Source organism: Pinus tabuliformis, chromosome 6, assembly GCF_031772625.1.
Source record: "Pinus tabuliformis cultivar Carrire ecotype Pingquan chromosome 6, CPIR1, whole genome shotgun sequence".
Classification (NCBI taxonomy): Eukaryota; Viridiplantae; Streptophyta; class Pinopsida; order Pinales; family Pinaceae; genus Pinus; species Pinus tabuliformis.
Window position 1 is genome coordinate 1,756,948,723 of NC_142292.1, and position 72,089 is coordinate 1,757,020,811.

The window sequence follows — 72,089 nt, forward strand, 5'->3', positions numbered from 1 at the left end:
CATCTGAAGATGGACCTTCCGAAGACAAGACCGGGTAGACTGCCGCCTCAACCTTTTGACTTTCGTCTAGTATGGATTCAACGAGTTTATCTTCAATGATAGATGCTTGGACTAGCCACAATGGCATGTCGGTAGGATTTTCAACTAGTGACGGACTCCGCAAGAGTTTCTTATATCCAGGAGGAAGCTGTAGCAGTGAAGCCGGACGGTTATCCAAAACTCTTTTAGCTTTTTCTAGGAAGGGACAACGGTGGACAACGTGATCGCCTTCACACAGTTTACAAGGAAATTTACATTTCCTTTTCTATCCAAATGCTTCACTTTCACTGATTGATGGTGTATTTTCAACATGATCTTCAGAGGTTGATGACACCAGATTGTGCAAATGAGGAGACCATTCCCTTAAGATTCGAAGGATGCAAGGACAATCTCGATGATAGTGGTCTCCTTTACAAATGACACATGGAGATTTAGGCTTGGATGGTGCAGTGTGCGGATTTTCACTAGATGATGCCCGTTACCCATTTTTGCCTTTGGCTCCTTCTTCTTCTCCTCCTTATTAGTTACTTGACTTTTGGCTTTACCAGCTTTATCAAGCGAAGAGGAAGGAGGAGAGAGAGAATCGAATGAAGTAGAAGGTTTGGGGGTAACTTTAGTATCATCCAGTTGCTGACTCGATTATTCAGGAATCATGGTGTTTTGAACGACAGAGGTTGAGAAGAGCCATATTGGCAAGCCAATTTTCAATCCTGGAAGTGAGAATCTGGCCATATGAGGTGCACCAACATCTCCCCAAGAGGAGAAAGGACTAGGATTTCCTCCAAGCGGAAATCGTTAGTTGGTGGACTCCATTTTTCTCAACCTAAGACCAACACGGGAATGGTGATATTATTACGATTAAAATAAATTTTAGATGCTTTGATACAACTTGTTTTTTCAATTTTTAAGAGTCTAGAAAAAACAAAAGATGACTCTAGTTGCCTTCGATTTTTAATGAGCCTGAAGTGACAAGTGCTCAGATGGACCTTTTCCTTTAAGGACTCTGAAAAGGAAAAAAAGATTCTACTCTGGAAAACTAGATAGAGGGATTACCAAACCAATCGCAAAACTGCAGAATAATTTTCATGGTACGACAATCAATCTTCCCGAATGTTGTGTTCAGTGCATTGCGATCGATAGGGCGGCAGACACGGCTTCCTATGGATAAAGGATATAGCCTATTGTGGTCTCCCAATATATACTCGACGGTACTTGGGAGCACAAGCCCGTAATGCCACTTGTCGTCTCAAAGAGGAGGAATCACCCAACCAACAATGAAAGCGACAGTTACCAGGCTTTACGATGCCAGAATACATCTCTAGCCTAGACTTCTAGATGTTGTGCGTTAGGTTCCAAAGCGTTTTTATGTTCATTAAATTTATTTTACAGTTGATATTTCTTAAGAAATTTTCCTTTCAGGTTCACCGCGTGATGTAGATATAAAATTCCTAAAATGAAATCTAAGATGATAAACAATCATTTAATCTTCTTTTTGCAATGAAAATCCTAGCTACTAAAGAAAGAGAGATGACATTCTTTCAACATAGAGCATAGAGCACACACTAGATGCACTATCCTAAATCAAACCAAAAAGCAGTTTAAATGCAAATGCACATGCATGTATTTGTTTTCAGCTTTCTTAATGTGTGAATGACAAGAAGAATGCTAAGTACAAATCTGAATTATATTTTTAAAGCGATAGTACTAACAAATTTCTCTTCAAAAACGAAAGGAAGATAATGACGACACTTTGCTATTTTGAATTGAAAACTGCTTTCGACACTTGAAAAACTACTAATTCAAATCAAATACAAGAGTAACCATATAATCAACCATCCAGAACAGTAGGATTCTTTTCTTTGACTGAAAACGACACTTGCGAAACTTCCAAATCAAAAGACGACAATTTGATTATGTTACTTTTTGTAAAAGAGAACTATAAATAGCACATAATACATAAAAACATTCACAATTCTTTGTATTATGGAGGCAGAATCATGCAAACGAAGGGATTTTCTACAGTGGTATACTAATCACAGACAGCAAAACTCTTGAATAAAGCTGAAGAGAGTGAACACAGAAACCAAAATCTGAGAGCAGAAGAGGTCTTGTCTGATCAGTGCACCTGCAACACAGGGAAAGTGTGATGCAGTGCACCTACTGCACATGGGAGGTGCGATGCATCCAGGTTCCCAAGAGGAGAAAGTGCGAAGTTCCAGGGACGAGACTTCAACTTGGTTCTAGGTCACAGTTTGCAGCTTAGTTCGGGGATTTAGTCCGAGCGAGTGATGTTCAGTAAATATAAATCACAGGGGTTGATCTAATGAGGTTACTAGAGCCACCACTAGGGAAATTAGAAGGTTTTCAAATCAATTTTTCAGTTTATAAACAAAACCCGAAGATAGACTGAAGCGGCATTGATCTACTTTGCATTTGCATAGAAAATGCAGTTCGAAGGCTAGCTAGCTTGACTTCAGGCTCCGTCTGTAAGTTTATAAATCAAACAAATATAGACAAGCAAACAATCTATTCGCTCCCCAGTAGAGTCACCATTTTGTTATCGAGAAATCTAGTGTCCACTCGGAGCTGCTAGTCCCACTAAGACTGGTAGCTATCTTAGAAACAAACAAACTAAAACTACTTTCGCTTTCCTTTATGAGAAGTAGATAAGAGGGGAACAAAGGACATCAACCTTAGTCTTGTGCTTGGTTCCTCTCCCTTCTGACAGATTCTTGCCGCTTTTCCTTCATCTACACAGCTTCAAAGAGCACCTGTGGAATCAAAGCAGCATAATACTATCGAAGAACAGAGATCTAAAATCATAAACAATATAGGACCAGATATATATTGACCACACAAATGCATATATCATCAAACATACAAGAATGTGGAGGAAAACTTGAATAACTTTATTAATATCAAGAATATCAAAGAGGATTACAACCAATTGTTCTGACCCAGCGTCATCCTCCCAGCATGAAAGCCCTTCTTCACCTCATGAAAAGCTTAGATCACCCAACACTATGATATTCCACCAAGAAACCAACAACACCTCCTTACAAGGTACAAAATTCCAGCCCCCTGGATCTCTCGGATGAGGGATCCATATATAGATGATTGCAGGGGGGTGAGTCAGCTTTTGGGATTCTGATTAGTGTCCTCTCTCTGATAGTTCTTGATTCCACTTGGAGATTTATGATCTCTTACTCATCCCTGGGTGAATTCAGAGAGGCAAGTGTCACAGGAGAAGTTTTTTGAAGATTCCATGACGATCCACCTTGAAAACTGCCTCTGCCATTTGTCTACTATCGCCCATCGCACCCTACAGAAAGGATTTTTAGTATGCATCGCACCCTTTTTCACTGAGCAGGTGGGATGCATCGCACACTCTGCACTGGGCAGTCTGTATGGTCTAGCTTTGACTAGTTCTGAGCAGTTTTCTATGGAGAACTTCTGGGAGATGATGTAATCAGCTGACCTTGTTCCTTTAGGGTGTGAAACAACACTTTTAGGGACTTAGGAGCCCTTGGTTTATGGACATGTATGATTGGGGTTGCAGTGCCCAAAAATGTCTATAACAGTGGTATGCTTGGAATCCTCTGCATTATCAAATTGATCGCACTTCTTGGTGATACCTTCACGAGCTCTTCCTCGTTTCCTCGTGGAGGTGAAATCAAGGGGCTAGTTTCTAGTTTTGCACTACCTTCGTTTCTGTAAATTCTCCCACTTCGTGTAGCCCCAAACATCAATGTATTCGCATAACCCACTTTTCACACAGTGGCATTTTAATCCAAGTGTTCAAAGACTTAATTTACTTACCTCGTGGTTCTTTGAGGAAGTGTCGCTCAGCCTCACTATAGCTGACTGAAGTATCTACCATGAATTTAGTAATGAATCCTCCTATAATTCAATCGAGTTAGTGATCAACGACGTGCGTGATCTTATCCTCTGATGCTTCCAATCTGCAGAAAAATTCTGGATACCACATAATAGGTCTATCAAGTTTGCACCTTCCTTGGCTATCTGCTAGCTTTGTGATCCACTCATACAACTTAGTAGGGAAAGATGCGAAGAAAATTTCGTAGATCTCTGTGTATAGGTAGCAGTCTAACCACTCTTCTTTTGATAGTCGTGGACTCCTATTCTCCTACTCCACGAACTCGTGAATCTTCCTATCCAACCAATCTTCAATTCCTTTCTTAGTTGGATTCTAGTGATACGACACTAGACATCTCTATGCAGATCCCGGTCTTGGCAATGGAACCATTTATTGACTTGTTGGGGCCTGACCCAAGTTCAAAGTTGATTAACCAAAAAAATCCCTGTACCATTGGCACTTTCAGCAACAGTCCATGAGCACGGACTGAGGTCTCACCCGAAGTAGTACGGGGGGGTGCTGGAACCAGGTTTTTGCACCCTTGAGATGTCTGAGGGGTTGATTCAGTCCAACGGTTAGTCCCTTCACACAAGGTACTTCACGCACTTCCCTGGCCTTCGTGCCCTGATATATTTTCCCTCATGCAACCCTAGCCAGGGGTTGTGTGGCTCTTGCATTGCTAGAGTAGCGATCTGTACTAATTCCCTAAGTCACACCCAAGATCTTACTTGTCTTCTTATACCAGTTAGTTATATTCGTGTAAATGGATGCCTTATGTTATATTTACTTATTCAACACATTCATATGAGTTTGTGTAGTAAATAAACAGTAAACTTGTAATTCATACCCAATAATACATAAAACATGGAAAATATACACAAGAATATGGTAAAAATTCTCTTGTATTTATTCTTCCCACGGTTACAGACTCGACCTGCCCTGCACACTCAGCTGTAGGGGTCAGGGCACTTAGCTACGAACTACTAGGCCTCTACACACTCAGCTGTAGAGCCTTCTCCTACTCCACGACCCAAAGACACGAATTACACCTCAACTCAATGCTTATATTCCTTCTATTAGATTGTTGTCTCCCTTACACTTAGAGCCTCGCTCTATTTATACAATCCCATGGTCCGTGGACCATGGGTAGATCTTTCAAACCGACCTTACATTACAAAAACAAGGGCAGAAAACCCTATGACTCTATTATGACTTCGCGCTCCACGACCACAAATCGCGGAGTCTTTACAATGGGCTTAGTCAAAACTTGTGCTTTAAGCCTCGAAACATGCATTGGGGGGATTCCATGCCCAACATGCAGCAAAAGAATCTCATGCTCAGGAACAGAGCCATAGAGCAAGTTAAAGTGCAATGGAAGCACTTTGGGCCCAACGAAGCTACATGGGAGATGGTGGATCAGATGCGGGCCATGTATCCTTCATTGTTTGTCAATTGAGGCACAAAAATTTTATCTTGATGTTTGGCATATGTTTCACTAATGTTTTGGTATATTTATATTTACAAATGTAAATACCACCATGAGCTAAGTTATAAAGCTCCAATAAGTGGTATTGTTGTTATTTTGTCATGTTGTTATGATGTTTTGATGTTGAGCACATCTTTCATTGCAAATATTGCAACGATCTAAGTTATAAAGCTACATGGGAAGTATGTTTGCCTTTCAGCAATTTTGTTGAGGTCTTGGTGTGGTTTAACACCGAGGACGTGATTCCTAAGGAAGAGGGTTCTGTAAAAACGCTGGTGAAAATTTTCATATAATAAAAGTTAATAAAGGAAAAATAATACCACGGTTAAGGGACATGTATTCCAAGTTGAATGTTGGGAAAACATATCCTAGTGGGCATCACTAGATGTGTTTATGGATGAGGAAAGTGGCAAAGGCTAAGACAAAGGAATTAAAAGGAAAAAAGGCATTTTTGGCACATTTAATTATGAAAATAAAGGAAATTAGGAGAAAAGTAAGGTGGAGGATCACAGGTTGCATGTGAGGAGGAAATTGAAGGAAAATAATGGAAAATAAAGAAAACAGAGGCCTCATTAATAAAAAGGCTTATAAGGATTAGTTGGTAACCTTTTTCCAATTCAAGTTTTGGAGCTCTCTCGGTATTCTCTCTCTCTCTCACTCTTGGTCACTTAGAGTCTTATTGGAGCACTGTATATTTGGATCAAGGAAGGAAAATCCAGCAAAGGGAAATGAAGGAAAGTAAGGATCAAACAAGGAGGAGAAGGATCAAGAAGCTTCAACAGGAATACTTGCAGGTAACATATTGCATGTGTGAGTTCCTGGTTGGTTTTGACATGCATATCTTTGCATGTTAGTGTATGGTTCTCTTGTTGTCGGTGGCATGGTTTTCTTGAGTTATGACAGTGATTTTCATCCTAGCCTTGCCTTTTCTAGATTCCATGGTGTGTTGGGATGTTTATCTTAGTTTTAAGCTTTTGATTTGCCTAAGGGATTTCAAAATCTAGGGAAAAGGTGGTCTCAAGGTTCATTCCCAAAGGCCTAGGAATCCCTTGACCGATTTTTGTAGGATACATAGTAAATCCTGGGGGAGGAGTCTTGGTTTAGGGTCTAGTGATCTAGATTTGGATTGTTATAAAGCCTGAGAGACTGGTCTCGGTTTAGGGCCTAGTGATCTGGGATTGGATTGCGGTAAAGCCCGAGAGACAAGGAGACAGAAAAATCCTCAAGGATAGTGATGGATTTTGGATGGCATTCCAAGATTGGTTGAGTTTTGTGATCAGAGCATTGGTTTTGACGTGATCACGATTTGGTGAGGGTGGAGGTGGTTTAAAAATAATGGAAAAAAGAATAAATTAGAGGCATTAATAATAAAAAGACATCAAAGCATCATTTGGTATCTTTTTGCAGTTAAGTTTTAGAGTTATTCTTAAAGAGGATAAGAGCACCAAGAAGATAAGGAAAGCAAGAAAATAAATGAAGGACGAGGATCAAGCAAGGAAAGGTTGGATCAGGCAGCTTCAACAGGAATACTTGTTGGTAACAGATTGCATGTATGGTTTCATAGCTAGTCTTGGCATGCATAACATATGCATGTGTGTATTTTGGTTTAATTGTTGTCAGTGGCATGGATTTTTCTTGGTTTTGACAGTGGTTTCAACCTTCCCTTTCCATTTCCAAATAACAATGGTGTGATGAGATTCTTTCTCACTTGAGCTTTGGATTGTCGCAGGGTTCTGGATCCGGGAGAGGTGGTCTAGAGAAAATCCCATGGGTTGGGAGTGGAGATGGTTTTCTCCCAGAAGCCCTCAATAGGTTGGTGAAGACAAGAAATTTCTCAAGGGAGTTTTAAGAAAATTTCAGGCATCCAAGCTTGATTTCATTTTATGATCTCAAGACCAGTTTAGGTGAGATCATGGTATGGTGAGGGTGGAGGTGGTTTAACCTATGGATTTCCTTGGTTTTTTATGGATGGTTTTATTCTATGAGATCCCACATTCATTCTTGAAATATGGCATGGGGGTGTTTTTCTAAAAGAAATATTTGGTTCAACTCAATCTATGGTCGAGTGGTATGTGGAAGTCCCTGACTTGGTTGGCTTTTGCATATGATTAATAAGAGCTAAGTTCCTCTTATTTTGATGAGTAAATGTACTTGTTATTATGTGGCTTAAATGGTTGTTCTCTCATTGTTATTTATCTGGTTATAAGCATGGTTAATTGACATATCTAAGTATGGATCTTATCACGTTTCATTAAATGAATGTTTGGTTAATGAATGTATGACCTAATTAGTGTTATGAAAACTATTGTGAGAAGGAATTGGCCCTTCTTGTTTAAATTTAGATAAGTTTTCATGTCCTTATGTTTAAATATGCATTCATGACCTATAGGTTTCATGTTTACCATGTTTTTGATGGAATGCGAGACCTAGTTGGGAGGATTTAGGTCAAGTCCTAGTTAAAAAAAAAAATTATAAGCTTTGTTTCTATGTCATTTATCTTTTTCTGGAAGTTTCACTGAGTTATAGGCAAAGGGCTGAGTCTTGGCCCGTGAAAAAAGTGGCTGAAGATTTAAGGTCACTAGCATAGAACTAACTGGAAAAGTCTAGAGTCACATGGAGGTAGTCTTATCAGTGCAACTGGAGGGCTACAACTATTTGCATACCTGAGGAAGGGAGTGACTAAGGCTCTAGATCATTGAAAAATATATTTATCTCAGGGGTTAGACACCTTTATGGGTTGGGTTTCTCCTGGAGGTCTTGTAGCATCCCAGGGAAGTAAGTAAGGTCTTAAGTTGTCACCTCCATTTACTTGAGATCTTATAGGAGGTTGAGTCTTATCATAGTGACCCTTAGCTCATGTTTATCCCGGGAAAACCAGTGAAAGTGGGTAAATGTGAGAGGAGGTGGTTACATTTCCATCTTAGACTAAATACATTAACACTATATTTTCTACAAAGAATACCCAGGATTAGAAATTTTTTACAAGGCATCATTCAAACACATTCACGCAAAGTTAAATCCAAGGAAACAAGATACAAATTTTACAACGGTTATTCCCATGAGTACCATTTCTTCTGAGATGACAATTCTTTTTCAACCAACGACATCACTAGGGCCTTTATTTATTTTTTCAACTAAGCTTAATGGATTTCAAGTTATCAAATAAGGTCCATTTTTCCCGAAATGGAGGCTTGAATTTAAGTATAGCCCAATAATGAAGAGCCTAATTCACCCTTTTCAATTTTCACTCCCACTCATACACAAGAGATCCAATCACTATTAAAGACCAAGCTTAATCAATTATTTTTGTCACTCCTTCCTTTCATAACCACCCAAGATTGAATCGAAATTGGATTGGACCCAGACCCTCAAGGTGGTCAATGATAATGCCAATAGGGAAATGATCATATTCTCCTCTTGATAAGATCGACATGAAGCACTTGATACCTCTTACCAACCAATTACTATGGATTAAAAATCTATCTAGTTTGGTTGCAATGTAGTTACCATCAGTTCTTCTATTGGACCAAGTAAACTTCCATTTTTTGAGGTTATGTCCATTAAATACCATTCACTAATAAAGTCCTCCATTCTCTCATGGAATGGGTCTCTGACTACTATTCCTCCACGTTCCTCTGATGTGAAGAGAACCATATTGAAATCCCCACTTACTATAGAGTCAATGTGTCAACATTCCTCCTTTAACCTAACTAAAGAATCCTATAACTAATATTTTTAATTGTAGTTTACTGGGGCATAAATTTTAATAAATGCCAATACTTCTTTGTTGCTTTTGTCCTCGATTTTAACAATAATCCAAAATTTTCATTTAAACTAGATTTTAACAAGTGGGGGTCTCACCATATGATGCACAGTCCTTTGGAGACACCACATGAGGTTTGATCCACCCCCAAAACATTATTCCAAAAGGATATATCTAAGACTAATATGTCTTCATCCTTTAACTTAGTTTTTTTAAATATTAAAACTTGTAGTTATTCCATTTTGACGAGTATTTTTACTGCCTGGGATTTCTAGGGGTTATCCATTCCCCTTACGTTCCAAGAGATTGCTTTCATCTTAACTTAGAGGCTTTGGTATTACTTCCCCCTAATCTGGTGTTTTCTTTCTCCTTTTTGCTTACATTTTTCAAAATTATCGTAATTTGAGGTTGACTTCCCATCTTGATATTTTGATCCACTTCGAATTCCCTTATATATTTATTGGAGGGTCATCCTTTAGCTTTATGATTATCCATTTCCAGACTGGTTGAGTCAATTGTCCAGTTTAATATTATCTTTACACTTCTTGTGAGAACCTTCCCGACTTCTACTTCCCCAAGTTATAGGGATTCAAATCCTTTATCACTCCTTGCAGAGGTTTTAGGACTCGAAGCTCTATGTTGGACCTTGGAATGAGCCAAACTTACAACCAATGTTAATTCTGCCTTGCATAACTCCCTATCTTCCTTCTCTTCGTCTTCCTCCACTAGAATTATCCCTTCATTACCTACCACTAGATTGCTTGCTCCTTCCCTTCCTTAGAAAATATGCCAAAAGTGTTCGCAGAAGTTGAGGCCACATTCTGAGTATAGTTTCTATTAGATTTAGCTTCTTCTTTTTTTCCCTTGGAGGCCATTTTTTTGTGTCTATGTCATTGTTCTTCTTGTTGGGGAGTCGACTACATAGTGTTCAAGGCTTTTTTTCTTGTTGTATCAAGCAAACTACTGTACTTTTGGAGTCTCTTGCATTTGAATGGAAGTTGGTCATAATCCAACATTTGGGTGTGACTCCATTCACCTTGATTTAAGACTATCTCTTTGGGTAAACCATTCTCAAGATCCACTTCAATTCAAATTTTTGCACAAACAAACTATTGGTCTTTAGGCTTAGCCTGGTTGAGAAAACATATGACGTCATTCATGATGGCCTTCAAACAATCATCACTATAATAGGAGAGGGGCAAGTGTGGATGCTTAACCCAAATAGGCATTTTTGTAGGAATGTCTTCGTTCGGGTTAAATTCAAGTGACCAGACATTTAGGTACATGCCTCTAGAACCAAAAATATATTATCCATTCCTAAACACAACATTACATGGTCTTCTTTACATTCAAAAAGCAAGGAAAAAAATTCATTTCCCACCGCATATACGTTGATATTCTCCTTCATCATGGGTTTCCAACTCTTTTCTACGCACTTCTCCACTGACTTGGGAGAGGGCCACATCCCCATAAACTTTCTAACTAGCCCCCTGTCAGAGAAGGTCAAAGATGTTCTTCGAAAGCTTAATGGAAGGACAACTGTAGGCGTATTTTCATCCTTCTTCACAAGTTTGGCCTATTGTTCCTTTGAGCACGGGTTTCTTTTAAGAGATGAAATCAAGGCATGGAAAGTTGCCTCCTCATCTATCGGAGGGGAAGAGAACCCCCTCGATCTTGCTGCCATGAATTGAAGAAAAGATTCCATCGACACATGCTGAAATCTAGGGTTTCAGACTAAGTTGCAGAGTGTTATTCCAAGTTTAGCCCACATCAAAAATATTTTAACCATAAGAAAATTTTATTTTCAATTACTTTATATAATATTTACATAGTTTAAATTGAAATGTTTTTGTTTAACATCCATATCTCTCTCTCTATCTCTCTCTCTCTCTCTCGTACTATTGTCCACATCAACTCCATATTAAGAATTTAATGAATTACATGTATCATTTAAGGAAGTAGGAAGTGAGTGAAATATTAATTTCAATAATCGTATCTTTTATATGTGTGTGTGTGTGTGTGTAAAATGTTTATATATATATATATATGTGTGTGTGTGTGTGTGTGTGTGTGTGTGTGTGTGTGTGTGTGTGTGTGATATTAAATTATTTTAATTAAGGTGGGTATTGAAATATTATATTTATGGTTAATATAAAATATTTTGTATATATATGTATATGTGAAGTTGATATTGAAATATATTAATTAACATAGATATCCAAATATTTTATTGAGCTCAGCTTATTTTATCTTATTGAATTTTTTTTTAAAAATGGAGGAATGACACATCTCCCTCAAAGTGCATATATATATATATATATATATATATATATATATATATATATATATATATATAATGGTGTTATTTAATATAGACAATAAAATACTTCATGTATACCCTATATTAAAATAAAAACTAATCAAATATGTGTATTTATTTGTGTTTTTTATTATAGTCATTTTTTATTTGGTGAATATTTTATTTTTATTTTAAAAAAGGCAAAATGCAAAAGTATTTCATTTTAATTTCAATTTTGTTTTTTTTTAATTACACCTTGTTTTATATATATATAATTTCCCAAAACATTATTTTTTAGGTTCCTCTCTCCATTCCACTATCTTTCTTTTTTTTCCTATATTTTTATTATTACTTAAATCTATATTACACTCTTTACATTTTTCTATTTGTTTTTTACATTATTTTCTATTATTTCTCCTTATTTATAAGAAAACTCATTTTATACATTTATTCTTCATTTTCTTTAATCTTTATATTTGTTATTTTCATCCATTCACTATTTTTACTCTCGTACTTATTTCATTTATTTCTCTCTCTCTAACATTCTTTTATCATAGATTTATACTTTATCCTTATTTTCATTTTTTTTTCTATTTTATCTTGTTATTTATTTTAAATGTTGGGTTCATTAACCTATAATAAAACATTATTTTTAGATTTAATGTATTTAATATTAATATGGGTGGATAATAAATTTAAAATGAGATTAATGATGTGTATCTATGCATTAATTTCAACTTAATTAATTTTATTAATCGCTATAATAAGATTATTATTGTCATAAAAATTGTGCACTATAGATTATAGGCTATGTATTAACTTAAGATAAAAACAACAACAATAAAATGTGCTAAGGTTCTATATGACCATCTCTATTTTTTCTAATTTTTTGTTCTTACTTAAGTCTATATTCTACTATTTTCATTTTTCCATTTTCCATATTGCTCTTTACATATTTTACTATTTGTTCCCCATACTTTATTTAAACTTATTCTATCTTTATTCTTTATTTTGTTTTACCCTCATTTTTTTCACTCATTTATTACCTTTACTTTTATCTTTATACTTCAAAAAATTATTTGCAGACACATAAAATTATTTGTATATTTAAACTCAAATATAATACATTTAAAATAGTTGGAGCTAGATCCAACACATAAACTATTTGTATCTTCAAACTCAAATATAATACATTTAAATAGTTGGAGTGAGATCCAACTAATTCCAAATTTGGAGAGAGAGTTTGAGAGAATATCTCAACAACTTCCTACAAACTCAAACCAAATCTACTAATGTATGCATTAATGTGACACCCTCTCTTAATGCTTACATTATAATATTGAAATCACATAAACATATTTCACTTTGATCTTGTCTGGTTTGGTATTCATCAACACTTCTATCCACTCTGAGATCTCATAAACTACGCTCTTTCTTCACCACCAAATTCGAGCTACCACTTGATCCATTTATGATAATATTGCTTCTTACCACATTGGCGTATTTATAGGACCGAAAATTCTTGACATACCTCGAAAAATAGTCAAAACATTGAACCATTCTATTGACATCTTCCATTTTTCAAAACACATTGAACTACTAATTTGACAGTTATATAGGTAAACAATCTAAATACTGAATGTACCCAACAGTCGCTCATACAATTTTACATTTTTCACATACACACTTACAAACACATAAGGATAACCTATAACCAATGTTCTTGAATCATCAAAGAATAAAAAGTACCACCAACTTAGAACATGTAGAAATTCTACTGTAGATCACCTGATAATGTAATGTAACTAAAGAAAAATACTTGAACTACTTCTACTATCAAACTTTGCAGAAGCCTAATCAATTTGAGCAAGATCAATCGGAACACATATAACAGAGAAGAAGAAATCATACACATGAAACACAGAAGAATACTCTGGGGAAAGCCTCAACTAAAAACCCCACTATCTGTATTATCATACAAGTGGAAATATCTCAGGATTACACAAAGCTTTAGCTGACAAGCTATCCAGCTCTCAGTCCAATCCCTCACTGTTGCTCATAGACAGAATAGACAACACATATGCCTTCCTTTAGTCCTCCAAGCCTCCTATTTCCTTGTGCGGTTTATCCTAGGTCCTCTAGCTGCAACCTGTGTGATAATCACCTCACACACAACACTGACCTCTGAAATAACTGCGCAATCGTGAAGGAGATAATTCCTTCTGCATGGGTGAGTTTCCCATATAGGAAAATTCCTCCAACTGATAGTACATTGTCCCTTCCTTTATTCTCAACTGGGTCTTCCTTTGAACTGACATGTATTGGTTATTTATGAGAGAATATTCAGTTATCTAGAGAACACTAGTTTCATGCATGCATGCATTAACTCACTAAACTCACAATTAGTTCCTCAACGGTTTGGAGCTAATTTAACTGGACTTAACTCAGTTAACTAAGCTAACTAATTACAACTCAAATACAACTCATCCTTATCTCCTTAATTAAGGGATAACTTCCTCAATCAAAGGGATAATTGTTGCATGTCTTCACATAGACTTCATGTTTGATTTTCTCCAACTAATTAACTCAAGATAAATTAATTAATTATTTTTCAAACAGCTGCTGAGACCAAATTCGAATTTCAATTCAGGGACTAATTAAAATTGGAATCTATCCCAAAATGCTATTTATAGCAATGCTATTTTTAGCATTTCTATTTTTTTCTATTTCCAACAGAGTTGGAGTATATCCTGAAATTCTATTTATATTAATGCTATTTTTAGCATTTCTATTTTTAGCACTTCTTGTTGCCATTTTCAAAACTCCTTCTCAACAAGAAAGGCATTCAACTCGAACCCGATCCTGAACCTTCGGAATGTTTTTCATGCAACACTTCTCTCAAGTGTTGTTGCTACAACGACTCTAGGAACACAAAAATTATCCAAATTGAATCAGAATGATGCCTCTGTCATCAAAGTCTCTGACTGCTATTGCCTTTGTCAACTAAAAACTCTGCACCTCTATGCTCTTTAGTATCTGACTGCTCTAGCCTTTGACACTTTGATCTCTAACTGCATTAATCACATTGATTCCTCTTGCTGGATCCATGATGTTGTTGGTCCTGACTCCTAGCACTGCATCCGCACTACACCTCCTCTCATCATGTTGCATCGTGCTTCCCACTGTTGCACTGCAACTCAATTACTAAGAAGTAAGTAACTAATATCCCAACTGACCTCCTTGTTGGGCTAGAAACACCCTCTAATGTTGAAGCTCCCCTTGCCGCTGACAAGTGCTCCCTCTCTAACCTTTGCACTGCTACAAAAACTCCTTGCATCTCGCATCATTGCACACCTCTCTGTTCCATCTTGCACTGGTGCAACACTCCTATGCCTCTTGCATTGTTGCAGCCTACTAGCTCTATGTTGTCTTGGGACTCCTGCACTGTAGCTCTCTCTGCCGCTCCATCCGCATCCATCTCTACCCACTTATTCAATCTTGCTAGTACTTTTCGGGGCTCTTGTAGCAAGGGCTAATCAAAGAGGCTAGGTACCTCAAGGATCCTACCCTTATTTCAGCCTTCTTGGGACTATCACTTCACATCGCCCCACCTCGCACCTAGAGGTATGGTTGCATGTGATCCCTCTACCCACTTGGCTTGAAATTTCCCCTGCTGGAGGTCTCTACATGAGTGGATGCCTCCACTCAGTCTCCTCTTGGCTTCTCCAGTTGTGGCCGCTCCAGAACCTCCTGAAGTCGCTTCACCAATTCTGGCTCCTCCACAATTTTTTGAGACTTCTTTTGGCACTGCATGTTGAGAGGTAATGTACTCTCCCTCTCAACCACCAAGTCTCTAACACTAGCCTTGCTCCTCATGGCTTTGCATGCATCTTGAACCTCAAGAGCATACAGGTTTTGTACCTGTGAACCGATCTGTTTAACCTAAGCCGTGGTGATGTGTCTAAGGAAAACCTTTCCCTTATTGAAAACTACATCATAGCCTTTGTCCTCCAACATCGCGGTCAATGCCAAGTTCTTATTTAGTCCAGGCACATACTTCACATCTGTCAAGTTGATGTGAGCTCCATGCTCCCTCTAAAAAGCAACTGTGCCCACTCCTGAAACACTATACTTTTCATCATTACCCATCTCTATGCGCATCTGGAGATCTTTCTCCTCCAAGGTACTAAACAAACCCTTATCGCCTATCATGTGGAATGAGGCTCCAATGTCAAGAAAACAACCATAACCAATCATCGATGAAACCATGCATGCAATGAGGATAAAATCCAATTCGAACAAAGAGGTCAATGCTTCACCTTCAGATCCTTCTGAGGATCCCTTCTTGGATTTCTTCAATGGACAATTAGTTGCATAATGGCCCACCTCTAGACAATTAAAGCATCTCACTTTAGATTTTTCAATATTCTTCCCTCCATGAGAAGAACTCGATTTGGGATGAGAATCCTTCTCCTTCCCGTTCCTTGCCTTATTCACTAAGGAGAAATTTTCTTCATCCTCCTTAGATGAAGAACCATCTTTGGTGCTCCTCTTGATCTCCTCTTGCATCATATCTGACCACAGTCGTTCCCAATCTGGAATTTCTCTCTTCCATTCACTGAGTCCTCGTAGCTATGCCAGCTCTTAGGAATACCGAGGAGAGCAAGACTCACCATTGCTTTGATACCTTGTAGAACATTTTATACAAAACCTCGCTTTGATACCATGTAGAAATTCTACCATAGATCACCTGATAATGCAATGTAACTAAAGCAAAATACTTGATCTAATTCTACTATAAAACTTTGCGGAAGCTTAGTCAATTTGAGTAAGATCAATCAAAACACATATAACAGAGAAGAAGAAATCATACACATGAAACACAGAAGAATACTCTGGGGAAAGCCTCAGCTAAAAACCCCACTATCTGTATTATCATACAAGTGGAAATATCTCGGGTTTACACAAAGCTTTAGCTCACAAGCTATCTAGCTCTTATTGCAATCCCTCACTGTTGTTGATAAACAAAATAGACAACACATATGCCTTCTTCAGTCCTCCAAGCCTCCTATTTCCTTGCGCAGTTTCCCCTGGGTCCTCTAGCTACAACCTGTGTGATAATCACCTCACACACAACATTGACCTCTGAAATAACTATGCAATCCTGAAGGAGATAATTCCTTCTGCATGGATGAGTTTCCTATAAAGGAAAATTCCTCCAACTGATAGTACATTGTCCCTTCCTTTAATCTCAACTGGGTCTTTCTCTGGACTGACATACATTAGTTATTTATGAGAGAATATTCAGTTATCTGGAGAACACTGGTTGCATGCATACATGCATTAACTGACTGAACTCACAATTAGTTTCTCAGTTGTTGGAACTAATTTAACTGGACTTAACTCAATTAACTGAGCTAACTAATTACAACTCAAATACAACTCATCCTTATCTCCTTAATTAAGGGATAACTTCCTCAATCAAAGGGATAACTGTTGCATGTCTTCACATAGACTTCATGTTTGATTTTCTCCAACTAATTAACTCAAGAAGAATTAATTAATTATTTTTCAAACAGCTGTTGAGACCAAATTCGAATTTTAATTCAGGGACTAATGAAAATTGGAATCTATCCTGAAATGTTATTTATAGCAATGTTATTTTTAGCATTTCTATTTTTAGGATTTCTTGTTGCCATTTTCAACAGAACAGACTGTAGTGATAGTTAAATCAATGATGTTAAGAACCACTAACTTATATTATTTTACTTTGTTTGATTCTCCATATTTCACAAACTCTATGTATATATATATATATATATATATATATATATATATATATATATATATATATATATATATATATATATATATATATATATGGCCCAACAATCATTGTGGTGGGGAAATCATAAATGCATCTAGAAGTAGGAAAACCCTCATCAGCGACTTCTTCACAACCCAAGATAAAATGTCTTCTTTATTCAAATATGAGCAAGATCTTGCAATGTTTTCAACAATGACAATATTTTGAATGTTGTAGTGCATTCACTCTAATTTCATGTAGTGAAATTACTCTTTTCAATGGTTGCCACCACAAATATAAGATTCCATACCATCACCATCTCTATTATTCATTGGCTTGGTTTTGTGTGATTTCCATTGTTTCCAAGGATGATGTTTATATATCCTATGGCATACTCATGTTACAAATAATCAAACATGTTCGTCCAGTGGAGCTCCCATCTAGTGCAAGGAAACCATCAACAATTTTGTACCTAGATCAATGGAAACAAGTTGACAGAAGCTGGATGATAATACATAAGGGACATTTGAGACTAGTGAAAATTAAACCTGATGGTGATCTTATACTTGCATCCACATCTCAACAGCTTTGGAAATAGATTGACTATGTTGTGATTGTATCAAAGAGAGAGTAAGTAATCACCAGGAAGAAGCACTAGATGGAAAAACAGAAAAACAACTTATCAAAATGGGGTGTAATTAATTAATATGAAATAGGCTTTCACAACTAGCAATAACAGGAGGAATATTTGGGCATGGGAACATAAAAACAAAGTCCCTCCCATGATCCTATTGCACTCTTAACCATCGTGATTGATCATGGTACTTCAACAATCTTGTGGGTGAACATACATTTTGGCAGGGTTGGACACAAGTTGATTGCATCTCATGGCTTTTGATGTCAAACAAATAACCCACACAACACACAAAAAACTATATTCTAACATCATACATCACTCACAAAAGACAATAATCTACACTAATATACTCCTACTATGCATCAAATTAATTCTCACATTTTTCTGGGCCCTCTTGTGGGGAAGATACACACATAAACTAGTTATGATACCAATTTAAGAAAACTATTTGCACACGCAAAAAACTATTCGTATATTCAAACTCAACTATAATAAATTTAAATATTTAGAGTGAGATCTAACTAATTTCAAACTTGGGGAGAGAAGTTGAGATAATATCTCAACGGCCTCCAATAAACCCAAACCAAATCTACTAATGTAAGTATTAATCCTAATATTTCTATCATTTATTATTCAATATTTTATTATTACCCCTCTTTCTTTTTATATTAATATTTATCATTCTTACATTATTATATCTTAAGCTTATGACCTTTTACTATTATTCCTTATTGTTTTTATTCTTAGTTCTTTATTATTTACTCTTATTTTTTTATTTTTCACACTTTACTGTATTTTTATTTTACCTAATTGTTTTTATTCCTTCTACTTTATTCTTTATACTTTGCTATATTTTAATTTTACCTTGTTGTTTTTATTCCTTCTACTTTATTCTTTCTATTTTAAGATTTATACTTTACTATACTTTATTTACTTTATTGCTTTTATTTATTCTATTTTATTCTTCATACTTTCCTATTTATATTTTACCATTTACATCATTATCATTACATAGATATGCATGTGTATTTTAGAATAGAGATTCCATAATTTTAATTTAATTATCAATAAATATTAAGTGGATGGTAGAGATTTAATTTGCACATAATATTTTGATTTATATTTTGGAATAGAGTTTCCATAATTTTAATTTAATTATCAATAATTATGAAGGGGATGATAGATATTTAACCTCAACAGAATATTTTTAGTAGTAATGAGGATAGAAGGTTGAGATTTATCTTAAAAATTGATCTGTAACCAACCCTGGATATTCCACTGCATAGTTTGTCACAACATATCTAATAATAATATATTAAAATATTGAATTTTTACACTATTACAGTTTTATTAAAACTTTAAGATCTGTAGATTTAACTGAAATTAGTGCATGCATGTGAATGTAAATTATGCAGAAAATAGAGCGATAGAGCGATAAAATAGAGCTCACACACACATAAGATACAAGATATGCTCTAGGAAACCCTTTGAGGAGAAAACCTAGCTGGAAGGTGACCCTTCTTCACTCTCTTTCTCTGTCTGGAAATATGGCTGCATGTACAAAGAAGTAATGCATATGACATGCAAAGAAGTAATGCATATGGCCTATGAGCTGCTACAGTGCACAGATCCTCTATGTATGCTCTACCTCCTATCTCTCCTGGCTATCTTTTCTCATCTACAAAACAAAATGCTCTCGAAAGCATGGAATGCCTCTTCCTCCTAGTGGCCCGTTATAACATAGCCCCATAGCCTAATAGTGGTTAATTTTCACTACATCAACTCTTAACTGGAGTTACAATATAAACTCTTTTAGAGTCTTTTACATCACAAACACATGCCTAATCCCTTTTCCATGAATAATGGGGGCTAATGCAGCATCCTCCTGAACTATCGGTGTGAAAATAGGAAGGTCAACTTCTGAGTGGCATAACTTTTGCATATGAACTCTAATTGACATGCTTCTTGTGATGTTGGAAATATCTCTATGTGTAGAATAGCATGAAAAATTGCTACACTAAAGCGGTAGAGTTTTACCCCAAAAAAATATTGGTTGATGCCTCAAAACACTTTCGAGGTTTCAGAGTTTTTCCAAACTTGGTCCCGTAGGTAAAAATGGTCATGTGAGTTAATTCCTCCTCGTTTTCTACTATGAATAAAATGGTCTTGTGAGTTAATTCCTCCACGTTTTCTACTATGAATGCATGGAGATGGATGACAGACAATATAATGATCCACTCTGGATCAAAAATAGTTATGTCATTTTTTATTTTCAATTTAATTAATAAAACTAATGTCAATAAACCCTCATTGTTTATTTTTTCTTTACAACATAAAATATAAACTAACCTATTAATTCAAAATAAGAACAAAAAAAACAAAGTGTTAATTTCAACTTGATTAATTTTATCAATCTCTAATTTACAATAATTATTATCATAAATATTTTGAACGGTAAAAATATAGAGTAACATATTATTTTAAGATAAACAGAAAATTAGTTATTTCTATATATATATATATATATATATTCTTCTCTTTACATTTTTGTAATATACTCTTTACATTTTTTTTATATATATTTTAATTCATTCTATATTTTTATTCTTTATTTTCTTTTATCATCATATTTTTTACTTTATGATATATTATTCTCTTTTCTACTTTTACTATTTTATATCCTTATTTATATTTTTTTTTAACCTATTTTTATGCAGGTTCATAAATTCTATTTCACTTTATTATTTTAATTCTTCATACGTTATTTATTTATAGTTTAATATTTGCATCATTATGTTTTTACTATTTATGTGTTTGATATTTTAAATGTTTTTTTTTTTGTAAATTAAGGTAGTATTCTATTACTAAAAGTAGAAGAAATTACATACAACAGTAAGTCTCCACCCGGCCATAAGGGAAACCGGGTGACCATCGAAGGTTCTTTACAGCCATCCAAAAGAAATAGATAACCAGTCTATCTAACCAAGCAAAAAAACCATCTATTCTTTCTACTAACAAGATGATTTTTCTATGTAACCGTAACATCAAATATAACAGAGTCCAAAAAGAAGTTGACAAACACCTTGCACCATTGCCATAATCTACTGGTTCGCTGTCTTTGGCTGGGGCTCGCTCTCCGTCCTGACCTCCATCCCACTTACTTTAAACAACTGTAGAATTTTGTCCATCTTTCTATCTTGCATCAGAAGAGTAATCTGGATGTTCTTCAATTCCCTTTTGAGGGTGGGAATCCCTTGAGCTAATTCCACCATTTCCAGGGCCACTTGCTCCATAGCTTTGGCCATTAGTCTCTTCATACCCCAATATACATGTAGTGACTGTTTATATAAAGACAGCCTCCCTCTTGTGTGACCCGGGTCAGGGATGAAGCACTCCCAATCATCCATTTCAGGCTCAGAGCTTTCCTGCATGGCCTCTTCCTCTAAGTGGTCTATAATTCTTCTAATTTTTGGGTTGGTATCATGAAGGTATGCTTCCTCAGCCTCCTTCAATTTCTTTCTCATATCCCTCTTCCTTCTTGTGCTGCCTCTGATCTCAGTAGCGGACCCCTCCTCCACTCCATGTCCTTTATTCCGACGACCCGCAGGCCTCCCTCTACCTCTCTGCATACAACGACCACGCACTCCCCGGCTTCTTCCACGTCTTCCACCCACATCCTCTGTATCGTCCTCCGACTCCTCATTTCTATCATCACCCATTGCACTGCTCTGCTGCTTCCCCTTACCCCCTTTACCCACTTTCCCTCCGCGTGACCAACATTGCTCCTCCTCTAGAATATAATCCCGTATGTCGAAATCCTCCTCAGACTCATCCGGGAGGTCCACGTAAATCCGCTGAAAAGTGTCCTCAACCGGGCATTTTCCTTTCTTATCCTCTGCAATTCCTTTGCTGCGCGTCCACCTACCTTCACCCTTCTCATGACTTGCTGCCATACTGGTTGCCTGTTCCTATATCACCTCCATAGCTCACCGCCTCCCTTTACTGTAATGACCTCCTAAGTTACTCCTTTTCTCCGCTCGATTATATAGAACCACAATCAGATCCCTGCGCGGCCACCTTTCCTTCTGGAATTGGTATTGCTGTCCGCCCTCTTCATTAATACACCGAGCACTTGCTGTATTATGATATGAGACGTACCCTACCTGTCTGACATTTCCATCACTGCTCCTCGATCCTTTACCCATTGTCATCCTTGGTAAGATCAATTGTTCTATGATATCATCTCGCTCACCGTCAATAACCATTAGTTTGTATGCTCGACTCGTTATACTCCTTACTGCCGCATTAATTGTACTGACATTTCCCCATCTCTCCTTAATAAGGAGGCGTCTAATCTTCCCTTGCGTGCGCTGTAGCCTCATCATTATCATGCCTTAAAATGTTGTTTAATTCATTCCACCTTACCTCAGCCTGAAGTGATGTCCAGCTTCCGTCCATCACCCTGTCCATCGCACCGCTACCCCAATTGGCCAGGAGATCGGCTGCTTTATTCCCGCTCCTCATAACATGCGTAATTATGATATATTCTATCCTCCCTAACAGCCCTTCTATATCTTGAAGAATCCCTGTTGTCTGCCAGCTCTTTGCCACGTGATCCCACCGTTTGCCATCCCTTAATTTTTTGAGCATATCTATGGTGAGCTGGGAATCCCCTTCAATTTCGAGATTCCTATAACCATTACGAACTGCAATTCGGAGTCCATTGTATACTGCCCATAGCTCCGCTTCATTGTTTGTCATATCCCCTCCCCACTCCGCATACGCCCACCGTGTACTACCTCTGCTGTCTCTAAATATACCTCCCCATCCTGCTTGTCCTGGATTACCCTTCGATGCCCTGTCGAAGTTCAATTTGAGCCGATCATCCCCTGGAAATCTGAAATAAGTTGGACTTTGAATTCGAGGGCTATTTATCCTACCAGTATTGGGATATATCATCGTATAATCAATATTCAATTTCGTAACTATTCTCTGTTCCTCTGGGTTTAGCTTCCAATCGTCCTCATCCCAGACTTCTGATAGAACCGTTTCTTTAATCGAATTACATATTATATCCCAAATTCTTGATTCATGGCAGCTCCTATCGCGGAAGAGTCGACGATTCCGTTCTTTCCACACTTCCCATATTACAAATCCAACCGCTACATTCCATAGCCTCCTTACCACTTTACTTTGAAAATTCCCCTTACCCCATTGCATTACAGTATTTCGGAGGCTATCTGGATCCCTGTTTGTCTTACCAAAGAGTACCCTAAGTTCTTCCCAGAGACTCCGAGAATATATACACCGATTCAAAAGGTGCTCCTGAGTCTCCATCTCTCGATGACACAGGTAACATCTTGATGGTCCATTCATGCCTCTTTTCTGGATATTTTCCCAAGTTAGAATCCTTCCTCGACACACCAACCATGCAAAATACGTGACCTTGGGCCACCATTTTGCTTCCCAAATCTTCTTCCAGTCTGTTGGTTCTTCTTCCCATTCCTCCTTGGTTTCCCAATAATAAGCTTCTTTAACTGTAAACATCCCTCGCATCGCTTTACCCCATCGTAGGATATCGTGACCCTCTCTGATCTTAATTTTCCTCGACTCAATTTCTCGGATATATATTTGCCCTGTCTCCGGATTAATTCGGTCAGCCCATTCCTGCGGCCTTTTCCATACTCTCCATGTATCATTTAATTCTTCTCGTCGCCAATAATCCCTTACATACTCCATGCCTGCTGTTTGCGCTAAAAGTTGAATTTCCTGGAGGTGTTGGTTCCTATCCAGCTTGTCCAACTGTTGCCATCTTTCCTCCCAAAACTTTGCTGAACTTCCTTCGCGTATTTCCCAAAAGGCCAGTTTCGTGACGATATCTTTATTATTTCTTGCTAAATCCCATATTTGTGATCCTCGTGGAGTTCCTTCTGTTCTTATACGCCCTTCAATAGTGCCTGGCATATCATATTTTTGATTCCATATTCTTTTCCACACGTCAGTTCCCCCCTGTACCCATCTCCACCATAATTTCGCTCCTAAGACCTTGTTAACTATTTCCAGATCTCTAATCCCAAGCCCTCCTTCCTATTTCCTTTTAATTATATGCTTCCATGACACCAGAGTCCATTTTTTCTGTTGCTGAGGTCCAGACCAAAGAAATTTACCCATCATTTCTCGCAATCTAGAAAAGACGCCTTTTGGAGCCGCCATAAGGGATAGCTGATATATGGGTATAGATAGAAGTACCGATTTTAAGAGGACAACTCTACTTGCTATATTCAGCATTCTGAATGACCAGCTATCTAGCCTTTTCCTGATCCTGTCCATCAAACTCTGCCAGTTCTTAATGCGATTGGAGTTCATATCCAATTGGATTCCCAGTTTTATTAACTAATAATCTTTATCTCATTGTAACGAAAATATTATTTTTAGATTACAATATATTTATATTAAGTTCAATTTTGCAAATCTATCTATTAATCTCTCCTTAGTTAATTTTATCAATCTCTATCATAAGACAACTATTGTTGTAGAAATTGTGGAGTGTAAAAGATAGGCTAACATTTTAATTTAGGATTAAAAAAAATACAATTGTTAAAGTTCTATATCACTTACTTTTAAATTAATATTTTGTTAGAAAATCTCATATATCAAATAATATAGCTTCTAGGGAGTACTGAACCCAACTAGCAAAGCTATGTAAGGAAGCATAGCTAATTAAATTAACCCAGTGAGTGAGATTATTGTTGTTTTATAATGCTTTCAATTAAAATTAATCAAATATTTATTTATTTTTGCTTTTTATTATAACGGACAATGTTTTTTTTTTAAAGTGAATATTTGTTTTTATTTTAAAAGTGATACATGTTAACCTTAAGTTGAGCATGGAAAAAATTACATATATTTTCATATTAGGCTATAAAATGCACCTCTAAACACAATGATTAGATGATTATTCTTTTTGTCTCTCTAGAGTTTCACTTGGTACTTGGTTTTCTTGAGACACTCATAGCTTATGCAAACCAAATATATTTAGTGTTCTCCCTCCTAAACACATTAAATCACCATCGTCTATTTACTAAAAATAAATTCTCTCATACCTTCACCTGTGACATTAATGACCATTACCCAAACTCACATGATATAGCGTTGAAAACCCCCTTTTTATTTCATAAATGTTTTCGAATAATTTTTTAATGCTTATTATCTTGCCCATTATATTCGTTGTATTCCTGCAAACAACAGTAACTTGTAAAAGACATATATAAAAAATTAAAGTGTACTTTTGACCAAACCAATGGAGTAAAATGTGTTATATAATATATTTTATATAAAAGACCACCTCTTAATATAATAAAAAAATGCCTTTCAAGATTCGCGGACAAATTCCACATTCACAACATTTCAAGATTTACACCCATTAATTTTTTTCGGACATCTTATTATAAAATTTAGGACTTTTCAACAAAATATTATAAAATTTCTTAGACATCTTTATCAACATTGCCATGGGCATCTTTTGTAAAGTGAGAGAGCAATTTTTATTTTTTTTTCATTTAAAGTGGAGAAAATCTGCCTTGGTATCATAATAGTAGCGCTTATTAATCTAGTGTTTCAATAATTTGTATTAATATTATGGTTGTGTTAAAAAGTGTTTTACAGTTTAGTAAGATGGAAATGTTATCACATAAAGTTATATTTAATAATAATAAAATATTATTTGTATTAATAAATTAAAAAATATTAAAAAAATAATGTTGATTATAAATAAAATATTTCAATTTCTATTTTAATTTTATATTAATATTATATAGAGAAAATAATTGAAAATAAAAAAAATGATTTAATTTTTAGGATAAGGAAGATATGTAATTTTTCCATTACTTAATATGGATTTTGAGATATGGCACGTAAAAGTAATATTATTGGTATTACATGATGTGTAATAAATTAAAAAATTATTATAATTAAAAGGTTTTATTAGTGTGTTGCTCAAAACCATCATAGATCCATTTTAACTCTTGATCTACCAAGAATTTAGAGGAATCAAGTCTCTCCATATGCAAATTTTTTGTCAAGTTTTGCACTCATAAATAGTTTTGCATCTTAAAAGATATGATCCCTCTCAGTGCTTGATGGATCCAGAGTTAAGATGGATATATGATGGAGTAGATTCAATTCGCTACCCAACCAAAACTCAAGAGTTGCAAATAAAATTGGAATAATGTTTTAATAACTAGCATAAATATTTTTGTTTAGGAATATATTATTATATCCCACATAATAGAATAAAGTTTGAAATTTTGATTTTGTTTTCCATTGGAAAAAATAGTTGAAAATATGAATAGTTATTTGTAATTATACTAACACTATATATATATATATATATATATATATATATATAAAAGTAAGAATTAATAATCTAAGTATTTTTTCATATACAAAATCTAATCAATGGAATCAAGTATTTTCAAATAGTTTTTTCGTTACCAATCTTCATTCTTTTCTTGACATTATAAATTCTCACATTTACAAATGTCACATAAGTATTTTGATTGTTATCAACGTTTATCAACTATTTAATTTATGTGATTGTGTTAGTTTATGTCTAAAATCAATATATAAACTTACATGTGATAGTTATATTTACTAATTGCTTGAACTTTTGTCATAAAAAATTTAGATATTAGTTTTTTAGGGTTTGGTTTATTTTTTAAATAAATTGAAATATAGTTGTAATGAAAAAATTAATATGAGAATAATTCAAAATTGTGTTTTTCATGTGTTGTCATTTTCAATTGTGATTAGGTAGAGGGGATTTACTCTAAGAAGTTCTTCTTCTTCATGCTTTCAGTTTCATTTACATAATATCTAGCGAAGTGTTGTATTGCATGTAGGAGAGAACAATATTTGTCATTTACCATCTTAATTGAAGGTTGTAATGCAAGAATTAATAAGAGAATAATTCAAAGGTTGTGTTTCATGTATTGCCATTTTCAATTGTGATTAGGCAGAGGGAATTTACTCTAAGAAGTTTTCTTCATGCTTCCAATTTTGTTTACATGACATCTAGCTTCCAATTTTGTTTACATAATATCTAGCCAAGTGTTGTATTGCACGTAGGAGAGAACAATAATTATAATTTTCCTTCTTAATCTCAATGTAGATTTCTTGTGATTCCTTGGTATGGTGCTCATCCAATGTGTCATAGTGTTGCACTACTAATTCTTTAGTTTGCTAATACAAATCAAGGGTGGTGGAGAAGCAGGTTATCCAACCTTTGGTGTGCCCCATATCTAGGACTAGTTTCGCCAATTCCTTGTCTGTCCTTGTCTATCCATGTCTTTCCCTTTTTTTCTAACTTGTTCATTTAACTCGCAAATTCTTTGCATGGTTTTTGACTTGTGCATTTCCTCAAAACTGGTGGTTAATCATTGAGCTTCAAGTTGCCTCATTTGGCTTTGGGGATGGTCAAGAGGTGGCTGATTTGTGAAGGTGGTTGGAGTTCTACCTAAAAAAGTAGGTGGAAACTCTAAGTCATCCCTTTCTATTCTTTGAACTTCCTCTATTACCATCTAACTTGGAATTGCATGATGTATCAAAATTAGAGCTTCACAATCCATCTTGTTTCTTATTACTTTCAATTTGCAAAATAAGGATTTTGTTATAAAACTAAGATTGTATGGAAACCTCCATCTTAATGGATAAAGAACTCATCATGAGAAGAATAACAAAACCCAATTTCCATACAATTCTTTAGTAACAGATGAATTACCAATAAATATTTGTGTTCCCTTTTCATCATAATTACTTGTAAAATTACGACTAAAATTTCAATTAATCTCTTATGTATTCATTCACTATTAATTCACGCATGAAAAAGTACCTAATTCCATTACAACTAAAATTTCAATTAATCTCTTATATATTCATTCACTATTAATTCATGCGTAAAAAAGGTACCTAATTCCATCGTCTCCCTTATACTCCCATCTATCATTACCCTTATGCTACCATCTACCAATACGTAGAAGACGAGAAAATGAGCACATGAGAGTATAAGGAAATATCCCTTTTCACCCAATCCAAAGGATGGAAGAATGAAAAAATGAGAATCTTAAGATATATTATATCTTACTCAATCCAAATATAAAGGTAAGAATATAAAGGTAAGAATATAAATTAATCTGTCTAAGTAAAAGAATATTAAATTGATTAACAAAATATTTTAATTTTGATGATGATATAATTGTGTGTTAAATTAATTTAATATAATATTTCATTAATTCTTATTTATCAAAATATCTTTTTTAATCATATATATTATATAATTGTGTTTTTTCTTTAAGCAAAGAGGAAAATAATTATATATTTGAAAAAGTAATTTCATTACATATCTAGTCTTTTCTAGCTTATATCATGTTACCCTAATTGGTAGAGCCTACGCTTTCATTTTAATATGGATATGCTTTTTTTTTATACAAATGTTGAGTTTATCATGATCTTTTATTTATGAGCCTATGATTTGTCTTCTTAAACAGAATGTGAAATACCAGATTAATAAAAAGTATTGAAATGATTATGAATAGAAAGAAATAACCATAGACAAATGGAAAGAACACAATGAGATTGATAATGGAGTTCGTCCAATGTGGGATACATCTCTAGGTTTGCTTCTGATAGCTTATGATTGAGTTGTCCCTTCAATTACAACGCAAAATGACAAAATTTACATCAAAATCCTCAATCTCAAAAGTTGGGTCTATATTCTGCAACTACACAATAGCCTTTAAGAACCCTATAAAACACTATCTCCTTTCTATGGTCTCCAAAAGTGCAAAAAAAAGTGTATTTATCACATAGACAATGACAAACTTGCCAGCATAAACCAAGGGCTCGCCCAATCTGTCACTACTACAAGTTATGGCACAATGGCATACCACAACCCTAGGGTTAAGCTTGCAGAGGTTACAGCCCAAATCAACCACATATTAATATATTAAAATCCAAAAATAATGTGTGGCCCAATCAACAGTCAACATGCATGGTATACTGGTTAGACATAATAATCGAATGGGACAAGTCACACAGTCAAGCCCACAAACCTTCCCATTTTAACGTTGTCATAACAAATAAATGTTAAATGGAATATTTTTAAATTTTCTTCCAACTGCTCTGTCATGTCTCATTGACAAAGACCATGTAAGGATGTAATCTCGTGGGTCAGGGGGTTAAGCCCCATTGGTACCATTTGTTTCGATTTTAAAAATATTGTTACACCCATCCACCGAAGGTTACAAGATTGAGCCTCAAACCTTCTTGGCCTCTCAAAGGTTGCCACATGGTGTTATCTTATAAGCCCACTTGGCACACAATCACCCCGCCTTGTTAGCCTTGCCACATCAACTCGCTAAATCAGCTTGCCATATCATCTACCTAGTCAACACCTATGTCATGTGTCTACCAACTACCTTGCCACCTCATATGCCACATCAACATACAGTCTACCACAGGTCCTTCATATGGCTTGCCACATGTTAATTTGAGGGGTTGAGACATATCACCTTTGTTCTTCCTATTTCCCTGTTTTTGTAAAACTTTAGAATGCAATAAAATTTCCAAACGAAGTCCATTTGATCCCATTCAAGTTGCATTGAAAAACTCTCACCAATATTTTTATCATGGTAACCTTTTCATCTCGATTTGGTACTATTTAATTTTGAGGCATCTTGGATCCTCATGGATCAATCCTCCCCACTAGGAAGCTTTTGGACCACCAAAAGTTAAATTAATCAGCAAATAGGTGAGATTATTTCTCCCTCACTTCCTTATCTTGATCCACCATGATTTTCCTGGATGCATTCCCTTAAGGCCCACTCGAATATATTCCACATTTCCTTGTCATATAGTCCTCATCTTCCTATCTAGAATGACATCTTCTTGCAGCTTGTTCAAATACTTAAGAGAAAAATAATTAATGGAGGGAACGTTGATACTCTCATCCTAATTTATGATCATTGGAGGATCATATAGTTTCAAGTTCTTCACATTTACAACTGAATGAATTTGCATGTAAGGTGGTAGATCTAAGCAAAAAGCATTAGTGCCAATATTCTCTAAAATAGTAAATGGGACATATCATATTGGATTGAGCTTTTTACATTCCCCTATTAACTTGTCTTTGTTGATATGCAACCAAACTTGATCACCAACTTTGAAGCGATGATCCATCTGATGTTTATCATGCCTAGCCTTGTATTGGGCTAATCTCTTATCTAACTATTCATGTACTACCTTATGCACCATTTGGATCTTTTGAATCAATTTTTAGGCTTTGTCTTCGTCTTTATGCTCATCGGAATCAACATATTTCCCCAAAATCAAATCTAATGGAGACTTTAGTAGGTACCCAAAACAAGTTTCAAATGGAGATCTTTGTTTAGAATAATGCAATGCTTGGTTGTAGGCATGTTTCACATAATGTAGTTATTCATCCAAAAGATTAGGATGTTTAATTCAGTATCCTTAGAGAAAATGTACCACAGTCTTGTTGACTAGCTATGTCTTTCCGTTAGTCTGTGGATAAAAATTAGTACTTCTCTTCAGCTTGGTGTCCATCAATGTCCACGAGCTCGACCAAAATTATCTTAAAAAGAAGGAATCCCATTCTAAAATAATAGAAGTGGGAAATCCAAAGTGAACCAAAACATGTTGAAAGAATACATGTGTGGGTTGTTTAGTTGTCACTTGCTTCTTACAAGGCATCAAAATATAGATTTTGTTGAATCTATCCACAACTATATATAAGTATTCATTACCTCCTTTGGACATAGGAAAACCCCCTACAAAATACATAGAGATTCTCTCCCATGGATGAGAATGGAAGAGGTGTATACAGACCCAAATTTCTATTAGTGGGTTTGCTAGTTGCACATAATACAGACCCTTGTACTTATTTGTATAAAATTTCCTTCATTCAAGGTCAATAACAAAATCTTTGTAAATGAGCTACAATATTTTCCACACCAAAATGCTTTGAAAGAGTAGTATTAGCTTCTTTGATTACATGAATTCTTTCATCTTCAGGAGCACAAATTGTTAAGATGATAGAGTAACTTTCCTTGCAAATGGTAATTCTCCACTTGTGAACCACGAGTTAACCTTTCATATACATATTTGAATTCATTGTCCCTAGCATACAGCTCAACAAAACTATCAATTGCTAAAGAAAAATTATATAAGACAATAGATAGATAGATTGATATGAGTTCTAGATAGTATATTAGCCATTTTTTATTCATACCATTCTTATCTTTGATGACCAAATGATTTTTTTGTAGAAAAACCATCCAACTAAAATGCCTTGATTGTTGTAGCTTTGTTTGTGACTATCTGACATGAGTTCTTTAACTGTTGAATATTCATTGGAAGTTCTTTTCTCATTGAATGTCTGACATTTTTTTACCTTTTTTTTTCTAATTTTGTTTTATAATCCTAATGGTTGTTGAATATCCGATGGGAGTTCTTTTACTGTTGAATATCCGACCTTTTTTTTTCCAATATGAAATGTCTGACGTGTTGTTCAAAATCCCACGAATGGAAATAAACCATTGTATAACATTCAATTCCACCATTAATGACTTTTTTTCCATTGATAACATCTAATATGGGACCACTTTACATTGATTTTAACCAATTATAATAAATATAATAGTAATATTATAATTATAAATAATATTATTAATATATATTAATATCAATATATTATTATATAATTATAATATAAATTATAATATCTATATATATATATATATATATTATTCTAATTAATGTGTGTGTGTAGAGGCCCGAACATCATATGACTTTGACATAGTTGATATATTAGTTGTGATTGTTTCAAAAGGTTGTAGGCTTATTTTGAGGTTAATTTTTGAACAAAATCATCACTAAAAGTTTGGTGACAAAAAATGTAACATAACATTCCTCAAGGGGACCAAGGATAAGTGGGATTGACATTGGGGGCTTTGTTGGCATTATGATTCAAGTGTTGTCCTTGATGGCAACTCACTCAGAGGTTGGTACAGTTGCTCAGAGGTTGGTACAGGTGATGGCACTTAATCAGAAGACAGATCTTAGTACAGTAGGCCAAGAAAGTTCATACACGCAGGTTCATTAAGCCCAAGTCGCGTGTACACGCAGGTTGGCTTCAGTAAAAGAGCGTGTATGTCAAAACGTACCTTTGGTCCATGGCGGTTAGTCCTTGGAAGTTGTGCCTATGGTTTTGGACCATGGCGTCTCGACGGACGTGTTGATCCCTAGTTTTGAAGTTGATGGTATTGTGTTACTATGGTTTTGGATCGTGGTATTGTAAAGGGCCTAAGGCTATATAAGGAGAAGATCATTAGGCAAATGAAGTGAGGCAAGGTGCAAGAGTGTGTGTGAGTGATGAAGATCTGAGGAAGTGTGAGATCCAAGTGCTGGTTATGGGTTGGTGATCTGAACCAAGGTTTCACTCATGTGGAGGATGATGAATGATGGAACGAGATCTCAAGGCTTGGAATGATTATCTTCATATGGTTTGACTGTGGATAGATCAGATCTACTGACGCATGTTTATTATTATGATCTGGGTATGTTTTGATGTCTGATATAGCTGCAGAGTTATAAGTTAGAATTTGCAGATGTGTACGCGGGTTGGCTTTGGTAAAAGAGCGTATACACGCAGGTTGGGTTCATCCAAGTAGCGTATACAATGTGAAGTATGATATTTGAAGATGAAGTTGGATCTGGTTGTTGTTATGTTGTCTGGTTGTTGTTGACAGGGTTACAGTGATTCAGAATTGGGTGTTTCAGTGATTGATGATGCAGGTTGTTCTACAATGGTGATTGTTTCATGGATCCAGTATGAAAATGTATGAAACGTGGTCCCGGGAAGATCGTAGGCCGGCACCTACGTACTGGTAAACATATCAGCCAGTACAAGAGCCAAGGGGGTTGTAGCTCCCTTCCAGGAGCAGCTGAAAACGAGTGAAGGTTGTAGCCTTCTGTAGGGTTGGCACCTACGTACTAGTAAATGGATCGGCTAGTACAAAAGCTATGAGGGTTGTAGCCCTCTGCAGGTTGCAGCCTGCGTGCTGGTAAATGACTGCACCAGTGCATTGTAAAAGAAGTTTCTTATTAAAGAAGAAAGAGACGAATTGCAGCAGGTGGTTTTCACCCACATTGGGTTTCCACCTTATATCATGGTGTTCATGTGTGTGTGGCTCTTGTGTGATGTTCTGTTATTCTGCACCTGTTTACTGTTAATATGCTTAATAATGATCTGATGCATTTACTGAAGATTAAGATAACTGAATTATAAGATCTCTAGATATACGCGAGTTTCATTAGACGCAGTAGCGTGTACACGCGGGTTCACTTAATTTAAGTAGCGTATATGTTTCTGAGTATGAAATTGAAAAAGTTTGATTGATCTGATAATACTGATTCACCCCCCCTCTCAGTATTATTTCCAACAATTGGTATCGGAGCAGGTCCTTCAGAGAAGCTTGATCGCTTGAAGGAGATTCGTAGAACAATGGGGAAGAAAGCACGTCAGAAGAAGAAGGCAGCTCAAAGGAACAATGACAACCTGCCGTTGAATTCAGATCCTGAATCACCTCAGAATGAAGATGGACAAACAAATGAAGCATCAGATCAAACCATAGATCAGCAAGATCTACCTAGCAAAAAGGAGAATGCCCTCAAAGAAGAAATCATCAAATTAGAAGATCTGTTGGAATGTGCCTCCAGAATTCGAGAAATGCTGCTAGCACTGAATAAAGAGCAAGAAAACGAGATCCTCAAACTAAGACATAAGTTGGATGAAGGAAGGAAAGCTGAAGAGACCTTGAAGAAGCAATGTCTAGACAAAGAAGAACGACATCAAGTTGAGGTAAATATCTTGAAAAGTAAATTAGAAGAAAAGGATAAACTATTACGATTTCAAGATAGTACTAAGATCTTGGATGATATTCTTAGTAGTCAAAGGTCCCCTGCTATCAAAACTGGTCTTGGTTTTCATGAGTCTATTGAAGGTGAATCTGTTTCACAAAGTAAGACAAGAATCTCTAATGCAAAATCTGAAAGGCTCTACAAGGAGATGAAAGGTCAACCTCATCAACAATCAAGGAAAGAGACTCCTCAAAGAAAATCTTTTACTCCTCCCATGAATAATGTTGAATGTTATGTATGTCATAATCTTGGACATGTTGCAGCCATATGTAGAAGAAGAAGGTTTCAAGACCATCATACAGAAAGATCATCACATTCAAGGTACTTTAATGGATATTGCTTTTCTTGCAATATATTTGGCCACAAAGCTGCTGATTGCTATAAGAGGAATATGAAACATGTAAGATGCTATGCATGTAACAAGTTTGGACATAAAGCAAGAGATTGCAGGAACAAAGCTCATGATAAGAAGAAATCATCAACATGCTTGAAGATATGGAAGAAGAAGGAAGTTCAGCCAGAAAGATGTGGCACAGCACAGGGTACTCAGCACAGCACAGACATAACAGACTCAAGGGGAGCTGAAGATGTAAAACTTCAGTGTTCTAATTATCATACGCAAGTTTCATGAAGTAAAGCCGCGTATATACGCGAGTTTCACACTGAAAAGTCGCGTATATGTCAGTTTGTGAAAAAGCAGTGGGGACAGACTCAGAAAAGGGGTCTGATATGATCCAGTCCAGTATATGCTCTATTGGTTAACAGTTACAGTCTGCTGAGGATGTTTGGAAATGTTTTGATACTTGTAAGATGCTAGAAGTGTTTAATCCTAACTTGATGATGAGATCTTGATGCTTATTACTGATGTATGCATGATCAGATCTAACTACAGATGGCACAGGCTCAGGGGGAGCATATACTTCAAATAATGCATTGTTGGCATTATGGTTAGAAGTTGTTTATAAAGTCTATGAAGCTAAATGATACATCTTGTTGTTTGATCAAAGGAATGGCATTGCAGGCTGATGGTACAGATCATATATGATGAATGATAGTCATGGTCTTGAATGAATTGCTGGTCCTAGAACTTGCATCTACTCAGGGGGAGCATGGATGGATTGATACAACTTGGAGCCCATTCAGAAACTTCAGCATGTATCTCTGTTGTGATATCTCTTTTATGGTGTCAAGGTCATGTAACGGCCTATGTTGGTTTCCCCACTATGCCTGGGATGAATGATGTAATGTTCATGTCTTATCATGAGTAAACTCTTAATGTATCTCCACATGGTTAGGTGGATGAGTCAATATTGGTATATCCCCACCAGTTTGGGTGATGAATGTATGTATTGAGTCTTTTGGTGATAGGAAGGTCTTCTATGGAGTATAAGTCTTTGTTCTTCTTGAAGAACATCTTTTGCAGATCTTGCCTACAGTCAAAGGGAGCATGAACAGCACAATTCAGCAAGAGTAGGATGGATAGATTGGTACACTTTGGCATACACAAAGGGGGAGCACATTTGGAGATTGCAGCAGGTACTCAGGGGGAGTATGGACAGCAGAAGGTATACCAAAGAAGAGAATATCTTGGTTCGCCCTTTGCCCTTGATGTCAAAGGGGGAGAGTGACTTGGTGTGGTGGTTGCCATCAAGTCCAAAGGGGGAGATTGTTGGCATTATGATTCAAGTGTTGTCCTTGATGGCAACTCACTCAGAGGTTGGTACAGTTGCTCAGAGGTTGGTACAGGTGATGGCACTTAATCAGAAGACAGATCTTAGTACAGCAGGCCAAGAAAGTTCATACACGCAGGTTCATTAAGCCCAAGTCGCGTGTACACGCAGGTTGGCTTCAGTAAAAGAGCGTGTATGTGAAAGCGTACCTTTGGTCCATGGCGGTTAGTCCTTGGAAGTTGTGCCTATGGTTTTGGACCATGGCGTCTCGACGGACGTGTTGATCCCTAGTTTTGAAGTTGATGGTATTGTGTTACTATGGTTTTGGATCGTGGTATTGTAAAGGGCCTAAGGCTATATAAGGAGAAGATCATTAGGCAAATGAAGTGAGGCAAGGTGCAAGAGTGTGTGTGAGTGATGAAGATCTGAGGAAGTGTGAGATCCAAGTGCTGGTTATGGGTTGGTGATCTGAACCAAGGTTTCACTCATGTGGAGGATGATGAATGATGGAACGAGATCTCAAGGCTTGGAATGATTATCTTCATATGGTTTGACTGTGGATAGATCAGATCTACTGACGCATGTTTATTATTATGATCTGGGTATGTTTTGATGTCTGATATAGCTGCAGAGTTATAAGTTAGAATTTGCAGATGTGTACGCGGGTTGGCTTTGGTAAAAGAGCGTATACACGCAGGTTGGGTTCATCCAAGTAGCGTATACAATGTGAAGTATGATATTTGAAGATGAAGTTGGATCTGGTTGTTGTTATGTTGTCTGGTTGTTGTTGACAGGGTTACAGTGATTCAGAATTGGGTGTTTCAGTGATTGATGATGCAGGTTGTTCTACAATGGTGATTGTTTCATGGATCCAGTATGAAAATGTATGAAACGTGGTCCCGGAAGATCGTAGGCCGGCACCTACGTACTGGTAAACATATCAGCCAGTACAAGAGCCAAGGGGTTGTAGCTCCCTTCCAGGAGCAGCTGAAAACGAGTGAAGGTTGTAGCCTTCTGTAGGGTTGGCACCTACGTACTAGTAAATGGATCGGCTAGTACAAAAGCTATGAGGGTTGTAGCCCTCTGCAGGTTGCAGCCTGCGTGCTGGTAAATGACTGCACCAGTGCATTGTAAAAGAAGTTTCTTATTAAAGAAGAAAGAGACGAATTGCAGCAGGTGGTTTTCACCCACATTGGGTTTCCACCTTATATCATGGTGTTCATGTGTGTGTGGCTCTTGTGTGATGTTCTGTTATTCTGCACCTGTTTACTGTTAATATGCTTAATAATGATCTGATGCATTTACTGAAGATTAAGATAACTGAATTATAAGATCTCTGGATATACGCGAGTTTCATTAGATGCAGTAGCGTGTACACGCGGGTTCACTTAATTTAAGTAGCGTATATGTTTCTGAGTATGAAATTGAAAAAGTTTGATTGATCTGATAATACGGATTCACCCCCCCTCTCAGTATTATTTCCAACAGGCTTCTAAGGATTAAATATGTTAATACCATTGTAGAAATTGCATAGGCTTGAGGTCAAGGAGAATTCTAATAAAAGCAACGAAAAATCATTGTAGAGACTATGGATGCATTGAAGGTGGACATGAATATCATCCATTAGTAAGTTATTCATTATATGTCTTTGTATTATAGATTGTTTTGGTAAATGTTTATATGCATATTGTATTCTAGATTGTAAGTCTTTGTATTGTAAGTTGTATTGCCTTTCTATTGTAAATGTATTTTATCTTCTTTTGGGAGGTGTTTGACCTATGTTGTCATTTTGATGTGGAGAAATATTATTTGATTATTTTTGTTTGGGTCGATTAAGGGGTTAGGTCGAGTTAGGAGTTAATTACTTTATGGGCTTAGGGATAAGTGGTTATTGTTTGAGGATTTAGGGGCTAGAGGTTAAGTGCTTAAGTGTTAGGGGTTTAAGGGCTTAAGAGAATGGGGTTAGGGGATTAATTAGGACCTAGAGGATTGAGAGGTTAATCATGGGCTTTCATGAAGCATTATTAGTAAGTTTTTTAAGTATATTATGCACGTAATTTAAAAGATGGACATAGTGAATACGTTTTTTATAGGAAAGAAGAAAATAATTATATAATATATTGTAATAAAATTTTATAAGAAAAAATAATAAAATATAAATATCATTAAAAATTTAATTAAATAAAAATTTGATTAAAAATAAAATTATTATAAATAAATATGATTGGATAAAGATACAAGGAGTCCATTTTATTAATTTAGGTAAGATGATAATTAATAAAAAAAAAACATTTTTTTATGAAAAATATTATTATATAAAAAGAAATTACTTTATTTATTGAAAATCTTAAATTTATAAACCACAATTTATTAAAATGTTATGTTCCTAACTACAATCTATTTCACTCATAAAGGAGACTCTTTCTCATTCTTTTTACAAAAAAAGTATGGGACACGAGCCTTGCACTTGGTGTTTCAAAATGTTTTAGGTGGCAATGAACTTTTTAAGCTCTAAGTGATATAGAGTGAAGAATTCTCTATATAAAGTCTCTTTTTGTGATAAGTAAAGGGTTTCATTTGTTGTAAATTGTGAGAAAACTAATTGAAGTAATATCAAAGCTATAATAGTTCTAGGAAAATGGTAGATTAATGAAATTTTTGATAAATCATCAATGGTTATTTTTTCCAAATTTATCTTTCTTATTATCACTCATACAAAGTACAACATTCCATTTTGAATGTCCATTGAAGTATGCACAATGTTTTTATTATATAACATCCACTTACCACTAAGTACAAAGGAGTGAGCTTTTGACATTTTGGTCAAATCAAATAAGTAGTCAAAAAGAAAGAATACCCCATTTTTTGTAGAAGGAGAGATATTTGACACCATGCCTTAGTAAAAAACGATTTCCTATAAAAAAATGTCTTTAGTGGGTTCCCTACCACTTGCCTAAAGAAAAAGTGCACTTCCTTTATGCAATCTTAAACAAGCATAGCATCATCTATCAAGATAGTTCTTATGCGATGTTAAACTCATGTTGAAAGTGAGTGCGCACTTTTGTTGACAAAATCCCTCACTTCAGTTGCATTTGTACTTCTATTTTGGTGAGTTTTCTCCACTTTCATCTTTTGCACACTTTCACTTTCACATTCATGGTTGTCGTTTTCACTTGCTTTCACTTTAATAAGTGGTGCTTTCATGTTACCTTTGTTCTAACATGTGTCTCTTTCAAGGTCAACATGTGCAAGTGTCCTTTTTATGTCTCCTTATAGTCGCAAGTGTCGTTTTTAAGTATGTTCACCCATATATGTGTCTCACCTTTGCACATCACTAGGGTTAGTTATGGTGCACTTCTCTGCATTAAATGTTCTTGCATATCATTAGAGTATGTGCCAAACACATTCCTATGGCTCACACGTGTTTGATTGTTCCTAAATTTTTTCAACATAATATTAAACATCTTGCTAAATTGCACGAGCTTCATGATTGCATTGATTTTTTGTATTTATTTATTTCTCTCATCCAAGCTCATGGTTTCTCACACATCCTCTTAAAAATTTTGGTCTCTAAGAGAAATTAAGAGAGAATATGACATTATAATGATCAATACAAATAAGATCAATATGTTTTTTATTATGGTTGTGACTATATATCTCAGAAAGTGTATCACTTCCAGTGTGTCAAGAAAAGTAACATATTTCTTATATTTTTTCAACATATTCTTAAATATCTTGATAAATTGCACAAGGATCATCGTTTATTTGTTGTATTTGTTTCTTGGTATCACTTAAGTTGGATTTCCCTTTGTCTTTGTTGTCTTTGTTTTCCTTATATATTATATTTGTAAATAGGTGTATCGACATTTAAATATTTTCTATATATACTAATTTACTTTATTGATTGTAATCATATAGTATGGCCCCCCTAGGGTATTGCTCGATGAGGAATAGGTGGTTGTAGTACAAGTGCTTGTTCAAGAACATGGAGCAAATATTGAGGATCAAGTTAATGATCCTATGGAAGAAGATTATGTTGTAATAACATATTTGAAGAAGATGGGGTAAATATATTGATCCAGGAAACATTTAATAATGTTGGAATGGTTGATGATGGCAACCAATATGATGACAATGATTTTGATATACATGTACTTGAGAGGGAAATTCAACCTCTTTATGAAGGCTCAGAAACATATCTTCTCTTTGTTGTATTGCTACTAGCTAACTTAAAGGTGGCGAATGGTTTATCAAACACGTGTGTGACACAACTCCTAAGCTATGTAATATATTTTGTGACACTTAGTACTATATACAGGATAAAGAAATTATTTTTCCTTTGTTTTAAATGTTAGTATGTTGATCATATTTTAATTAATCTATAACATTTGGCTGCAATATGAACGATTAGTATTGTTTAGTACATTAACCACTATTTTTTTTTTTTATGTTGTAGATTATTAGGTGAATTTTTGTTACCACTGTCAAATGGTTTACCTCGTATGTACTGAGATTTACATGCCATAATGAAAGATATTGGAATGGAGTATCAAACTATTCATGCATGTACTAATGATGATATTCTCTATTATAAAGAACATGCGTCAAAAGATAAATGCCCAAAATGTGATTAGAGTATATATCTAACTAATAAAGTAAAAAAAAATGTGCCTCACAAGGTTCTTCATTATATTCCCATAATTCCATGTCTGTGACAGTTTTTCAGGTGCAAAAGCATAGAAGAACTTATGGATTACCATGCAACGAATAGAAGTGAAGATGGTGTTCATCGAAATGTCTACAAATGGATCTGCATTTAAGAATATACATACAAAGAGGCCATAGTTTAAAAGAGAACCTCGTAATCTTAGGCTTTCATTAGCAACTGACGGTGTCAATCCATTTGGAGAGCCTAGATCTTTTTACTAGGTGTGGCCCATTGTTGTTATCAAAAATAACATTCCTCCATGGATTTCAATGAAGAGGAAGCACATAATGTTGACAATGATTATTCCAGGTATTAATTTGTTTAGAATAAATTTTTTTAACATAATAGCATCTCATTTGTCTTGTTTGTTTCATAATTATGTCTTATATTTTTTTTTACTCGTATATGTTCAAAATTATGTCTTATAATTATTTGTATTTACTCATATATGTACTAATTATATATTTTATGTTCAATCAATTAGGTAAGTACCAATTCAAAGTCAAAGATATGAATGTATATATTGAGCCTCTTATCGATGAGTTGTAGAGTTATGGAAAGGTGTCACTCTATATGATATCTCTATTCCAATAGATGCACAAAGGGAATTTGAATTCCATGCAATGCTTGTATGGAAAATTCACATGCCCCAGGGCTAACATATTTTTTCGGTATGTTATAATGTTACCTTTCACTTTAATAATGTTTAATTTTATGAATTTCATTTCATGTATGTTTTTTAAATAGTTCCTTCAATGTACATACTTAAAATAATTGGTATAGAAATTATTCCATCTCTCCAGGTCTTCAAACAAAGGGTAAATTTGTTTGTCCAGTTTGTGGTCCTAAGATGAAATACAGTTGTTCAAGAATCTTAGGAAAGGAGGTGTTTGATGAGTATAGGCATTTCCTTTTTGAGAAGCATAGCCTACCAGAGTACCAAAAAACATATTTTCAATGAGAAAGAAGAGAAGGGATTAAGATAACAGGAATGACACCTTGTGCATGGAAGTTTAAATATAAAAGAGTCTCTCAAGGTATCGATTGAATTGTCTGTGTCAATATACATGATATGTTTGGATTATTTTATATTTTTATGGCATTTTCTTCACTGTACTAATTGACAGGTTATATTGTTGTTATAATATATTTAACTATGACTCATGGTGTAGGTCATCAAGGCATTAATAAAAGGGAACTTCCACGAGGAATGAAAAGTAATCCCAAGCAATTCAATAGACTCCCCTACTATGTGCACCTAGAAATTGTTCATTTGTTTGATATAATGCACATCAGGAATAATGTAACAGATACCTTATGGCGAATCTTAGATGGAAGGAGAGATAAAGAGAAAACATTTCAAGATTTCTAATGACATTAAGGATGCTGACCATGCATTATGAAGTGAAACTCATTCAAATAGTGATGGAGATGACCAAAATATAAGTGTTCTTCCATTGTTATTAACAAAGTAACAAAGTAAGGATGTTAAAGAGGTTATTGGAAAAAATAAATTTCCAACTGGATTTTCTTCAAACGTAAATAATGTTCTAACAAAGAAAGGTGAATTAGGTGGGGTAAAAACTCATGACTGGCACATGCTAATTAAGGTAATTATTGTTGTGTGTGGAGCATGATTGTTCAGAGGTCTTTGTTTCAGCCGGATGTATACCCCAGGATGTTTTGTACACCCCTCCACGTGGGGGGGTGTGGGGGGGAGTTGTCCCCCCCCCCCCCCTGTGGGGGTCCGGGGGGGCCCATCCCCCCCGGCTGGGGGGTCCGGGGGCCAGCGGTCCCCTGGCGGGGGTCGGGGGCAGCGCCCCCGAAGCCAAAAAAAAATGTAAAATTGCCTTGTAAAAGTATAGTAATTTCTAGTCAATCTGGGCCATTCATTAGGCGGATGATCTGACGGTAGAACTTATGTTTGTTTAGGGTTTTTTGCCCTAGAAGGCAACCCCTCTCTTTGTATGAGGGTATTGTATTTGAGGCTGTGTGATAGATGTGTATTCAGTGTGAGCGAGAAACAGAGAGGTGAGACTGTGAGAGAAAACAGAGGATATTACAGCGGATTTGCTGTAGGTTGTGTCTCTTCATTTTGCTGGATAATAGAAAGGAAGGACTGGCTGTTCGAGGTGGACGTAGCCTAAACTGGGTGAACCACGTATATCTGTGTCTCTCTTGTTTTGTGAGTTTTCTGTGTTTATATTTCTGCAATATTTTATGTGTTCCATTGCTCCATAATATATAATTCTCTAACAACTGGTATCAGAGCCGAAGGTCTATTTGGCTGATAAACTCACAGGAAAGAAGGGTTCCTGGTTCGAGTGGGAGAAATGGTGGAAGATGGTAAGTTTAGGGTCGAGAAATTTAACGGCCAAAACTTCTCGCTGTGGAAGATGCAGATGGAAGATTATATGTATCAGAAAGATCTATACCTGCCATTGGGCGGAAAAACAAAGATGTCGACGGGTATGAAAGACGAAGAATGGAACCTTCTGGATAGAAAGGCACTCGGAACAATACGGTTGTGCCTTGCTGCGTCAATCGCCTTCAACATTTCGAAGGAAACCACGACAGAGGGTTTGATGCAGGCGTTGTCGAAACTATATGAAAAACCCTCGACCTCAAACAAGGTATTTCTTATGAAACGGTTATTTAATATGAATATGTCGGAAGGTGGATCTGTTGCAAACCATTTAAATGATTTTAATACATTTACAAGTCAGTTAAGTTCTGTAGGGGTAAACTTTGATGATGAAGTTAGAGCTATGTTATTCTTGTGCTCATTACCAGAAAGTTGGAATGGTTTGGTAATGGCCATTAGTAACTATGTTTCTGGATCTAGTACTTTAAAGTTTGATGATGTTGTCGGTGCTATCCTTAGCGAGGAAATGCGACAGAAAAGCTCTGGTGAGACATCGGGAAATTCTTTGAGTGCAGAGTCTAGAGGAAGAAAAATGGAAAGAGGAAAGAGTTCAGGATATCGCAATAAATCAAGGAAAGGCAGATCCAAGTCCAGATCGGGAATAGTGTGATGGAAATGTGGAAAGAAAGGAAACCTAAAGAAAGACTGTAGATCTCGGAAGGGAAAAGAAGGAGATGCACAGCAAGAAAACAATCATGAAGCAAATGTGACAGGTGAGGTGTTACAAGATGCTTTGATTCTTTCTTTCGAAAATATTACTGATTCCTGGGTGGTAGATTCAGGGGCTTCTTTCCATGCCACACCTGATAAGAAATACTTTCATGACTATGTTCAAGGAGATTTTGGACAAGTTCGTCTGGTGATGATAAACCCTGTAAAATCGTTGGAATGGGTAAGGTTCTTGTAAAACAGCAGAATGGAAACCAATGGCTATTAAAGGAGGTAAGGCATGTTCCAGATCTAAAGAAAAATCTGATTTCAACAGGGCAGTTAGGCGGTGAAGGTTGTGTGACAACTTTCACAGATAAAGCTTGGAAGGTCACCAAAGGAGCCCTGGTAATAGCAAAAGGCGAAAAGGTTGGTACATTGTATTTATGCAATGGTATTTCTAACTTTGTTAATGCTTTAACTTCCAAAGGAGCAGATGCAGCATTAGGCTCGGACACATGAGTGAAAAGGGGATGAAGATTCTTCACTCAAGGAATTTTTTGTCAGGTTTGAAGAATGTTGATTTGGACTTCTGTGAGAACTGCATTTATGGAAAACAGAAGAGAGTCAGATTTCTCAGAGTTGGGAAAGAAAAGAAGAACGAAAAATTAGAGCTTGTGCATACAAACGTATGGGGACCTGCTCAGGTATCATTTCTTGGTGGCTCTTGGTGGCTCTTGTTATTATGTTACCTTTATTGATGTTGATGATGCAACTAAAAAAACTTGGATTTATTGTATTAAGAATAAATCTGATGTATTTGATACTTTCAAGAAATGGAAAGCTTTGGTTGAGATTGAGACAGGAAAGAAATTGAAGTGTCTTAGATCAAACAATGGAGGTGAATATTGTAGCAAAGAGTTTGATAGGTACTGTTCAGAGCATGGAATTCGCAGAGAGAAGACAGTTCCAAGAACACCACAAGAAAATGGTGTGTCAGAAAGGATGAACAGAACAATCATGGAGCGTGCAAGGTGCATGAGATTGCATGCAGGATTGCCTTTACAGTTTTGGGCAGATGCTGTAGATACTGTTGTTTATCTAATAAACAGAGGGCCTTCAAGTTCCTTGGATGGTGGTGTTCCGGAGGAAGCATGGACGGGTAAAAGGGTAAACTACTCTTTTTTAAAGCCTTTTGGTTGTGAGGCCTTTGTCCATATTGATAAAGAAAATAGAACAAAGCTTGAGGAAAAGTCAAAGAAATGTACCTTTATTGGATATGGTGTTAATGATTTTGGTTATCGCTTATATGATTATGAAAATCACAAAATCATTAGGAGCAGAAATGTAATATTCAATGAAAAGTTCTTGTATAAGAATCAGTTGCAGGAAAAGAAGAAAGAAAAAGAAAACAAGGAATACGCAGTTCTTGATGACATCACTGAAAAGGTAAAGGTGCCTGAAAATAATAATAATCAACAACAGCAACCACCACAACAACAACAAGCACCCAAACATCTGAAACTGGTGTTAGAAGATCTACCAGGATAAGTAGACCCCCTGAACGATACTCTCCTTCATTATATTATTTATTGTTGACTGATTCTGGTGAACCCGAATGTTATGAAGAAGCAGTGCAGGTAGAAACCAGGAAGAAGTGGGAGCAAGCCATGAAAGAAGAGATGGACTCCTTAGCACATAACCAGACTTGGGACTTAGTCAGGTTGCCTGTAGGTAAAACAGCATTGCAGAATAAATGGGTTTACAGGCTGAAGGAAGAAGATGGAGGAAAACGGAGGTATAAAGCTAGACTTGTGGTGAAGGGGTTTGCACAGAAGAAAGGTATTGATTTTGATGAAATATTTTCTCCTGTTGTTAAAATGACTTCAATCAGAACTATTTTAAGTCTTGTAGCAGCTGAGGATTTGCATCTTGAGCAGTTAGATGTAAAGACAACTTTTCTCCATGGGGATTTGGAGGAAGAGATATATATGCAACAGCCACAAGGATATGAGGTGAAAGGGAAGGAGAAACTAGTGTGCAGGTTGAAGAAGAGCTTGTATGGCTTAAAACAGGCTCCAAGGCAGTGGTATCTAAAATTTGACAAGTTTATGTCTGAACAAGGTTATACTAGATGTCACTCTGATCATTGTGTTTATTTGAAAAAGCAAAATGATGGCAGCTATATTATATTGTTATTGTATGTAGATGACATGCTTGTTGCAGGATCTAACATGCAGGAAATAAATGTGCTCAAAAGAAAATTGGCAAATTCATTTGCAATGAAGGATTTGGGAGCTGCAAAACAAATCCTTGGTATGAGAATAACTAGAGACAGGAAAAATCGTAAATTAACATTGTCTCAGAATGAGTACATACAAAAGGTGTTGAAAAGATTTAACATGCACAATGCAAAACCAGTTAGTACACCTTTTGCTAGCCATTTCAAACTTAGCAAGGAAATGTGCCCAAAGACCCAAGAAGACATGGATTATATGTCTAAAGTTCCATATGCATCAGCAGTTGGAAGCTTAATGTATGCAATGGTCTGCACAAGGCCTGATATTGCACATGCAGTGGGAGTTGTAAGCAGGTACATGAACAATCCAGGAAAGGAACATTGGATGGCAGTGAGATGGATTCTCAGATATTTGAAAGGTACCACAAATCAAGCATTATGCTTTGGTGGTTCAGACATCTCCCTACAAGGATATGTTGATGCAGATATGGCAGGTGACAGAGATAACAGGAGGAGGACTACAGGATATGTATTTACTATTGGAGGAACAGCTGTCAGTTGGGTTTCAAAAATCCAAAGTGTTGTTGCACTTTCAACAACAGAAGCAGAGTATGTTGCTGCTACAGAGGCTAGTAAAGAAATGATTTGGTTACAAAGGTTTATGGGTGAGTTGGGTAAGAAGCATGATATGGGCACGTTATACAGTGATAGCCAAAGTGCCATTCATCTTGAAAAGAACTCAGCATTTCATTCCAGGACTAAACACATACAGCTCAAGTATCATTTCATACGATCAGCGTTGGAAGACGGAGAGTTGAAGCTGGAAAAGATACACACTAGCCAGAATCCTGCGGATATGCTAACAAAAGTTGTAACCAGGGAGAAACTGAGAACATTCTCAGTTTCAATTGGTCTTCAAGGATGACGATCAAGATTAGAAACAGCCAGGTCCAAAGAGGAGCCATTGTCTAGCAAATGAAGCAGCGGTGGAGTTGCTACAATCATTCTCCAAGTGGGAGATTGTTGTGTGTGGAGCATGATTGTTCAGAGGTCTTTGTTTCAGCCGGATGTATACCCCAGGATGTTTTGTACACCCCTCCACGCGGCGGGGTGCAGGGAGGACTTGTCCCCCCCGCGGGGGTCCGGGGGGGCCCATCCCCCCCGGCTGGGGGTTTCGGGGGCCAGCGGTCCCTCGGCGGGGGCTCAGGGGCAGCGCCCCCGAAGCCAAAAATAAATGTAAAATTGCCTTGTAAAAGTATAGTAATTTCTAGTCAATCTGGGACGTTCATTAGGCGGATGATTTGACGGTAGAACTTATGTTTGTTTAGGGTTTTTTTCCCTAGAAGGCAACCCCTCTCTTTGTATGAGGGTATTGTATTTGAGGCTGTGTGATAGATGTGTATTCAGTGTGAGCGAGAAACAGAGAGGTGAGACTGTGAGAGAAAACAGAGGATATTACAGCGGATTTGCTGTAGGTTGTGTCTCTTCATTTTGTTGGATAATAGAAAGGAAGGATTGGCTGTTCGGGGTGGACGTAGCCCAAACTGGGTGAACCACGTATATCTGTGTCTCTCTTGTTTTGTGCGTTTTCTGTGTTTATATTTCTGCAATATTTTATGTGTTCCATTGCTCCATAATATATAATTCTCTAACAATTATTTTGGTGTATATACTTAGAAATTAGTGAAACATCTTGTTAATTAGTGTTTTTTCTACTAATTTGGGAAAAAAATAGTGATTGATCATTATTTTTGTTACAGTATGTTCTACCTCTATCTCTCCTAGAAATCTTTGACAACAATGTTAAACAAGTTATATATGATCTTGGCAAACATATGAGGTAAGTGGAGATTTTTGTGCAAAGTGTAATTTGCTCAATAAGTTATTGTACAACTTATTTTTGGCTGCAAGTGTTTTACTTGTCATCATGTAATATATACATTTTTGTTGAAACTTGTGATTTTATTGCTTCATTTTTAGATGGTTGTCATCTAAATAAATCGATAAAGAAGATATAAAGTATTGGAGGAAGAAAATTCCTTGTATAATGTGTGAAATTAAAGAGTACTACATATGCCATTTTTCAATGCATAAGAACACTACCTCATACACTAAGTCAAGGAGATTGAAAAGTGTGGACCTATACACACAAGATCAATGTGGATGGTTGAGAAGAACTTTCACTAAAGGCTTTGGTCAGACAAGGACCACGTCTTGAGGGCTCTATGGTAGAGGGATATATGGTATATCAAACCATGGTTTATATTCTTTAATATAGTCCTACAATAGGAAAAAGTATTAATGTATTGGATCACATTTTGGATGTCAACTCCATGAACAAATTTGAAATGGAGCACTTATTGGGGAAAAGTAGAATGAGGAAAGTGAGATGTAAGTAGAGAGTGGAGATTTATATCACAATTGACCTTTTTGTTTTTATGTATATCATACTTATTTAATTTTTATTCTTCCTGCATAATACATTATTATGAAGGTATAACATGGTAACTAATTATATATATGTGAATTGTCTTATTTTAATACAGTCGGTTGAGAGTGGGATGCAATACATGTATACATTGAGAACAATATTGATTTGATGAAGGTATGGATTGAACAATGCAAACAAGATAATAATGGTAGGTTATAATGGTATGGTGTGTCTACATTGGTCAAAGACGGTCAATGTAGTGGAGATACCAATCTTACATAGAGAAAAATTGATTTAGCATATGGTTTAAAAAATTATCAGGCAAGCATATTCACCCATACTACTTAGTATTGTTTTACAATTATATCGATGCATATGTCCTGTTTTTTCTTAATTTTCAAATTTTTCAGGTATAAATATGTTTATCAATTCAGAATTCACCTTTTTATGTGTTTAACATATTGCAGTTGAAACATCACAACAAAATGTAGTGCGATGGCTGCAAATTTCACATGAAAAGGTTAGATGAAAAGATGAAAACTTTTGATAGTGGGATATCTGCAATTTTTCAGGTTATCAATGTTTCCTCTAGAGGTGATAGACATCAGGAAGTCTCTGAAAATCAATACTATCGATATCTGCATTACATGCTTGAATGTGACTTTAAATCCTTCAAGTTAGTTGTGTTCGATGTCAAATGGTTCAGTCTATGAATCCATGAACGTGACCCTCATAGAATTGTTACCAAGCATTCTAACAAATTTATGATGGTTAATACAAGGAATGTTGAGCCAAGATCAAAGACATGTGTTCTTCCAAGCCAATGTGAAAAGGTATTTTACATAGACATTCAAGGTAAAGTGGGTTGGTCATATGTTGTTAGATATGATCCCAAAGGAAGGCCCATAAAGTATAATGTAGCGAAAAAAGATGAAATTGAAGAAGAAGATGATGTAGAGGAGCAGGGAGTTTGTTCAGTGTCAGATAAAGATGTCGAAGAAGTATAAGGAATATATGTTAATCAGGACAACATTAATTGGATGAATTAGACGATATTGACATTATGTTGGACGAATAACTTGAAGAAGTTGAACCAAATGTAGAAGAGCATGTTCCAGTTGATGATATAGACGATGATGATGATGTTGATATGGCAAATATTTTGAACACAAATTCTGAACTGGATGATGCATATGATGAGTTGGATGAGGAATAAGAATAATGATATCAAAATGTTGAAAAGTGTGAGGTATGTATTTATATGTTTTCAGTTGTTTTGCTCTCTTTCATTCACCTTAAATTTTTATTTTCCTAGTTTTTATGTTTGATTGTTATTGTGTTTCTTTCAAATATATTATAGTATATATATTGGGTATTAGGTAATTGAGAGTGATGTGAAGGGGGGGTGGTCCATATGAGCTTCCACCTTCACGTGGTTGGCCTTGTTCAGTAGAGAATATATTATTCTTGAAAATAAGAGAAGCTCATTTATGTTTATACCATAATTTCAAATTTTAACTTTGGTTCATCTAATAATTTTCAATATTTTCCATTTACTAATTATTAGTGGAAATTAAGCTTTGACATTGCATAGAGTGACCTTTGAATGGGGCTGTGTTGCTACACAAACTAGTAGGCCTAGGGAGTAGGCCAGGGCTTGGATGTACAATAACAATTTGGGACTATTAAGGCCCATTTTCACCATAGCCTAAGTCCATTTCTCCTCTCGGATTTTCACCGACAAGAGAAGTCGTAGTATTCCCTACTTGTAATAGGTGAGTCTTGAACAAGTTTTAAACTAGGGAAAGGATAGTTCATTCAGTGGAAAGATACAGTATTAAAGGCTCAAGCCCTGGGAATAGGCTTCAAAGATTTCCACAAAAAACCCCTTGATATTTAAGCTACAGAAGACCTAGGGTTGAGAGTTTTCATGACGTAGGTATGCCCAAGGTAAAGTTAATGAGATAAAAGGTTTCTAGGATGATATGCTTCACGATGTAATGATCCAAAACCTTCAAATAATCCCCTAAGCTTAAGGAGGACCTACTAGGTTCCCAGCTTGGTACAATGGCTAGAGCATCAAATATTTCAAAATATTTCTCATCATGTTGAGACTCTACATATAAATCATGGGTTGTTATATATCATGCAAAGTAACAACATAGTTCCCACATGGGAGTGTAATAACGATTTTTAGAAAATTGACTAAACTAATGTTTAAGTGTTAAAATTCGGTTTATAATTGATTGATTATGCAACATGTTACTAACAAATGATAATATTTTGTTGTTATTGATGAGCTACCGATTTGTGTTGACTGATATATTTGTTGCTATACTACCAGGAGGTGTTACCATTATTCCCATTGCCATCGTCATCATCTGAAAGTGTTATCAATGGATTGTATAATTTATTGTTTTGCATTATCTACCCTTTGCAAGTTTCAGTGAATCGATTTCTAGAGGCTTGCAAAATTATCTTGATCTAGTCATGATGTGACTTGAGAATGGGACCAATGTTGAACTTTTTTCAGTTTGTGCTCATATGCCTTGAAATTTGACATGGTTATAGTAGATGTATGCATTGATGATATGGAAGGGTTTTGGGACTCAAATATGACTCACAGAAAGAATTTTAAAATCAAACGACAAAATTATAACATATATAAATTTCAAGGAGATGAAATTATTTATTACTATTTACCATTTCTAGGCTTATAATTTACTTCATAGTCCATAGGTTGAGAAAACCCCTTAACCTTCCATTTGAGAAAACTTCTTACCCTTCATCGCCATGTTTGTCATCATCATCATCTTCAACATCGTCATCATCACCATAATCTTTGTCATCTTCATCAACATCATCATCGTCGTATTTTTGCCCCACAACGTCATTAACAACATCATCCTCATCATCATCGTCGTCATCATCATCGTCGTCATCATCATCATCATCATCATCGTCGTTGTCATCATCGTTAACATCATTTATATGAAAAGGAATGATGCCTCAATAATTTGTTTCTCGTCAAGCTAGACTATCAAATGGGAAGTGTAGTGTTGTTAAAAAATGTAAATACTAATTAGTAATTCACAAATAATCAATAAATTTGCAAGGAAAATTTTAAGGATGTAAATTTATCTTAAAATTTAGAAACCTTGGTGAACTTCACTAGTTTGTAATATGCAAACTACAAAATTTTTGTTGACATATTTGTAAAAATATTCCAATTTCTAATGATTTTATATATAGTCTCTATATAATTTTGGCAATTTTTAAGTTAAAATAATTTTATATTGTAAGAATTGGGCAAATCATTTTTAGAAAAAAAAGAAGAAGGGGAAATTAGTGAATCTTTCTTTTGGAAAAACCATGGAAAATTACCCACCTGCAAATATTAGCCCCTAAAATTTTCTATGCAAATTTGTAGTTAACCAAAATTGCTTAAAAAAAAATTCATCCACCTAACTACCTTCTATGCCACTAAATCTTAAATCCAACTGCATTAATAGGGTTCAAAATGTATTATTAAATAAAATTTCTTAAGAACGTGGGAAGTTTCCTTTCTAGATAAATAAAATGGACAATAGTCCTATTTTAGTAATAAATAGCAAAATTTTATGGAAGACACAAAACTAAAGAATGCCTCTAGAGAATTGTAATAAGTAGACAACTTCATATAATCTTATAGGTGAAGTGAATATAATCATACAAGTAAAACATAATCTTCATTCACATGAGATAATCTATTAAAAGGACAAGGAAAAATATCAATAGACCAAATTGAATAGTGACACTTATAACTATTGACATTTTAAAAGAAATCTAAAACAAAAAAGTGGGGAATCTAAAGCTACCGTTATATCACATGCATGAATAAGATGGTTAATCTTCTCTAAAACATTTCTTTTTAAATTGTTTGTGAATTTTGTCGTGTCTCGAGTATAATTGGCTTCTTGAAATTTTTACATTTTCACCCTTATACATAGATCTCCCCTTTAGACCAATTTTATCTAGGAAGGTAAGGAATATATTTCCTGTAGAATCAACACTATTGTTCTCCTCCATCCTATATTTAAAGTTTAAATCCTCAACTATAAAATTGCAAGAGCCCATCCATTTGTTCAATTGTGTACATGCTAGAGGACTAACTTGATTTCCCGTGGAAGAATACTAATGCCTCCTAAATGTAATTTCAAAGGTTTCTATATTGGTATTAACCATGTTCAAAGTCCAAATTTCTTTATTTGTTTAGACTACTAGATCCTTTCAAGGGGTACTCCACTTGTTGTAATCCTTGACCCTATCACAAGTATGTATGTATATATATATATATATATATATATATATATATATATATATATATATATATATATATATATATATATATTAAAAAAAAATACAAAAATACAAAAATTTAAAAATTAGAAATAATTAAAAAATAAATAAAATAAATTCATTTCATACCATACCTTTCTACCTACTTAGTCACATACCTTTCTTCCTCCATCCTCCTTCGCCATCAAACTCTGCTACCTAGCTAGTCGCATACCTCACTACCTTTGTCTGCCTCCCTCATTAAGCGTTTAGCCTTGATGCCTCTAGTTTGGTCTTGGCTTGAATCAATCTTTCTTATCTCCTTGGCTCTATGTCCCACTGCCTAAACATTATCTTCCAATGATTGATAAAGGTGTCATTGTCATGGTTCACACCCAGGAGGAAAGCTTATTTTTTGAACTAGCTGGCTTAGATTATTATATGATATTTCGCCCGAGTACCTGGATTGATAGCTTCACCTTCACCATCAAGCTGCAAGATTACCTGGATTAATAACTTGAGGAATTGAGGAAGATCAGAGCAAGAGAATAGAGACCCATGAAATTGCAGGTTTTAACCCCGTACAGAAATTACCTACATACGAATTATAAAAAACATAAAATAAACAATGGCAAGATCATAACACATAAAACAAATATACACAGATATTTTCCCCTGGATCCCAAAACCGGGACTACCAAATTGATTTTTCATTATGTTCCTTTCAATGTTACAATACATATATATACATGTTGAAGCATCCATCAACCCCAATCCATTAACCTTGGATTAGGACATAACCGTAGTTCCCTTGACCGGATCTACAAAATACCATGGACTGAAAACCATCGCGCCCAAAACCATGTGCGAAATCAATGCACAAAACCATAGGTAGGTCCACCCACCTAATATAGGGTCCAAAAAAAAAATTCCTCGGGGCGCTACCCTGGACCCCATAGAGGGGAGCTGTTGCCCCCCCTCTAACCCCCCAGCTAAACCACTAGGGCTGGTCATGGAAAGAATATAACATAGCCCAACATTCTCCCACTTGTTGTTTTCTTTCCACATGAGAGCTTAGTCATTGGTCCAGCCCTGCAACGCCCATTGTTTGTCTACACCAAGAGAACTTTTCAAAGCTCACATATTTTTTCAATGCATCTGCAATATTCTTCAAAGTGTCCACCTTTACCAGCAACACTTTTTGTCTTCTATCATATCCCTCACAAAGTGATACTGAACATCGATGTGCTTTGTATTTGAATGATAAGCAGGGTTCTTTGCCAAGAAAATTGCACTTTGGCTGTCATAGTCTATCCTTATAGCTCTTTGTACTAACCCCATACTTGAACATAATATCTACAACCAAACTGCTTCCTTGCTTGCATGAGTGGCTGATATGTACTCTACCTTTGTAGTTGACAGTGCCACTACAGATTGTCTATTACTCATCCAACTGACTGCACCTCCAAATAAGTTAAACATATACCCACTTGTAGATCTTCTCTGATCTAGATCTCCAGCCCAATCTGCATCAACAAAGCTACATATGTCCAAAACTCTGTCCAATCCTAGTCTTCCTTGGTATCACAAACCATAATCACTAGTGCCACGCAAATACCTGAAAACCCGCTTCATTGTTGTCCAATGCTCCTTCCCTGGTTTTGACATAAACCTGCTCAATACTCTCACTGCATATGCAATGTCTAGTCTAATACAGACCATTGCATACACCAAGCTACTGACTACACTTTCATATGGAACACGGGACATGTCCTCTTCCTCTTCTTGTGTCTTGGGACATTGTTCAATAGATAACTTTACACCTACAGGAATAGGAACCTTCATCGATTTACTATCCTGCATATTAAACCTCTGCAGTATTGTCTCGACATACTTCCTCCAGTTTAACCAAAGCTTCCTCTTTGCATGAACTCTTTTAATTTCCATGCCCAAAATATAGTTTGCAGCATCAATATATTTCATGTCAAATTTGGAGAACAATTGGGTCTTCAAATCCTGGATAGTTTATTTGTCATTTCCAACCAGCAACATATCATCCACATACAAGACTAGATAAATAACACGGTCACCAATTAATTTAAAATATACATAATGATCTGCTTTGCTTCTGGTGAAGCCAAGTCCCCATGTAAATGTATCAAATTTATGATACCACATCCATGGCGATTGTTTTAACCCATATAGAGACTTTTTTAACTTGCATACCAGTTCTTTCTTACCCTTCACTCCAAAGCCTTCAGGTTGCTTCATGTAGATCTCTTCTTCGAGATCCCTGTGAAAAAATGTTGTCTTCACATCCATCTATTCTACCTCAAAATCAAAAGTAGCAACAACAGATAAAAGTAATATAATAGAAGCTACCTTGGCAATAGGAGAAAAAATATCATTAAAATCAATTCCTGGCACCTGAGAATAACCTTTTTCTACCAACCGAGCTTTGTATTTCTCCACCTTTCCTTCTGCATTCATCTTCTTCTTGAACACCCATTTGCTGCCAATGGGTTTCCTTCCAGCCAGTAACTCCACCAGATCCCAAGCCTCATTTTTTTGCAAAGATGCCATTTCATCAACCATGGCCTCTTTCCAGAGTTTTCCATCCTCTGAATCTATTGCTTCCTTCTCACAACCAAAGTTCATGGCTCTTCATCTTCTGATTCCTCTTCTGCTATAGAGACTGATTCTTCCTCCTTTAGCTCAAACTCTATCTTCTCACGTTCCTTTGACGGGACTTCATGTTTAATAACATCTTTCACCTCTCTAAATACCACATCTCAGTTGTACACAACCTTCCTTGTTACTGGGTTCCAAGGCTTATAGCCTTTTAAACCATCCTTATACCCAATAAAGATGCACCTTTCAGATTTACTATCCAACTTTATTCTTTTCTCCTTTGTAACATGTACATATGCATCACATCCAAATACCCTCAGATGTGAAAGAGAGGGTTTCTTACCAGTCCATACCTCTTGTGGAGTCTTGTCCTCCTGCTGATGAAGGTGATCTTTTGACCAGGTAACATGCAGTCTCCACCGCCTCTGCCCAAAATTCTTGTCCTAACCCAACACCACTAAGCATGCTTCTTGCCCATTCCATCAACATCTTATTCATTTTTTCTGCAACTCCTTTTTTCTCAGGTGTGTATGGAGTAGTCTTATGTCATGATATACCACACTTCTTACAAAATTCTTCAAATTCCTTCTTGCAAAACTCTCCACCGTTATCTGTCCTCAGCACCTTTATCTTCTTCTCTGTCTAGTTTTCCACCAGATGCTTAAATTCTTTAAACCTATCAAAGACTTTAGATTTCTTCTTGAGGAAATATATCCATGTATTCCTTGAGAAGTCATCTATAAATGATACATAGTACATAGACTTACCCAGTGATGGAACCTTCACAGGTCCAAACACATCATTGTGCATAAGCTTTAATATTTGTTTCACCCTCTTACCACCAGAGGGGATACTCACCCGATTCTGATTCCCACATACACAATTTTCACAGAAATCAAAATCGAGAGAGCTATTAGTCATACCTTCTACCATACCTTTACCATGAAGTATTTGAAGGCCCTTCTCTCCAATATGTCCAAGCCTTTGATGCCATAGCATGGTCTTTTCTCTAGAGACCATTATATTTTCTGCTCCACTTTCAGGAACCACAAAATTGTTTTGCCCATCAATAACAATACTACCTACAAGATTATACAGAGTTCCAATACAAACTCTCCACATCAATACCAATCCTCCCCGAACCATCTTGCAGGTATCTTTCTTGAACACTATTTTTACACCTACATCATCTAGCTTACTTATAGAAATCAAATTTTTGGCTAATGCAAGAATATGTAGAACACCTGAAAGTGTTCTAATCCTTCCACCTCGCAACTTCAACTTGACTTTTCTGCAACCAATGATTCTAGCCTTCCTGTCATCCCCTAAGAAGACATCGCCACCATCATATTTCTCATATTCACAAAACCACTCTCTATGGGGAGTGAAGTGAAAGGATGCACCTAAGTCAAGCAACCATGCCTCATGATCTACATGTGTACTTGACGAAGAAGACAAGTACACATCCCCACCTTCATCTAAGGTGGTTTTCACCTCTACAAAAGGAGCATCATTAGATCCCTTTCCTTTCTCAGGAGCTTTAGATTTACAGTCCCTTTTGTAGTGCCCTTCCTTTCCACATTTCCAGCAAACCTTTACAAGTTTTCCTGGAGATTTAGATCTCCCTCTAGATTTAGATCTCCCACTAGAGGACTTATTTTTGTTTCTATTCTGGGACCATCCTCGTACAGACAATGCATCACCATTCTGGCTCTCCATATTTTTCCGTCTCATCTCCTCTGTCAGCAAGGCTGAGACTATTTCATCAAACTGCAAGGCAGTTGCATTGTTTCCTATTGCAACAACCAGACTATTCCACGAATCTAGTAGAGAACAAAATAAAATGATGCACTTATCTTCATCTAAAACTTTAATATCAACAGAGAATATTCGGCTTACCATAGTATTAAATGCATTCAGATTTATTCACCAGAGACTTATATTGGTACAAAGTCCCTAACTTGTCCCACAAATCCTTCATTGTATATTCCCCTGATACATTTAGCAATACTGAATTTGAGACACACAATCGTATTATGCTTGTTTGCCTTCAGATCCAACTTCTTCCATTCTTCATCAGACACTCCCGTTGGTTTAGTACCTATATCTACCATGGTCCACTAATCTTTATCCATCAATAGAAACTCCATCTTGAGTTTCCACAACTCAAAACACTGACCATTAAATTTCTGGATCTCTATCTTCCCACTACTCATCATCTTCTTTCACCACAAAAATCGATCCCACAGATCTCCCACTGAACAGGGTCTACCACCGGCCCAAGAAAAACCCCTCAGCAGCAAAGGCATCCCCTTGAAGCCAAAACAACTCTGATATCAAATGTAGGTTTTAACCCCGTACAAAAATTACCTGCATACGAATTCTAAAAAATAGAAAATAAACAATGGCGAGAGCATAACATGTAAAACAAATATACACAAAAATTTTCCCCTATATCCCAAAACCAAGACTACCAGATTGATTTTTCATTATGTTTCTTTCAATGTTACAATACATATATATACATGTCGAAGCATCCATAAACCCCAATCCATTACCCCTGGATTACAACATAACTGTAGTTCCCTTGACCGGATCTACAAAATACCATGGACAGAAAACCATCGCGCCCAAAACCATGTGTGAAATCCATGCACAAAATCATAGGTAGTTCTACCCACCTAATATAGGGTCTAAAACAAAAATTCCTTGGGGCACTACCTCGAACCTCGTATAGGGGGGCTTTCGCCCCCCTGTGACCCCCCCAGTGTGCATCGATGCAAGGAAGGAAAGAATATAACACAACCCAACAATAATAAAGTTAATAAAGGAAAAATAATACCAAGGTCATGGGACACATATTCCAAGTTAAATGTTGGGCAAAAAATCCTAGTGTGGGTATTCATTTGGTTTATTATGGCTAAGGAAATTGGAAAAGGTAAAGTGGCATTAATTAGCATTTTATTTATAAAAATAATGGAAAATAGGAGAAAATGAAGGTGAAAGGTCACAAGTTGCATGTGAGGAGGAAAATGAAGGAAAAATAATGGAAATTGAAGAAAATAGAGGCCTCATTGATAAAAAGTCTTATGAGGATCAGTTCACAACCTTTTGTGAGTTTTAGCTTGGAGCTCTCTCTCTCTTTGTCTCTATTCTCTCTCTCATACTCTTTCACACTTAGAGAATTCTTGGAGCACCCTAGCATTAGAGAAAGGAAGGCAACGGAAGGACAAGAAAGCAAAGGAAAGCAAGGATCAAGTAAGGAAAAGTTGGGATCAAGCAGCTTCAGTAGGAATACTTGCAGGTAACAGGTTGCATGTGTGATTACCTAGTTGGTTTATGGATGCATAATACATGCATGTATGTATTTGGTTCTCTTGTTTTCATTGGCATGGGTTTTTCCAGGTGTGACAATGGTTTCATCCTTACCTTTCCATTTCTAGATAGCCATGGTGTGATGGGGTTCTCTTACTTGGCTAAGGTGGATTGCTGGATGGTTTCGAAACTGAGTGAGGTGGTCTTAGGAAAATTCCCAAAGGCCTATAAATCCCTGGAATTGTATATGGTGGGATATGCAGTAAAGCCTAAGGGTGGTGACTGGAAACTTCCTCACAGTGTATGTGAAGAAATCTGGAGGCATCCATTCTTGTATAGGCCTAGTGATCCCTAGACTAGTATATGGTGGGATTGTGGTAAAGCATGGTAGTGTATGTTTGTTGTTTGGAACTAGGAATCCTTGATCGGTAATGGCAAGATATACCGTAAAGCCTAGTTGTATGGGTACTTTCTTCGGCCCTAGAATTCCTAGACCGATTTTGGTTGGATATGCAGTAAAGCCTGAGAAGCATGGTCGCTTTATTGTGAGTCCCACATTCATGCTTGGAATATGGCACGGGGGTGATTGGTTGAAAAAAAGACTTGGTTCAGCCCAATCAATGGTCAGGTGGTATGTGGAAGTCCTTGACTTGGTTTTATTTTTCATATGTTAATAAGAGCTCTTTTTCCCTTGTATTTCATGAGTAAATGTATTTGTTATCATGTGACTTTGATGGTTGTTCTATCATTGTTATGATTCTGGTTATGTGTTGGCTATAAGCATGGTCTTATGACAGATCTTAGTCATGTCTCTCATCATGTTTTGATTAGTAAATGAATGCTTAATGGATGTATGACATAATAGATGATAATGAAGTTATTGTGAGAAGGCATCAGCCCTTCCTGATGATTCTTAGATAAGTATGAGACCCCTATGTTTAGATGTGTATTTATGGCATGTAGAGTACATTTTCATCATGTGTTTGATAGAATGTCTTTCATGATTAAGCTTGGTTAGGATAACTCCTTGATCAAATTTTTTGTTAGAATCTTGGTATTTGCATCAATTATTGTTTTGGGAAGTTTCATCAAGTTCCAAGTAGTGGTATGGATCCTAGCCCTGAAAAAGTGGCTCAAATCTGGTGGTCACAAGCATAGAACTAGCTAAAAAAGACTACAGCCTCTCCCTTGCAGGCTTGTGCATGCGACTGGGGGTTCATATCAGCGATAAAGTAGGTTAGCTTAGGGTTTAGACACCTGGAAGTGTGGTTTAGCCCTTGGGAGTCTTGTAGTACCGAGGGAGGCCAGTAAGGTTTTGGTTTTGTCGATTCCACTTCCTTAAGGTGATCTAGGAGGTTAATTCATATCATAGTAACCCTTCATCACATATTTACCTTGGTGGACTGGTAAGCTTGGGTAAGTGTGGGAGGAGGGTGTTAAAAATTGGTATCAGAGCTTCCCAAGTTCAACACTTGGACTGGATGGGCAGAATGTGGTTGTATTGCATGCATGTTGTCATGCATAAGTTGATGTTGAAATAATGAATATGATGATTTCATTATGATATATATATATATATATTTATATATGCTAATCCGAATTGATTGGCACAGACGAGATAGCCTCCCCTGAACTTCACTGAGGTGTGTTTGATTATGTTATATTTTGTTTAACTAACATGTTATACTTGCAGGAAGAAGAAGATCAAGATGACTAACAAAATGGTGGACTATGGTTCATGAGACTCCCCTTACAAATCAGATGAGGAGCATGGTGATGAGTACTCCCCTCACATAGTAGAAACTTTGAGGAGTTTGAAGGCAAAAATAAGAAGCTGCAAGGATGATAGTGACAGGATCATTCAATTGTAAGAGATACTTGTCAGGGCATAGGAGAAACAAGAAGAAGTCAATGCAATTATCATTCAAAGTTTGTTAGACTTGAAGAGGCAAGGACCACTTAGGATCAACCATGGACAGGAAGATAAAACTAATGGAGCCTATGGTAGTAGATGTCATGGTGGGAGTAGGTCGGACGGAGAAGATACTGTAAGGGATGGCAGATTCTTGGATACACCTGATAGGAGAGGCATTGGACATGGGATTTATTCCAGTTCTAGTTCGACTATTACCATTGTCATCATCCTTATCATCCTTATAGAAGGAGTGATAGGGGATATTTTCCACATGAGTTCAAGAAAGCTAAACCGCATACCTTTGATGGAGATTTGAAAGATCTGAAATATGTAGAGGCATGGTTTCTTGGAATGAATAAATTGTTTGGGCTGCATAATTACACAGAGAACATGAAGGCTAGAATAGTTATTTTCAGCCTCAAAGGGTAAGTGGACATTTGGTGGGAAGATATGAAGCGGGTTAGAGACATCAGGATGAAGGAATTGACTTGGCATGAATTCAAAAGGATTTTTAGGAAGAAGTACTTGTCAGAGAGGTACTATGGATGATAAATCCAAGGAATTCTATGAGTTGAAGATGGGATTGATGAAAGATGAGCAGTGTACGACCAAGTTCTTAGATTTTTGAGGTATGTACCGTATCGTAAGGATGAGAAAGCCAAAATTCATATGTTTATAATGGATTACCCTTAACGTTTAAAGATCAAATTGAGTATGATGAGCCTCTGTCACTTAAAGAAATCATTGGGAAGTTGAAGCAATATTATGAGCAACCAAAGCATAAGACAGAATCTCAGCAAGTATGGAAAGGGAAAGATAAGACTAAAGGTAAATGGTAGTTGAAAAGAACAAGACCCCAGATGCAGGTGAGAATGAGAATGTTGTACCTTCCAAGAAGTTTAATGGACCTCAGCCTAGAGAACATCAGAACAGAGGTGATGGTAGGGTACAGTTACAGTGTTGGACATGTGTTAAGGAACATCTTAAGAAAGATTGTTCACAAAATCAAGGTGTCAAACCTCATATTTATAGTGCATAGGAAGCACAGACAATTGGGGATGTTGGACAGATTGTTCCACGGATCTATGCAGCATTGGATAACAGGAATTTGGATCATTAGGTGTCTAATATCAAGATGGATGGTAAGCTTTGTGATCAACTTGTTTCTATTTTGAATGACCCTGGATTTAGTTATAGTTATGTTAACCCTAACCTGGTGGATAATTTTGGTTTGAATAAATAAGTACATGTAGAATCTTGGTTAGTGTAGTTGGCTACATACACACAAAAAAGAGTTCATCATTGGGTAAGAGCTTGTGCATTTGAGTTTAATGGTATGCCTACATCAGTGCATTTGAATGTACTTTTGTTGGGTTTGTATAGTATGCTTCTTGGTATGGATTGGTTGTATCTTCACAAGACTAAGGTGGATTGTTATGAGAAGGTTATTGAGTGCTTCAATGAAAATAGAGAACAGAGAATATTATAGGGTAAGAAAAAGGCTACATCATTTAGAATGGTTACATCTATGCATGCGAAGAGTAATCACAGGAAAGGATGTGTGTTATTTGCATTGCATATTTCCAATGAAAAAGGTAAGGATGTTGAGGGTGAAGAGATCTTGAACAGGTACCTAGTTTGACAACAGTTTCAGGATGTATTTCTAGCATATATTTCAGGATTGTTGCCTCATAGAGAAGTGGAATTTTCTATTGAGTTGGTACTAGGGGCAACACTAGTATTGAAGGCACCTTACAGGATGCGCACTCCATAGCTAGTAAAATTGAAGTTGCAGCTGAAGGAAATGTTTGACAAGGGATACATCAGGCCAAGTGTTTGGGTGCACCAATATTTTTTGTGAAGAAGAAGGATGGTACTCTCAGGTTGTTCATTGATTGCAATAAGTTGAACAAGGTAACCATCAAGAACAAGTATCACTTATCAAGGATTGACAACTTGTTTGACTAGTTGAAGGGAGAAACAACGTTCTCGAAGATTGGTCTGAGATCAGGATACCATCAGGTATGAAACAAATAAGAGGACGTCTACAAGACTAATTTCCAGACCAGGTATGGGAATTATGATTTTGTTTTAGTTCTAGTTGGTTTGACTAATGCAATAGTTACTTTTAGGTGCTTGATGAGTAGTGTGTCGCGTTCTTATTTAGAGAAGTTTGTGATAGTTTTCATTGATGATATATTGATATATTCTAATAATGAGGAAGATCATGCAGAATATTTATCCGTGGTGCTGATATTATTGAGAGAGCATCAATTGTATGCCAAACTTAGCAAATGTATTTTATTATAGACAAAGGTACATTACTTAGGGCATGTTATTTCCAAGGAAGGCATAACAGTGGATCCGAAAAAGATAAGGGCTATCATGGAATGGGAAGCTCCTAGGAATGTGGATGAGGTAAGTTCATTTATGGGGTTAGAAAGTTACTACCATAAGGATGATAAGGATATTTCAACGAAAAGGGAAGACATTTGAATGGACAGAGGAATGCGCAGCAAGTTTTGAGCAGTTGAAATAGTTGTTGACAAATGATCTAGTTCTAAAAGTTGTAGATTCAGATAAAGATTTTGTGGTGTGTAAAGATTATTACAAAAGAGGACTTGGTGGATTCCTAATGTAGGAGGGATAGGTGGCGTGTTACAAATCAATGAAACTGAATGAGCGCGAGAATAACTATGTGACACATGATCTTGAGTTGGCAACGATCATCCATGCTTTGAATATGTGGAGACACTATCTTCTTGGCATGTAATTCATCTTGATGAGTGATCACATTGGATTGAGATACTTATTTGATCAACTAAATCTAAATTCCAGGCAATCTAGGTGGTTGGTGACGATCAATGATTTTGACTTCTAGATCAGGTACATTAAGAGATATGAAAACAGAGTTGTAGATGCTCTTAGCATAAAAGTGTAGGTGAATCACATAGCAGTTATGAGTTCATAAGGGACATATTTATAGGATCATGTCTTGTAGGTAGGATAGCATGATGACAAGTAAAAGAATATTAGGCATAGGTTATAGTAGGATACAGGTGAAAAGGATGTGGACTATCATCTTACAAGACATGGTTTGATCAGGTTTAGGAACAAGATTTATGTGTTGGACAATAGTGAGCTCAAAAGCTTAGCTTGAGGGGATTTCATGTTAATCCATATTCAGATTATATGGGATATTAGAAGACATTGATAATGGTGAATAAGTTCTACTATTGGTCAAAATTGACGAAACAAGAGGCAGTGTTTGTGGCTAGATGTTTGGATTGTCAAAAGGTAAAAGCAGAATGTAAGCATTTAGATGTGTTACTACATCTGATTCCTATTCCAGAGTGGAAATGGGAGTTCATTTACATGGATTTAATTACAGGTTTATTAAGGACATCTAGAAAACATGATTCCATCATGGTTATGGTGGTTAGGTTGACAAAAGTAACACACTTCATTCCAGTGAAGTCTACTCGTTTGGATAGTGAGGTAGCACAAGCCTTCGTAAGAGATATAGTGAGGTTGCATGGTGTTCCAAATAAGATTGTGTCAGATAGAGATGCCAAGTTCACTTCCAGGTTTTGGAAGGAGCTATTTGTAGGTTTGGGTACAGAGTTAGCCTTCAGCATAGTGTATCATCTATAGATATATGGACAGAAAGAGAGGGTCAACAAGATACTGGAGGATATGTTGAGGATGTATGCAGCACATCAACAGTGGAAGTGGGAAGAGTATCTTCCATTGGTTGAGTTTTCTTATAACAACGAGTATCAGGAGTCAGTGAGGATGAATCTGTTTAAGAAACTTTGTGGGAGGAATTGTAATACTCCTATCGGTTGGACTGATCCAGTGAACGTGGTACTTATTGGACCAGACATGTTGGCAAATATGGAATAGTAAATGCAGGTTATAGAGAAGAATCTAAAGGTAGCACCGAATAGGCAAAAGATTTATGCAAATCAACATAAGGTGTTTAATGAGTTTTAGGTTGGGGAGCATGAGTATTTGTGCATTAAGCCCAAGAAGAACTCTTTAAGGATTTCATCATGTGTGAAGCTAGCACCTTAGTATTGCAAGCCTTTTGAGATCCTTGAGAGGATCGGACTAGTGGCCTATCGACTTGAACTTCCTCTGACAGGGAAAGTCCATGATGTTTTCCATGTTTCACTACTTAAAATATATGTGAAATATTTTTATCATGTGATTGATTGGTTTGTAATACATACGGATACAAAAGGATAATACCAGCCAGAACCTCAATGCATTTTGTAGAGAAATATGCTCATGCTCCGGAACCAAGAAATCGAGAAATTTACAGTGTAGTGGAAGCAATTTGGGCCAGCTACATGGGAGATGGTTGATCATATATAAGCTATGTATCCTTCCATGTTTATCGGTTGAGGAAAAGTATTTTGGTATATGTATATATGCATATGGATGTAAATACCACCATGAGTTGTGTTATAAATCTCCAATAAGCAATATGGTTGTCATGTTGTTATGTTTGCCATGTTGTTGTTTCTTTTCAGCAAGTTGTTCATTTAAAATATTGCATCGAGCTATGTTATAAATCTCCATGGGTAGTGTTTATGGTTTTCAATGGTTTTGATGGTTGTAGGTGTCATTGAACAACAAGGACGGTGTTTCCCTAAGGGGGAGGGGTCTATAACAGCCCTGTGTTAAAAATCCATGTAATAAAGTTAATAAAGGAAAAATAATACAAAGATCATGGTACATTTATTCCAAGCTAAATGTTGGGAAAAACATCTTACTGTGAGCATCCATTTGGTTTATTATGGCTAAGGAAATTGGAAAAGTAAAAGTGGCATTAATTGCCATTTTATTGATGAAAATAATGGAAAATAGGAGAAAAGGAAGGTCAAAGGTAAAATGTTTCATGTGAGGAGGAAAATGAAATAAAAATAATAGAAATTTAAGAAAATAGAGGCTTCATTGATAAAAACGATTATGAGGACCAATTCACAATATTTTGTCAATTTAGCTTGGAGCTCTCTCTCTCTTTATTCTCTCTCTCTCTCTGATACTCTTCCACACTTAGAGAATTCTTGGAGCACTCTAGCATTAGAGAAAGGAAGGAAAAGGAAGGACAAGAATGCAAAGGAAAGCAAGGATCAAGCAAGGAAAAGTTGGGATCAATTAGCTTCAGTAGGAACTTGCAGGTAACAGGTTGCATGTGTGATTTCCTAGTTGGTTTATGGATGCATGGTACATGCATGTATGTATTTGGTTATCATGTTGTCATTTGTATGGGTTTTCTGAGGTGTGATAGTGGTTTCAGCCTTGCCTTTACTTTTCTTGATAACCATGGTGTGATGGGTTTCTCTTACTTGGTGGAGCTGGATTGCTAGATGGTTTCGAAACTAAGTGAGGTGGTCTCAGGAAAATTCCCAAAGGCCTAGAAATCCATGGACTGGTATATGGTGGGATTACAGTAAATCCTGGTAAGGTATGTTTCTTGTTTGGGACTGGAAATCCTTGATCTATAATGGAGCGATATACGGTAAACCTTGGTTGTATAGGCGCTTGCTTCAAGCCTAGAACTCTTGGACCGGTTTTGGTTGGATATGCGGTAAAGCTTTAGAAGCATGGTTGCTTTGTTGTGAGTCCCACATTCATGCTTGGAATATGCAACAGGGGTGATTGGCTAAAAGAAATATTTGGTTCAACCCAATATATGGTCCAGTGGTACGTGGAAGTCCCTGACTTGGTTGGATTTTACATATGTTAATAAGAGCTATTTTTCCCTTGTATTTCATGAGTAAATGTATTTGTTATCATGTGACTTTGATGGTTGTTCTATCATTGTTATGATTTTGGTTATGTGTTGGTTATAAGCATGGTTTTATGATAGATCTTAGTCATGGCTCTCGTCATGTTTTAATTAGTAAATTAATGCTTAATGAATGTATGACATAATAGATTATATGCAATTATTGTGAGAAGGATTCAAACCCTCCTGACGATTCTCAGATAAATATGAGACTCCTATGTTCAGATGTGTATTTATGGCCTCTAGATTACATGTTCATCATGCGTTTGACATAATTTTTATCATGGTTATGCTTGGTTAGGCCAAGTCCTTGATCAAGTGTTGTATAATAATATTTTTCTTTGTGTCATTTATTGTTTTGGAAACTTTCATCAAGTTCCGGGCAGTTGTCTGGATCCTAGCCTTGAAAAAGTGGCTCAAATATTGTGGTCACAGGCACAAAAGTAGCTGAAAATGACTGTAGACCCCTCCTTGTAAGCTTGTGCATGCAACTAGAGGCCTACAGTCTCTCTGTTGCAGGATTGTGCATGCAACTAGGGGTTTAGATTACTGATAAAACAGGTTAAGTCAGGGTTTGGACACTTGAAAGGGTGGTTTAGCCCTTGCAGGTCCTGTAGCACCTGAGGAAGGTCAGTAAGGTTTTGATTTTGTTGATTCCACTTCCTTAAGGTGATCTAGGAGGTTGAGTCATATCATATTAACTCTTCATCACATATTTACCCCTGTGGACAAGTAAGCTTGGGTAAGTGTGGGAGGAGGGCGTTACACGTTAGTTGCAAAAATTTCTTCTGTTAGTATGAATTTCCCATATTTTTTCTATGGTTCTATTCTTAAGGGTTCAGAAATATTTGTTTCAATACAAAAATTTCCCTATCAATTGGCCAAATGTTTTTTGAAAATCAGTTTTGCATGCTCCTATTGAGCTCCCCACCCTAGAAATCGATTTTTAACCAATGACCCAACCCTTATATGAAAACAAAGAGGATATTCAAGGTTAGTACATGGTACTAGGCTTCAGTGTTGTCTAATTATGCCTTTTTAACCAAAAAAAGGTTCCAAAAAACCATAAAAAAATGTAATAGTAATATGACTTCATTTCTTCACTTTGCTCTGGTGATCGTTGGTGTATTCCTAATAAAACAAGGTTGATTTGACATTGGTTTTGGTAAAAACTTTTTCCTTTTTTTTTTTTTTGTGTCTACTCAAGGTTTTCAATTTTAATAAGATTTGGCTCCATTTTTATAGTGAGTGGTTCTATGACAACTTCGACATGCAACTGATAAATTGTAACTAGAATTTCCATATAAGGTAAACTTGGTAAGGAAGTGGTCAAATATGTGAGGGAAGGGTTGGCTCGACTGTGTCAATAAATATGGAAATAGCCAGTACAGTGGTGAAATCTCTTGTCGACGGAGTGGTCTTAAGTCAACTTCAAATTTCCCGAGGGTATAACTAGAGTATTTCCCAAAAGGAGTTGACAAACATTTAAGAAAGGTAGAAGAAGGAAAAACCGAGGTTAGGGAGAGGTGAATGAAATTTACATAAAATAAAACCCCAAGGCTAAAAATAGACTAGAAAACTAACAAGAGAATCCACATCTTACAAAACCAACCTTGAATATAGAAAATGAGGTTGAAAAATTAGAGAAGAAAGAACTAGAAAAAATAAAGATTATCACTAAAACAAGGAAGAATCACACCTAAAGCCTAAATTTGGAGCCATTTAGCTCAATTCCATGAAAATTTAGCTCTAGACCATAGGTCATATTGAATCCACCGAAAAGGGATATGACTTTCCAAAAGCACATGTTAACTGGCCATAGAAAGTCCAAGAGTTTCTCAAGCTTACCTGGAAGGAAACAATGGGAGAATCTCCCTAAAATAAGGTGGGATAGAGCTTTTAGGAAGCGGCAATAAACTAAACAACTCACAATTAACCTATTATCATGTTTCTCCCACTAGATGTCTAGCTAATTTAAACAAATATCCCATGGCCTTACCTTCCATCTCCATTTTAGGGAATAATTACGGTGTCTCTCTAACATTGAAATAGTAAATCAATTATATGTAGTCAATAGGTTGTATTCATGTTTTAGGGACTCCCTCACACTCATTTACATGATGATCCTTAATTCCAATTTTTGAAACTCCTTCATTTTCATCCACTTTCATTTCATGTTGTGTGATATCCACTAGATGGGGGGCATATGACGACTTGCCTTCATATCTAGTATATTCATATTAAACTGAGGGCACAGATCACATGCTTGATCACCCAACATGGGGGAGTTAATAAGTTTTTTTATTAATAATAATATAGTACGAATTATATGTGATCTAAGTTGTTGTTTGTTTGATACAAATTATAGTTTGAAGGTATATATATATATATATATATATATATATATATATATATATATATATATATATATATATATATATATATATATATATATAGATATAGATATATCCCCAAGGGATATATCAGTTGTTTGAGTTCATGTTGCTAAGTACCTTTCCTATCGGGAGGTCACAGGGTCAAATCTCCTCGTGCCCTTGGGGTTAGGCCTTGCTAGTTTGGTCAGCAGGTAGATCCCTTCGGATTGATCTACCTGGATTTTCCCATGGATGTAGCGGCCACTGACAGTGAGTGGATGTTACATCCATAAGAAAATCCAGGTAAATCAACCTGTCAACCAAACTAGTAAGGCCTAACCCTAAGGGCATGAGGAGATTTGACCCCATGACCTCCTGATAGGAAAGGTACTTAACAACATGAACTCGACTAACTGAGATATCCCTTGGGCCTATATATATATATATATATTTTTAATTTATTTTTCCCTTGTGCTTGCAACATATATTGTTTACTACTACAAGATATCTTTACAATTTCTTTTGATGTCATGGGTGGGCTCTAAATTCTATCTATTTTTTAGATTTAGTATTCAATTTTCCTTGAAGAGTTTCAACCAAGCCTCTCTTTACATTACCTCATGTAAATTTTCCTTCAATCCATATCCAACTTTGGAATTTCTTTGCATTCCTTGGGAAATTCACAATCAATCTCCACTTGTCTCATACCATATCTTGTAAGATAAAACACATGATATATTAGTTCATTCCATAATAACAACCCCAAGTGGACTAAATATCATCATCTTCTTCACATTATTTACACATGCTTTATGGTTCATATATTATAAATATTCCCAATATACACAATGCTTATCTAATAATATTTTTCACCATCTCATCCATGAGGCGCTTTCCCTCCTCATCTTGGAATATTTCCCTAATTATCTCGGCAATATAGTGGCTCTTTTCTTATGTAAATAATATGTGTTTCACTTTGCAACCTTTATTACTTAGTTCTCTTTCCCCGCTCCATTTAGTATAGGGGTTCTATAAAAGAAGATAATGTTCTATCTATGATAGCATATTCTATTTTTCTATTAACTATTCACTTGTTGTATACAATAAAAACCATAGCCACAAAGAGAACCATAGCCATTTTTCCATTTATTCTCAATTATGTACCACACATTAGTTATGGTTAAACCCTTGACTTATGACAATTACTCCTTCGAATTAGTTGCTCAGAGGATGAGCAACCCATTCAGCAGGGGTTGATGATGAGCCCCAGAAATGGGTAACTATATGGGCTCATTATGCCTATTATTTTCATTTAATCTGTCATTCTCAATATTTTTGTGCATGTTTTTGAATATATTTATGTCAATAGAGTGAATGGGGATAGTCACTTTGCCACATAGTCTAATGAGTGTTTATTGCAGATTTTTTGGACAATTTTGGACAAGGACCAGGCATTTATGAGCAAAATGGTAGCCAAACTCGAGGAAACAGGGCTGAGGACTTATAGGAGGGGTGTCTCCTTCATTAATGACCCCTTCCTCGAGTTCTCCATCAGCAGCTCGAAGTACAAAGGCCCACAATGATGATTCCAAGGGGCAGTCGAGCAAGTCAAGTAGGGCTGTTATTATCTTCAGTTTTAGGCAGCCGAGTTCCTTAAGTTTAGGAGGACTGTTGGGAGTCCCCAATTGTATAAACAAGAAGGCTTCAACCCTCAGTAGGTTAGCCATTTGATAGTATATTTTCGCACTAGTGTGCAACCTTGTACTCAGCTCATTTTCGAGCTCTCTTTGAAGACAGTTTTGTGATGTAACTACTATTATTTTTTTATCAAGGAAGATGAATCCAGTTTTGAACTAGCACTGATCTTTCCTAGAGGGCTGAAGCTCTTGGGTTAGGGCCCAACCCTAGTGCCCAGCACCTCCTTTGTGTATTTATATGCTTTTTCTTGCAGTCATAAGATAATTTTTGTTGTTTAGGTTAAATCTTTCTTGTTAAATTAGGATGCTTTTGATGGTTAGAATAGTTGTTCTTGCTTCAAGTTGCTTAAGTAGTTTTTTGCAGTAATAGGAAAAGATCCAAAAAGGCTACCAGCAGGTCTTGATCTCCTTTCTCCCTCCTTGGGACCATGATTTGAGGTCAAGGCACTACTGTTGCCACCAAAAACACAGTTTTTGCCCTTCATGCAATTGCTAGTGTGATATTTCGAGATGGAGAAGTTGATATCAGTTTGGATTCACATACTTAGATCCTTTCATGTCCATTTACCATGGATTTCTCTCATAATTTTCTATTCATAAAGTTCTGTTCAGCATTTCTCTGGTTTTAGGTCAGGTTTTAGGTTAAAATAGACAAAACTCTGTTTTTTGGTTTTTGCTTTGGTCAGTTTTGAGAAGTAAGTGCGCAGCTCTCTTGTAGAACATCCCAACATTCCTCCATAACATAGCCTGTACCAGTTCATATCTCAAATTTTTCCCCTCTCTTTCGCCATATTTCACCAATCTGCCCTAATTCCTGCATTTTTCCATAAAGTTGCTTTCTTGCCTTTTGAACAAATCCAACCATCTCCTTCATTCCTAATCTTCATTGACAGAGTCCTAGACCCCTCAACACCTTCATCCAGCCTTCATTTCCCTTTTCCCATCATTCCACCTTCAAACCTCCAAAAAACCACGTCCTGCCTCCTCCTGTAGAACCTCCTGTAGATCCCCTACAGCCTCTTGTAGAAATTCACGCGAGTGATTTTTCGAATTTTGATCGCAATGGAAGTCTCCAGAAAGGTACTAGAGACTTCTTAGGACCTCTCCACACCTTCCTCACCATCTGCAAAAGCCAACTCCATCTTCCTTGTCCACCAAACCTCTGCACAGTCACAACCAGTCAAACCATAAGCATAATAATTCCACATAAAAATACTCAAAAGTACAAAAAGATGATTTCTTCCCATCTCTCTTCAGAAGTAGCTTGAATAAATGAAATTTACCTTTTCAGAAGTTAATGGCACCCATTTCAGTAGTTTCCATCTCTTTTCTTGCACAACTAGGGTTGCTAGGGTTTGCTAAGGTTTGCGTTTCATTTCAGTTTTCCTTCTCTTTCTACAAGTAGAATAGCCTCTATAGAGTTAGCTTTCTTCTATCACAGTAAAAGCTTCTTCTAAGAACTCATAGAAGTTGGCTTAAGCTCCTAGCGAACTTGCGCTAGCTAATCAAGTGATAACCTACAGTAAGAGCTAGTACTTGTGCATATAGCACCGTCACTTCCAAGTTTGTTACGAACTACCGAGTTGATAAAAGTAAATAAGGAAGCCCCAGGAGTTGCAGCATTATTGCTGCAATACTGGAGCTCACCACTCTTCTCAGGTGCATGAGATGCTCTTCATCATATTTATAATATACATTTATGTCATCTAAATAGATCACAATAAATCTGCCAATTTCATCAGCAAAATCAATATCCATTGCTCTTTGAAATGTGGCCCCAACATTCATTAATCCAAAAGGCATCTTCACATACATGAAGGTACCCCATGGAGTGGTAAAGGTTGTTTTTTCCTAATCTTTTGGATGAACTAAGACCTGATTATAACCTAAGAATCCATCTAATAAGGATATCCTAGAATATCCAACTACCTTTTGCAAAATATGATACATTTTAGTTAAGGGATAATTGTCTTTTATGGAAACTTTGTTTAGGTTTCTGAAATCTATACACAATC